Genomic DNA, 72089 nt, shown 5'->3' on the forward strand with positions numbered 1-72089 from the left:
TCTCCATTTGGCCCATATTTTGTTCCGTAGGAGCATTTTCTCTCTGGTTAGTTTTGTGAGCCAGGGGGCTATTTTAGTCCTTAAATGGGAAGAGTGGATAGGTGCGTGGCTATTTAGGATTTGAAGGAATGAAGTGTTAAAATAAGAGATGGCTTCATCCAGTTTGAGTTGCTTTAGAAGTGACCAATTAACGGCTTTTAGTTCGTTTTGAAAGTTTTCTGCTTGGAAGAATTTTTTTGAACAAAAGGTGACCATGTTGTAATTATTAGAGCTGTGTTTCTTTTGTTTTATTATGAAGGTTAGTACATGATCACTAATGTCGACTGGGAGAGTTCCAACTTTATAAGTATCTGGATGACTGTTTATAAGGATCCAATCAAGAATAGTTTCCTTTTTGCTAGGTTTATGGAGTCTTGTGGGGGAGTTTATTATTTGAATGAAGCCAAATACGTTTATGTGGGTGTTTGGATTAGGGGAGTTACATGTGGTCCAATCTATGTTAAAATCACCAAGTACTATAGTTTCATGAGGTAGGAGAGTAGATAAGCTGCTAAGAATGTTTTCGAGAGTGGTAATATTATTACCTGGAAGGATGTTCCAATTTTTTTTTGTATTGCTCCAAATCACACTGTATTTTTTTGCTTTTCCTAACAAAAATCCCCTTTGCCTTGGTTTCTGCCATTTTATATTGTTTATCATATAAATCTTGCCACTGTGGAAACAACAAATCAGTAACAATATCCTGGTTTAATTTTTTCACTTCACATACTAGTCTAGATAGTCTCTCATCGTTCTTGTTGATGAGCATATTCATATAGCTAAAACCAAAGCTGTTAAACATCGTATTGAATTCTAAAATAGTATTGTCATCCAAGTTTAACCCCATGGGTATTTTGAAAAATCTTAATCCCATTTGTACAATATGCAATGAAATACATCTTAATAAATATGCATTATCTATTTTTATGCTTTTTACTGTAAACAACCATTTCCCCAAGGTATAAATCATATCTTTTAAAGTCCCCTTGTCACCAGTATAATGTCTTTCATTCACAGTAATCTTATTACCAACTTCACTGTCTGTGAAGTGAAATTCATTAGTGAGAAATTTATCTAAATGATTAATTTCTCATACATCTTTAGTACCAGAACAAATGTCCTTACTGTTAGGACTAGAGGAAGTAGTAACAGTACCTTTTGGGAAATGCAAATTCTTCTTGGCCATGGTCGAATAAGTTTTAGTTGGTATCGGGCGCTTAGGACGAGCTCCCAAGCGTTCAACATCATCTTCCACATGAAATAAGGAAAAGTCAAACATAAATTCATTATCGGAAGCTATACTTGTGATGATTCCGCGAATGCAGAAGTTCATTAAATGTTGTTTCATCTCGAACATGATTGTCCCCTTGTCCATTCGGTATCTCCACTTGTGTAGATACATGATTTACCTCTGTAGATAATTCTCTCCCCTGCATTCCGGGTACCAGACTAGCAGAAGCTTTTTGGATCTGCCCTACAAGGTCTATCAACTGGGAAACTTCATCCCTCAAGGTGGTTATTTCGGTCTGAATTTTGTTGAGTTCCTCCCTGTTCAATGAAGCCTGGGTCACCTCACTAGTACTATCCATTACAACCAACTGTTATAATGTACAAAAAGAGCAGAAGCAATACCGTAAACACAATCCACTAGACGGAACCAACCGTCTTTGTAATGTTTTAAAGTTAAGCGAGTGAACATGACTCAAACAGGGTTGATAAGAAATTTATTATTTTAAAAACTACACTTTTTGAAAACTCATACAAATGATCTGGTTAAGCCCTTTCATCTGCCTATGCAGACTTCTTCAGAACAAGTCAATCTTGTAACATTACTTAATTTAAAAACTTTTTGGCGCCAAAGCACCCATTGATTCAACATTTAAAGTATTAGTGTATCTATTTAAAAATTCTCTCCTTAGTTAATGACATTGTTGTTTAAAAATATGTTACGATGTATTCATTAAAATTCATTACATTAAACAAAAACATTGATTTAATGTACAGTAATATATTAATGAAAAGTAAATACATAAGTAATGCAACTGATCTAAGAATGTTTAGATACCATTGCATTTATCTCATAGCTGAATAATGACAGCATAATATAGCAGCATTTTGATTTAAGATGTTTATATTTTAAAATACGGTATTTGTACTCTAAAATAAATCAGATTATATGTTATTTTAATAAATACTTATAAGATATTACATAAATAAACTTATTTAATGTACATATAAAACTAGTTAGATTAACACTTAAGTGAAAATTTAAAAATAATTTAAAAATAATTGACCTTCATGTAAAAAAACCTTTGTGTAAAGAACTGTTCCTTTACAATAATTGCAAAAAAGGTTTTATGGTGACATAATCATTGATCCCTGGCTCCCTAGTTACATCTGTCAAAATTTGCCATATGCTCTCTCTTTTCCCTAAAAGCGCTTTGTGGTTGCCCCCACGAGGTGAACATATAAGGGAAAAGGGGACAAATTTTCAAAGAGCAGACATTACCCAGCTCCAAAAAAGAATTACAGTCAGTGGAGCAGATACGAGCAATATCAGGAACAAAGGCAGAAATATCAGGGACGTTATTATTAGAAGATGGACAGTCAACATCAGTTGATGTTATAAATCATACAACAAATGTAATACCGAAAGGCGAATGTGGTGCCACAGAGAATATTATGAGTAGTTATAAAGATTTAAAAGTTTACAATTATACCAACTTTAACATTGAACAGAAACATTATACCCTTTTTTCTAAAGGAATGAAATATATTCCTACAGTAAAATTCAACCTAGTAGACACTATTACAGAGATTAAATTATATTGTCGAAGATTGAATTTGGCCTTATTTTTTAAACACAACATTGACCACACTAGGTCTAGTGATCAAAATATATTAAAAAAGAAAAGTACATTTATACCACCGGCCCATGCTAAGGTGACCAGTTTTGAAAAAAAATGGCTTGCCAAGATGTATATAAATTTAACAGACAAAGTAAAAAACAGACAACAAAGGATAATTTACAGGCTAGTGAAAGAAACTGCTTGGAAGAATTGATTACCAATAGAGATATTCGAGTCATGAAGCCGGACAAAGGGGGAGGTGTAGTTTTGTATAATACTATGGACTATGTTAATGAGATGTACAATATATTGTTTGAATCGGGAAATTATGAAAACATTTCTATTAATGAAATTAACATAGGATATAGAAAGACTGATTTAGCTTTAGAGGAATACCTACTGAGCAATAGGATTACTACAGAGATATACAATTTTTAAAGGTAGATTATCCTATTTTGGCGACAATCGTGGATATTCCCAAAGTTCACAGAAATATATTTCATTCTCCATTCTGTCCTATAGTTTCAGGCAGTAAGTCAAAAACCTACCAAATAGGGGTAGTTATAGATAGATGGGTTAAGCCTATATATGCCAACATACCACATATGGTTAAAGATTTGTGGATGTTGTTGGCTCATCTAACACCCAATATTTGGAGAAAAGACTTAATTTTTATTACAATAGATGTCATTGACTTATTTTCATGTATCCCTAAAGAGTTAGGATTAGAAGACTTCAGCAATAGTTTGAGAAAGTTTTCGGACATGAATTTGGATCGGATAAGTTTGATCACAGACATGATGAGTATGGTGTTGGACCACAACTACATTTATTTTGAAGGAGAACATTTCAGACAAACCAGTGGGTGGCAATGGGGACATCTTGTGCCCCCATTATTGCAAACCTAGTTATGCTGGAATGGGAGACAAACCATTTATTTGGCAGTGAATACAACAAATATGTCTCTTATTATTTTAGATTCTTGGACGATATTTTTTTGTTATGGATGGGCCAATGGAGACTATTACTTTGTTCTTTGAATATATTAATAACACAAGTGATTTTTTGAAATTCACTCACAAAGTAAATAGGGATGGTATAGCATATTTGGACACATTCATTAGTCATACTAAAGATGGTTTCCAATCAGAAATTTATAGGAAGTATACTTTTTGCAACGATTATCTGGAATTTACCAGTGACCACCCCAGACATGTGTTAAAAAATGTATTCAAAGGACAATGTATAAGAGCAGCGCATATGTCATCTAGCTCAGTTATAATGGAAAAAGAAATAAGTTATATTAGGTCCATGTTTACAAACAGGGGATATCCACCTTCCATATTGAATGATGCTGCAGCATATGTTATCAGAGAATGGGGTAAAAAATACCCACCCTTATTGGGTAAAGAAATGACAAATATTACAAATATTAAAAATAATATGAAATTGTCGGACAACATGATGAATAATAGAGTATGTGTTTTAATGTATTCACCCTATGTTAAATACATGAAAAACATTATTAGAAGTCATTGGAATATACTAGTAGTTGATGAAGAAGTTAGAAAAATTATAGGAGAAAGTTCAAGTTTTATTAACAAAACAGGTATGAATATAAAGAGACAGTTGGAACAGATGGCTAAGGATACAGAGGTACATAATACATATAAAACAACAAAGAAGTGTGGGTCTTGCAAACATTATGTGATATTAGAAAATGAAGGATGTAGGCTGAATGATGTGAACAGGACATATGTTAAATTTAGAGCGGGTAATTGCAATAGTAAAAATGTTATTTATATGGCCAAGTGCATGTCATGTTCCACATTTTATATAGGAAAAACTGAAAGGCATCTTAGGAAACAAATTTATGATCATTTATACAGAATTAGAGTTAAAGACATGAACAGTGCATTGTTCCGTCATATCAATAAATGTGGAAAAACACATGCATTTAAGTTTGTCACTATAGATCAAGTAAACATTTCACCTCATGGAGGCAACCACAGAGCGCTTTTAGGGAAAAGAGAGAGTATATGGCAAATTTTGACAGATGCCACTATGGAGCCAGGGATCAATTATTATGTCACCATAAAACCTTTTCTGCAATTATTGTAAAGGAACGGTTCTTTACACAAGGGTTTTTTACATAAAGGTCAATTATTTTTAAATTGTTTTTAAATTTTCACTTAAGTGTTAATCTAACTAGTTTTATATGTACATTAAGTTTATTTATGTAATATCTTATAAGTATTTATTAAAATAACATATAATCTGATTTATTTTATTTTAGAATACAAATACCGTATTTTAAAATATAAACATCTTAAATCAAAATGCTGTTATATTATGCTGTCATTATGCAGCTATGAGATAAATGCAATGGTATGTAAACATTATTAGATCAGTTGCATTTTTTATGTATTTACTTTTCATTAATATATTACTGTACATTAAATAAATGTTTTTGTTTAATGTAATGAATTTTAATGAATACATCGTAACATATTTTTAAACAGCAATGTCATTAAGTAAGGAGAGAAATTTTAAATAGATGCACTATTACTTTAAATGTGGAATCAATGGATGCTTTGGGGCCAAAAAGTTTTTAAATTAAGTAATGTTACAAGATTGACTTGTTCTGAAGAAGTCTGCATTCGAGTCGTGTTCACTCACTTAACTTTAAAACATTACATAGACGGTTTATTCCTTCTAGTGGATTGTGTTTATGGTGTTGCTTCTGCTCTTTTTGTACATGGAATAAAGAATACAAAAATTAAAACTTAGCTTATTAATTCTCATTGCCACAGAAGAACATCCTTTTACACATGGTAATTAGGGGTATACTAATATTTCTGTTTGTAAATATATTTCAGATGAATAGAGTTGCATGACCCAAGTAACACAGGTTGGGGTGTGTTACATGCATACTTCACAAGTCATGCTGTCCTAAACACACAGTTAGGATATGTGATGAATCGTGATGGTTACAATTAGCAAAAAAGACTCCAAAACACATAAAAGCCTATGCTGGACACACTGTATAACAAATAAAAACCAAAGAACAGCAAGGCTACCATGACCATATAAAAAGTAAAAAATGTATATTTAATAAATCTAGGATGAGTGCTTTCGCATTATGCAATGCTTCTTCAGATCCAAACAGAGTACATACATATAAAAACAGTTTCAAATTTAAATAAAACAAAAAACAATCATCAAAGGGCTAAAAAACCTTCCCCAGTGACATCACACAACTACTTCCTCCTTCTTCTCTTTAAAGCAGGTTTGAGATAGACAGCAGCATTTAACCCTGGGCACTTATTAGCCTGCAACTTAAGTAGATCATGCCTGCTCAACTTAGTCAACGTCTTTGAGTCAGTCACCAGAGCTGTGGATGAAGGTAAAGTGGTTCATACAGCCTACCTTGATCTGGCCAAGGCCTTTGATACCATTCCCCACTCAGGACTCATAGAAAAACTTACTAAACTAGGCATCAACCCCTATATCACTAGGTGGGTTGCAAACTGGCTCACAGATAGAACCCACAGTGTGAAAGTAGCTGACTCTAAGTCAGATTGCTGACCAGTCATGAGTGGAGTCCCACAAGGTTCAGTCCTGGGTCCTCTCCTGTTTGGCATCTACTTCTCTGAAGTCCAGGCCAACATGAAGGGACTCTGGCTGACAAAGTTTGCAGATGATTGCAAGTTGGGAGCTATTATTAACTCCCCAAGTGATGTTGACATCCTACAGAAAGGCCTCAGTTAGACCAACGACTGGTGTCAGAACCATGGCCTTAAGCTCAATGCCAAAAAAATGTGTCTTCATCCCCTTTGGGAAAAACCTGGTTCACTTGAGTTACCACATTGATGGTAGTCCACTGAACACAGAAGGCATTATAAGAGATCTGAGAACACAGGTTGACAGCAGCCTCTCTTTTGACCACCACATTGCCACTGTGGTCAGAAAGTCCTTCTATGTGGCATACCTCATTACTAAGGGATTTGCATCCAGGAAGAAAGAGGTCATTGTCTCCCTCTACTCTTCCCTCATTAGGCCAGTCATCGAGTATAATGCCACATTTGGCATGTACCTCACTAGACACCTGCAACAACTGGAGAGGTCACAAAAATACCTCACAAAGAGGATCCTAGGCCTTAAACACTTGTCCTATATGGACAGACTCAGAAAACTCCAACTATTCTCTGTCAGATATCACCTATTTAGAGGCAATCTCTGCTTGACTTACAAAGCCATGTCTGACCCAGTTCTGTTAGAAATGCTACATCTAAAGAAATCCCAATTCCTCCATACCACACGTTCCAGAGACCTCAACCTCATTACCACAATCAACAAAACATGCTGGAGGGACAGGTTCATAACCCAGAGACTGCCGATGCTATGGAATAGACTTCCCATACATGTCAAGCACAGCACCTCACTGGGCCTCTTTAAGAGAAATCTTGATGAGTGGGTGGGAAATAGAAAATTCACCCTGGGGATCACTCCAGTGGCTCTACTCAACAGAGGCACTAGGAACTAAGGTTGGGTGGCATGATGCCAGGGTAATGCTATGGGCTAGGCTTGTAAAGGCTCCAGGGACATTAGCCTAGTACATACCCATGAACCTATGACCCTACAAACTCTAAACTTTCCACATAATCATTCAAATCCCACCCCTTCCCCCCCACCCCCAAGGTTGAACTTCGCACACTGCAGGACTCTAAATGAAAAGCTATGCCCTGGATTTTCTTTAACATGTTTGGCTAAAGCATTTTGAATGTTTAAAACCTTTAGGTCATGTTGATGTCCTCGAATTCTGTCTTTTAATTTTTGCACTGTCTTACCTACATAAAAACTAGTGCAGGCTCTACAAGTAACAAGACAGACCACATTGTGGGTCTGACAGTCTGCATAACTTTTCATTTCAAATATAAATTCAAAGTTGGGATGTTCAAATCTTTGCTGTTTACTAATCACAGGGCATACCTTGCATCTATGACAAGGAAATGTACCCAACCTATGCAAAAGGGGTTTGGCCAGGCATGTCCATCTGTCACATAACAATTGTTTCAAATTCTTAGAATTCCTGAACCCAAATTTGGGTTTGGATCCAACAATACATGCAGTTTTATTATAAATAGTTAATAGACTCCAATTCTTTTGAATAATGTCACAAACCAAATATATATAATTGGTAAACTTGGTAAAAAAACTCACTTCATTGTTCACCCACTTCCTTCTCTTGTTACTGTACTGTCTCTGACCTTGCCTATTAAATAGATATGGTCTAGTGGTCATTTCCCCTATTTGACATAACCCTTTCCAGGGTTGGCTCTATGTCACTCATTACATACCCCCTAGCTCTAAACCAGGTGGATAGCAATTCCATATTAGAAACACAATCCATAGGTTCAGTACACAGTCTGGACAATCTAGTAAACTGACTTTGAGCAACACTGGGGAATATGTACCTAGGGAGCATACTGTCATGTACTAACAGATTGTTTCTCCAGCAGGCTTTCCTAAAGATAGCAGTGTGTATCTGTCCATGTATATTCTTGGTTACTTTTACATCCAAAAAATCAATACTCAAATCAGATACTGTGTGTGTAAAAATCAGTGGCATCATTAACATATTTAAAAAACTCTTGCAACTCAAATTGACTGCCATCCCACAATATAAACACATCATCCACAAAACGTCAATATAATTTGATATGACTGGAGAATGCAGGACGATGAAATACATGTTCTTCTTCCCAATAATTAATTACCAGATTTGCGCAAGAGTTAGCACAGGGGGTGCCCATGGCACCCCCCCATCTTTATGAAAATAACTCTCTGCCAAGCATAAAAACATTATGTTCCAATACTAATTATAGTAAGGTACATATAACCATGATATTGCTAACAGTGTACCTACTCTTACATTTTAAAATCTCCCTAACTGCTTGTATACCATACTCATTGGGTATGCTAGTAAAAAGATTTTTGACATCTAAAGTTAGAAACATGTGAGTGGAAACATCCCCTTGACCAATGGTCTGGTCAATATAATGTCCAAGGTCCATCAAGAAATGATTGGTATCCCTTAGTATGCTCGTGAGGGAACACAAAACCTCTTTCAATCTATCTTCTATAAAAATAGAAAGGGGTTCAGTTATTCAACCCGCCCCTGCCACTATGGGTCTCAGGGGCAGGTTCAAAGGGTCTTTATGTATCTTAGGTAACTCTTTGATGACCGGTATCATGGGATGTTCGACAACAAAAAACTGATAGAGTTCCTCATCAATGGTGCGGCACATTAACAAATTATACAAAACATCATATACATATTTCTTAAGTCTTTCCAATTTAAGTCTGTCAATTCTCCTATATGTGTTCTCCTCATTAAGTAATTTATACATGGAGTCATTATAGCCCTTAGAGTTTAATATTACCAGTACACCCCTTTATCGGCTAGTCTTAGCCAGATCTCAATTATTTATTAAAGAACGTAATGCTGCACATTCTGTTTCACTTAAATTATGGAAAACTATTTTATATGGTGCATTCAGCCCCTTTACAAGTTTACTCTCACAAATGTACAAAAAAGTACTTACATGTGGTGGCAAAGGTGGATTAAGCAAACTAGATTTTTTAAAACCATGAGCTTCCACTGATTCTTTGTTTCCAAACATCAGTTTTAAAGTAAGGTTACGAGTAAACTGGTAAGTCCAATAGTACCTCACCCAAATCTGAAGAGGCAGCAGGGATGAACGACAATCCTTTATCTAAAAGAGAACATTCTATCATAGTCAAACGATGATCAGGCAGATTTACAACCAAGGAACTCACTTCTGAGGTTTCCTGTTGTTCCATGGATGTTCCTCTGAGAATTTTCTCTTTCGTTGCCCTCTGCTGACAGAGCATGAAGGAGTCCCCCCCCCCATCTTCATGGGGAGGGGAACATCCATGGAAACCAAGGAGGTTTTTGGTCTAGCTCCAATCTTCTCATGAGCAAGTGCTTCTTGGTTCAGTGGTGGTGTACTGCTCACATGGAGTCGCTAAGGTAACAGTAGAAATGATACTTGAGGCAGCCCCTATAGAACCACTGGCAACATTACCACTATCAACCCATGATGTGTCAGTGGCAGGGGGGGGGTCAATGGGAGAATTAGATTCTACTATTTCTTTGTTAGGTTGACTGGGCCATACAAATAAATGGCCACTATTAAAGTCTCTATAATCATGCTGCAATTTTCTGATTTTGATTCTGTTGCAGTTTCCATTCATACCCAGCAATGTTACTGAATGTCAGTTCTAATATATGTTCATAGGTGTCTCCTTTGAACTGAGTAACTAATTTCTTATATAGTGACTCTACTTCCTGTTGAAGTTTATCTTCTAAAGGCTTAAAATAGTATATAATCAACTGTATGTAGCTAAAACTTAGCTCCAAATTCATCTGTTTCCATCTTTTCAGTAATAAAGGGTGTGTCTCATCAAAAGTAGGCATGCAGAGAACATGCATCCCTCTCGGCACTACTTTGAAGTGCTGACAGGCTTCCATGTGCAGTGTTTGCCACTGCAGTCTTTTTAGTTTAAAAAGTTCTTGTTCTAGTTCTCTAGATTTAATGTGAAAGCTGTTCAAACTCACTGTAGCTGCTTCAGTTTCAGTATTGTTGTCCACACCCTCAAAGATAGTTTCTAGCAGAGCATTACTCAGAGGTTTCAACATTCTTTGCCATTGTGGTTGACTTCCCAAATGGGATGGATTGTAGTCCAGTTCCACATTCAATCCTTCTGCTATGTCGTGTGAAGAGCCCAAATAGAAACAATACAAATAGCAAAAAAGGCTACAAATTTACATTTGAATTGAAAAGTTCTGCAGATTGTCAGACCTACAATGTGGTCTATCTTGCTACTTGTAGAGCCTGCACCAGTTTCTATGTAGGTAAGACGGTGCAAAAATTAAAAGACAGAATTTAAGGACATCAACATGACATAAAGGTTTTAAACATTCCAAGTGCTTTAGCCAAACATGTTAAAGAAAATCCAGGGCATGGCTTTTTATTTAGAGTCCTGCAATGTGTGAAGGTCAACCCGGGGGGGGGGGGGGTTGAATGATTATGTGGAAAGTTTAGAGTTATACTGGATACTTAAGTTGCAGGCTAATAAGTGCCCAGAGTTAAATGCTGCTGTCTGTGTCAAACCAGCTTTAAAGAGAAGAAGGAGGCAGTAGTTGTGTGATGTCATTGGGGGAGGTTTTTTAGCCCTTTGATGATTGTTTTTTGTTTTATTTAAATTTGAAACTGTTTTTATATGTTTGTACTCTGTTTGGACCTGAAGAAGCATTGCATAACATGGAAGTGCTTATCCTGGATTTATTAAATATACATTTTTTACTTTTTATATGGTCATGGTTGCCTTGCTGTTCTTTGGTTTTTATTTGAACCATGATGGTTATAACAAAACTATTGTGCCCATCACACATTTAAATTAAATATCCTCACTGTCATGTTGACATGTTTTAAACACAGTATCTTTGGGTTACATGTGAAGCATTAGTGATATATGCTCAACAGAGAATTTAGTTATGCAAGCATTACTAATACATTGCTTGTAACAAATTTATCATTCTCATTTCTATTTAGGTTTTCATTCCTAATCAAAATATTGAGAGAAATGGTATTCTGACACCCTTTGTAAAAGTATCCATTAGCTGTATTTGAACCCTTAATTACCTATGTTTTTTTATTGAAACTCGATGTACTTAGACCTTATGCCACAGAGATAAATATATAACATCTGGAATTTCTCCAGTCGGTTCAGTCCAGAGTGTTGATGAAAGTGTACTGTTGCCAGGCATTTTTCTGCTACAAAAGGCTGCCTACATTAAGTGTATTTTTTTTTAGGCAGTGAACTATGTTTGCCCACTGTAAAATAGAACACAAACACAAAAGGCATTAGAAAAAAAAAAATATGACAGAAAAATGCTGACAGTAAAATGAATTTAATCGATGGGTATACCTTGCAATGGCCAGAGCAAGAAGTGCCTTCAAGTGAAACTCTCATCCTTCTCACGTCTCCTTGCAAAATCAGAAATGTACTTTGTGGAGCACATTGTCAGACTTGTAGTAATGAAAAATAATGTAAAGGTGGACAAACAACAGCTCACATGCTGTTAGCAATACTGAGAATATTTGAGTTTTACACAACAGCACAGTAATCAAAAAAGTATGTAAATATGAATTCAGACCCTCTCTGTAAAATTAATAATTAACTATATTTGGACCATGCATAATCTGTCTTATTTCTCTCAGTTCACTTTACTTATACCTTGTGCTGCAGGATAGTTATCTGAGAGGTGTAATTTATTCACCAGCTACTATCCAATGTGCCAATTTCTGTCCATCATTACCAGGCATGTTTGCACTACAAAAGTGCTGAAATTAAATTTTTCACTTTTTCCTTCAGCAGTGAAACATATTTGTGCACCACTCTGCAGGATACAAATGCAAAAGACAACAAAGTAACAAATGATATTGAATTGTAATGAAAGTAAACATTACATATGAATAACACTTTCAACATTGGCTTGCGACATCATAACTCATGTTACATCTCATGACTGGTTCAAGTAATGACAACATTCATTCTTTTCTTAAATATCTGTTCTCACACTTTAGAAGCTATTTCTCACATCATGCATAGCAAATGTCATTAGCAAGAACTATAGATAATTTTACTAATACAACACACTGGTAACAAGTCACAAAGACTATAGGTAATATATTCAGTATTTATCATACATTTAGGATGTGTAATTCATCTTCCAAAATGTGTGTCAATCCTTGCAGCTGACACCATTATGAAAACTATCCTAGTAATTATTTGAATCCCACAACAAATCTGCTTTCTCTGAAGTCACTGTATTTACAGCCTGTGCCACAGATGCAGGTAGATAACAAGTGCATTTTATGCAGTCATTATTTGGAGTGCTGACAACCCACTAATGCCAGGCTCATTTGCGATACTGATGGCAATCTAAATTCATTTTTCATTTTTTTCTTTGGCGCACAAATGCAGATGGCAAATTAAAAAACATAAATAAGAATACATAGTGAGAATAACTGAAAGTTAAACAATGAATGGGGTATATGCAGCAAGTGCTTTACAATGACACATTCATTCTCTTCACATGACCTTCACCCACAAGTAAATGAATTTCTGTGACAGATTATTAGGACTTTAACTTTCATATTTTAACTCATGCATATCACATGTTGTTCTTACTAACTGAGAATCTTTGATTTTCCAACAGCAGCATATTCACAGAACCAAAATGAGTGTCAATAGTTATTACAACCTCCATCAATAAAATGATCTGTAAACAGTATTCAAAACATGCATCACCTGTCATCTTACTCTAAGCTCACTTCATTTACACTTTGTAACACAGAGTTGGATATCTTTCAGGTGCATTCTCTGAAGTCATTACTATCCAGGATGCTGATTGCTCTACTGAAGGCAAGCAAAATTAAAATTTTCTTTTTTTCCCTTAAGCCATGAAAATGTATTCTACACTGCCAAGCACTGCACAAATGCAGAAATCAGTAATAAAAAAAATAGAAAAAATAATATGGGTAACAATTGAAAGGAACATGAAATGAATCAAAGTGTATATGTAGTAATGAGCTAGATAGTAATGCATTGCATTGACACATTAAGCCTTCTCACATCTCCTTGCCACATCACTACTATCAATTCTGTCTCACAATATCATGACTTTAGATAATGCCATGGTAATGGCAAAGGGTACAAAGAACAGGAGAAATGCGATCACATTTCACATAGCACATGCAATTAATACTGACATAATTTCAAATAACATCGGTCTCTTACGTTTACTACCTGGAAGATGTGTTGATGTAATCCATCATATGTAAGACAGTTCTTCACATGTCATGTTACTTCTTTTGTGTTATCACAACTTACAAAGTTTCAAATTTCACCTCCTCCATATCACATGTACTTAATAATACTGAGATTACACATTCATACACCAAATGATTGTCAATATTTATTATGACCTCCCTTAGTAAAATGATCTGTAAACAGAGTTTTAACACTGCATCTCATGTAGTTTTTCTCTAAGCTCAGTGCAAGTATGCCTTATGCCACAGAGACAGGTAGCTGACAGCTTGAATTTGTTCACTCAGTACTGTCCAAACTGCTGAGGAAAATGTGCTAATGCCAGTCTCAACTGTGCCACTGCTGGCATTCCAAATTAAATTTGTCAGGTTTTACCATAGGAAGTGAATTGCCATTCACTGCTACTGACCACTACCTGTCAATGGAGTGCAATTCCAAATGGCATACAAAAGATAAAAGAAAAACAATAAAGGCACATTTTGCAATAAGTAATTTAAATATACATTGCTGACATCCCCTCAAATTTATCTTGCAACAGTAACCTGTATTGATTTGAAACATCAAACCAGGATATAAAGAAGACTCATTTGATATTATTTCCCGTGTTTGCCACCGACACAGACATATATTAGCAAGAAAAAAAAGTCTAGATGTACTCAAAATGTGACATTGTATCAGGTCACATTGAAAGTGCAACAGAAACAGGTTCTGAAAGTTGTCCTTTCTTATTTGCAGTACATGCCTGGATGAGTGGGATATTAGCAACAGTTGTGATGCCCATGTACTCACACAATATTAAACAAAGAATGCAGACATTGCAGCTTTATTCCTCTCTTTACTTAGTATGTCTCATTCCATTATCTATGCTCTTCTAAGAGTAATAGTATCACATTTTTATTGCAGATGGTATCCATATCAGTGAGTAATGTACTCCTTTGAATATCCACATTTCTTAGTAAGAAGCAATATTTGAATATTAAAAATGTTGCTATCCTAACTCAGTCAATATACTTTCAGACTTTTTTGTAAGTTTCTTCTCCATGATGCACTTTAGTGAGTGTAGATCAAGGAGGGGAGATTGTGAAACACCAATTGTTCCCGCAGTCAAACTAATCATTGACACCTGCATGCCATTATCATGTAACACTTCAGTCCTCATCCTTGAAGTGCTAGGACATATGCATGCAATCATGTAGGTCATAACACCATGTTTATCCTCCCTGCACTTAATGTAAATTGTGGTATTCATGAATGCAACTGGTTTAATATCTCATTTGCAAACTCATGGTGCTGAAATGGCTGAATATGTACTATATAATAGTAATCATGTAGCTAAGGAACTTACATCATAGTGGGGACACTGTTTGGATCCAGAGAGCTCAATACTGCTATATACACTTTGGGGAGATTTATTTACTTTCTAAACTGCTTTCTTGCCAAGGTATGTTGCTATTCTTTCCAGAATGTTTTTAGTTTAATGTTAAGGCTGAATTACAATGACAGATATAGCCATTGTTTTATCTGTCTGCATTTTCTTTATAATTTGCTGTTGGCATTGCCCATGAATATCAGTTGTCTGCATTACAAATATTTGTAAAGAATGCTACCTGACATGATTGTGTAAGTTTTATTTTCTGGGAATTTGAACAGTTGTGGCAGAAGGGTGTAGTATAACTTCTTAGCATGGTCAGGTATGTTTACATCCATAGCCCAAAGAATGTGTCAGGGTTCTGATATCTACCTGCATGCCCTCCTCACCAGTGGTAGAGATATCAGTATAAAGGTTTCCTCCATTTCTACTTGTACATTGTGAATTATTATTGTAATGCTGCAAAGTATGACAAAGTTACACAACTGTTGTCTGCATTACAGAACCGTTATAATTGTTATGTTATGAATTTTGTAGGGCATTGCTGTCTTAAGTTCTGTGTAGTCTTAGGGAGCATTACTTTTTCAATTGCATGCATGATGATGAATGCATGCATTCATACATAATTGAGTTTTCAGCCGTCTTGTCTGTGTATTATAAATTCCTTTTTGTGTCTATTTTCTGTTTCATCTCATATAGGGCTGTGATGCCAAGAAATCTGTACCCCGCAAACCACCATTCACTGATGTAGAAAATGAAGTCATTATCTAGGCCTTCCATCACTATGAAGCCTTTCTCTTAGTCAGAAGTAGAGTTGATAAATCTGCCTGAGACAAGATATGGCAGCAGGTGGTTGGACGACATCAATTATGTCAGGGCGAATGAGGAAACTAACTCCCATATACAACACTGGGCAAGTGATATGCTCACCTCTGCCTGCTGTTGAGTGGCTGCAGTTGTCCAAGAAAAGGTGGCTATGGGGGTTAACCTGCTTCTGAATCACCACTGACTTAAACAGAGGAGTTCTTATCCACTGTCAGAGGTGCAGACAGCTCAGCAGAGGGTTCAGAAAAAAATTGTTGATATTGGTGCTGATGTGTATGACAGACCCAACATGTCTCAAGCAGAACTTTCAGGTATGCAAGATAAAATTAATTTAACTATCATTCTAGATATTTTTATATGCATACATCTTATATGTCTAATATATCTAGAACCAGCAAAAGTGTGGTTAGCTGATACAGTACAAGATAGACAGAGGAGGATGTTTGGGGTGGATTCAAATTGTCAGTAGGTTTTTGTATGAGATGATCCTTAATCTGCACATACAAAGATAATTGTTCTATGTTTCTTTTGTCATTTGCACTGTGATACTTATCAACCTTCTTTGAATACTGGGATAACTGGATTGTAGTCTGCAAGACCACCCGTACATAGTAAGCACACTGTTTTATTGTTATTTGTGTATATATGGTTGATTTAGGTCTAATTGAGACTTGTATTTGTATTGCTTTAGCATCTATTACAATTTAACATACCTTTCATATAATAAAGTTTTGATCTATTTCATTCCCTATTTCTCTCTTTGTGTGTTTATTGCTTGTTATCATAGGCGATCCTGACAGTGGTAATGCAGAACTCCCACCACCTAATGTCAGAGTTTCAGTAGCCTCTGATGATGATGGTGGCAATAAAGAGGTACAATCTGGGGGTGCAGAGGGTCAGACTAACACTGAGGTTGTGGTTCCCACTTCCCCTGCCCATATTTCAGACACAGTCAATATGTCTACATATAGCCATGCCATGAACACCTCTAATATAGGATAGATTGAGGGTGAAACAGTTGATCAGAGTAGTGTGGTTACTCCAGCTGCAGAGCTGGTTGATTCTCTCCATAGCCATCATGAGGGCAAGGTGCCACACAGGAAGGTTGGGAGCAGTGCTAAAAGGAGGCCTGCTGTCTACCTTCTTCCTGATGTTGGTGTGCCTTTACATGTTGCCAGGCATATGTATAGGGCTGTAATGTAGACACAGGCACAGGCACATTCCACCAGGGCCTCAAAAGAGGCACATTCCACCAGGGCCTGAGAAGAGATACTGCAAGTACTAAATGCCATTCATTCTGACATCTATGACTCCCTGAACCATGTGAGTGACTCCTTGAACAGGATGAATGACACAGTGGATCAGGCAGTGTCTGTGATAGAGCATCTGCTGGAGCAGGTTGGGCATACATGTAGCAGGAGAGCTGCTACATCTCCTGATGCTAGCTGACATGGCTGTGCCAGATCCCACTCCTGTAACGGTTTTATTTCCACTACTCTGTCAGTGATTGCAATGTCCACACCCAGACATTGCAGACCAAGGGTTGTGTCCTGGATGTAGTTGTGATGAGAGCTCATCCAGCAGACATCACTCACATTCAGGTAGCACACAGACTTCTAGCAGGGTCATGGAAGTAGCAGTGCAAATCCTGGCAAAGGAAGTTCTCATGGTCAGGACAATGATGCTGAACTGACTAGTCTATCATGCATGGCTCACACCTGTCTGAGATTCCAGGACAGAGTTTAAGCATAGTGTTTGATTTACATTCATGCAGGCACGGAAACATTGAAAAAAAAAAACTTGCCCATATCGCCTCACACACATGCAAGCTATTTAAGCAATACTTTTGAGTGCTATACATTTTTTGTTACTGGCCCTGGCAACTGTATACTTTAACAAATACATGCGTTTCTTACTTGCACACACTTCTTTGGTGTCAGCCTTGCATTCTTGCCACCCCTCCCGCAACCACCCCATGCAAATGATGATGATAGTGCCCTACCCTTTGCACATGTCTTTGTGACTTAGGGTTGCATATATATCTGATGCACACAGTGGATAGCTACTGCTTACTTACTCACAAGCTTGCTTTCATGAATATTTATTGATTTCTTGTTCCTACTCAATTGTGAATGATTGGTTATAGAATTGCTGACCCTCATTGTATTTCAGTTAATATTGTAAGTAAAGCAGTTGGGGCAGTATGTATTTCTGTCTTGCTTATTGCTATACTTGTGTAGATGATGGTATCATTGCCCTGTTCCACAGTTTATTTTAATTGGTCAGCTGAAATGCTTGATGCGCACTATTATGTTTTTAAACAAAAAAAAATCTTTATTAAATTTTCACTTATGACATTGGCAGTCTTACATTTATTTAAATGAAAATAAACCATAATGACACAATCTCAGTTGCAAACATTATACCTTACAAACCATGCCAACACAACTGTAGTTGCAAACATCATACATCAGTTTTAATATATCCAGTTTTAATATATCCAGTCATTGTCAGTCAGCCATATCTCATTCAAATCCTGCCTTCTTTTAAACCTCATTCCTCCTCTGCATATATTGATACCACATTTCCCATTTTTCCTGTGTAATTTGTTCCTACCCTTTTCCAAGGATCCCAGTTCCAGTTGTTTTGTGTCTGTTACTACCTTTGTTACACTTGATGCAGAATATTGGGTAGAATACATAGTTGTATGTTGCAAATATCAGTCATATTAGCTATTATTGACATAAGTGTACACCTCTGACAAATGGGCAGTTTATGGGCATATACATATTTCCATATGAGAGTACTCGGTTATATAATTTTCATACTGCACTGCAACTCCTGATGTGACTAGACACTGGAACCTTGATTTAAGCAATCCAAACATACATTCTATGATATTCCTAGTTTGAGTGGGAGCCTCACTGTATCCTTGCTCAGTGGGATTGTGTGGGTTTCTCATGGGTGTCGTGAGCCAGGGCCTCAGTACATAACCTGCACCCCCCACTAGAAGCCCTTATGAAAGTCACCCCTAGCAAACCTTGTGTACAGCTCACTGTTATGCCATATGTGTGAGTCATGAAAACTGCCCAGGTTATCTGCACATACTTTGTAGATAATTCCTTGTGCGCAACAGACAACCTGATAGTTTATAGAGTGGTACCCTTTCCTCTTAATGTGCTTCCTTCCCTGTTCACTGGGGGTGTTTTTATTTTTATGCATGTGCAATCTATGGCCCCAAAACTTCAGGGAAGAGTGCTATGTCCATAAAACTCCTGCATGGTTCTTGCTGTCTTCTCTGGTGTGTGTGGGAAACAGATATGATCCCTTGCATTTTGTAGAAATGCATTTAAAATTTGATGCATAATCCTAGAGGCTGATACCTGTGACACCCCTAATATTTAACCTGTGGGTCTCTGGAAGGTACCAGTAGCTTGTATATACAATGCTACACATACCTTTGTTTTCAATGAGATGGGTTCTCCAAAATTTCCCTGGGGCCCTAGGTGACGGCAGCAGAGTTTGCATAGTTCTTCTAGTGGTTTCCTGTCCACCCTGTATTGCTCTGCAATTTCTGTGTCATGCAGTCCATGATAAGTCAGATGGGGTATAAACCCCCTTCTTCTTCTTGCTCAGGTTTGGCAGCAGCAGCACCTTGACTTTTAGCCTGTTGCACATACAGGAAAATGATAGAAAAAATGTTAGGGGCTGCTGCTGTATTCCAAAGGCTTTGGGAGTTCAGAACAAAAGGGAGCAATGGGTGTACATGATTGCTTTATAGCTTCCTGTAGCTCTGCCATGTTGGATTGGTTAATTACCATGTAAGTCTTCTCTTTATGCTTTCATTACCATATTCTGCCATTTTCTTCTGTTTATGAAAACCAAATAGTACGTTATTGTGTTTACAGCATGTTGTGCCACCTACACAATAGCAGCACTTATTGTAGCCATTAATGAATCCAGACCATAGTTTTATGGCCAGCAACTATGCAGTATTTAACTACATGCCCTTTTTCTATCACATTTATAACAAATCAATTCAGATGCTAACAAAATTATCTTCTTTACAGGAAAAGCAGCAAATTTAAAAGTGTTTTTGTCATATTATAAGTTGTGTGACTCGTTTTTCCTGTACTCCTATGTAGTCAGGGATCATTTTTATCTTAATTATCATTTTATTGTTTTTTTTTTATTAAAATTATAAATTAATTAAACTGTTTTGTCAGTGTCATAGTGGTAGTAATGCTCTGTTTTCTAATGTGGTAAACTCCCAGAGCTGATGCCATCTCAACGAAATTGCAGCACTGTGAATGTGGGAAAGTCCCTAAGTGACAGTGCTATCTTTAGATCACTGCTGCTTTTTGTACTCACAGCCACGCTAGAGCGATTTCAAATAGTATTCCCATTACTTTTTATTTCATCTATTTTAAAACATGGAAGTTGATTTTTACTTGAACAGTAATTGTTAGTAGTATTAATACAAATAAACATTTAATGAGTACTGTGAGACTATTATAGTTGTATCCCAAAATAGTAAGGGTAAACGTTTATGGTTTAGTTATGTATTATTTTTGAGACAGTTATTTTTGTGCATATGTGGAAATATAATTTTCAGTAATATATCATCAGTGGTCTGAATATATTAAATGAATGCATGTGTTATTTGTGTCAAGTGACAGATTTCCTCTTTTTTTTCTGTTGGCCAGTAATGGAGTCATACATTGCATGTGAGAATTTTGTATTTATGAGAATTTTGTATTTATTTATGTACTGATATTTGACTAATGGGAAAGTCCAACTGGGTAGTTGTCATTTTCAGTAGAGGTCAAGGGAGAAAAGTTCCAAAGTCTTACAAAAATATTTTAAGAACAATAATTGTACAATCTTCAAAAATAATACAAAACAGCCACCGTTTAAATAATTATGCCAAATTAGACATTATGTGAAAACATTGCTTAAGAATAGATACAATTAATATGACAATAATTTAATAATTACAATAATCTTAGCCAGTTTATAGAAAAATTAAAGGTAAATTAGTATAATATAAGCAAGACATGGAGAGATGTTGGAAAGCCCTGAAGGTTGAGGTTTCATCAAGAAGGAAAGAGAAAAAAGCTTGTATTTCAATTCTGCTTAATTATTAAGTTGTACTTATAGGAACCCGCGTGTTGATCTTTTCTCATTCTTTTCTGCTCTTTCTATCTTTTAGCCAAAAAACGTAATCCGTTTGCATTATTTTTCAGTTTGTTCTGGGACCTTAGTCTTGAAGTGTAATTTGCAGTTGTGGGAAGATCTACCTTCACAAGCAAACTTACTTGTAAAAGCTAGCTGTCATACCTCTCAACTTCTTAACACAAGATGCCTAAACAAAGCCTAAAATAATAGGGGGGGCAAAGCCCCCAATATATGGACAGATTTTAAATATTTCTCTTATAAACATAGAAAGTTGTTAGAATAACAAGATTTGTGTTAGCATCCATTTTCTGAAGGATATGAAGTCTGAAACTCAAATGATTGCCATTGTTTAGTTGCTTCAATCCTCAGTGATTTGCCAGAAAACCACACATTTTATGAGAACTAGACTAAAAGTATGAAGCAAAAATCTGTTCATTCTGTGAAAATTTGGACAGTTGAGAGGTATGCTAGCTGTTTGTATTTAAAAATCTGCAGGGCCTTAGTCTTGTGATTTCATTCACAATTGTGGCAGAACTGTGAACTACTCCAGATTTGAGCCATATTTAGTCATTTATTGCTATATTTTCTATAAAAAGTTTTACTAGTAAATATCTGAATACTAATACATTAAACTGTAGTAGAATTACAGTAGTGACAGTATGTTTTTTTTTTTTTTTTTGGCTCCAGATTTGTGCTTCGGTACTTCTACAGTTCTTGATATTCCAGTTTTTCTCCTACACTTTTTATATTATGCTTAACATCTACCTGGTTAAAGTTGCATTCCAGTGCCTTTCAGTTCCCCTGTTCTTTCTGTCTACCCCACCCCCAACTGAGACATTAAGGTAAGCTTCTTGAAATTCTAACCTGCCTGAGGTCATTGACCTGTAGCTCAGAGAAGTTGCATTCCAGTGCCTTTCTCTTTCCCTGTTCTTTGTGTTTGCCCCAACTCCACTGAGACATTAAGATACAGTTTCTAAAAGAGTTCCAATATTGGCTTTCTTTGATTGGATCCTTCTCTAATTAGCCTGCTTCTTCCATGATTTTTTTCACAAACCTACCACTCTTTTCATATTGTGGTATTACTGGCCTCCACCCCTTATAGTAACCTGATTTCCCAAGTCCCTCTCTCCCCTCTTTTATTGCAATTCTCTGTTGTATGGACTGTTTAAGTACTCATCCCACCTACTGTTTTCCATCAATCAATGATACTGAGTGTCCACCCAGCCATAGTTGGCTTTAGGCACAGGCCAACTAGTTGGCCGCCTAGGGCGCTGCTCTAGCAGGGGCACTTTTCCAGTAAACTGGATGGTGTAAACAGACTAGGAAGGGGACACCAGGTAGTGTGGGGGGTGCTGTGGAGCCCTTTTGCCTAGGGCACCACTTGATCTAAGGCCGACCCTGCACCCAGCAAACCAGCATTGCTCTTGAATAAACTTCATTTAGTACATATTGCCTCCTGTTCACTTCCCCAGAACTCTACAAAGCCTAGTATCCAAGTCTGTGCTTCAGAAGTGTTTTACATGTATCCAGTGCTATTCAGGCAAAGCTAAGTACTTTCTGATTGCTAAACTGCACTTACTTAAGTCATTTTGAGTGATCACTACTGTTTCCTGCTTTTATTTGTGTATTCCATTGCATTTCTGTAAAAAAAAATGTTCTACTTCTCACTGTTACAGTTGTTTGACTATCTTGCAATTGCCATCAGGAAGGGATTTACAGCAAGTTGTTTACTTGATTTGTAGTAGCATTTCACTTGTGATCTCTTCCACTGTGTTTTACGTTAGGAGGAATTGGTTTATTCATCTTGTAGCAGAAGATGTCTGCCTGGTCTATCAGAGTTGGAAAACACAAAAAAGGGTGCATAGTATATTCATTTTATTTACCAGAGAGCTCATTAGTTAGTTTTCATTTTTTTCTGTGCTTCCATAAATGTGGCATGTTTGTGTGGAGCTGCTCACAGAGCAGCAGTGGCTAGCAGTGCCCTGTACAGTAGCAAACATCTAGAAAGCAACATTTCTCTACAGAATTGCCCATAAAACTATAACCTGTAACACAGTAAATATAATACAAATACTTTGCACATTGACAAGCTCATAGCAGCTAACTGGGAGTCTAATGGCAACACCTATACATGTAGTATAATTCAGTATTGTGTAACAATTAAAGTTAGTAGAATTCAGTACTGTTTAGCATAACCTGTCCCAATAAAGCACCCTTATTAGTCTGCACCAAGAAAATACCCTTAACAGCCTTCTAGCCCCAATACACCACCCCCTTATAGATCATCAATTAAGGACTGGAGAGCATGCCTATGCAATTTCCTAATTTTTCTGTAGCCATCTTGGTGGATATGGCATCTTGAGACAATGTAACTACTTTCTCAGTTTTTACAAACAGCCACTTAATTCCTAAAGAAACAGACACAGAATGTGATAAGTGCACTTACATAATGACACTGGATGCTAAACTCTCGCATATAAGCGCACATCATTTTGTCAAAACCACAAACAACACACATTTCACATACCAGCTCAAATGGTGTAGTGGTACATTGCCCTCACTATGGTGTATGGGACCCTGGGTTCAAAACTTGGCAGGGATGATAGTTTTAAGAAGAGCACCTCACTGGCCCTCTTCAAGAGAAATGCTGATGAGTGGATGGGAAATAGAAAATTCACTCCAGGGATTGGATCACTCCAGTCGCTCTACTCGACAGAGGCACTAGGAACTAAGGTTGGGTGGCATGATGCCAGGGTAATCCTATGGGCTAGGCTTGTAAAGGCTCCAGGGCTATTAGCCTAGTACAAACCTATGAACCACACAAAGACTAACTTGTGTTGAGGCACTTAAAAGCAAACTTCCTAAACAACAAAGATCTTTTACACTACCCACTGTTAAAGCTATGCCTTAGTAAGCCCAAAGGCCCTCAGAAAAAAACAACACCTACACCACACATACAGTCACATTCAATGGAGCCCCTAAGGCAAGCAAACACATTTCCCAACACTCTCATCATAGGGGCCTCCATAGTAAGACATACTTATGCCCCTCTAATAGGTTCATAGGTACAGCCTATGCTATCAGCCCAAGGGCTTAAGTAAGCCTAGCCAAGTAGGTTCCCTGGCTTACACCACACAAGAAAGTTAATTTCCTGTGCCCTGTTGAGCAGAGCCACAGAAGTGATCCCCATCCACTCATCAAGATTTTTCTTGAAGAGTGCTAATGAGGAACTTTGCTTGACATAGATGGGTAGCTTGTCCCAGAGTATAGGAAGTCTCTGGGACAGGAATCTATCCCTCCAGCATGTCCTGTTTATTGTGGTGACAAGGCTTACGTCCCTAGAGCATGTAGCTTGGAGGAATTGGGATTTCTTTAGGTGTAGCATGTCCAACAGCTCTGGGTTTAACATAGTTTTATACGTTAGGCAGAGATGTCCTCTGAGTAGGTGATAGGCTACAAAGTAAAGCTGGAGTTTTTTGAGACGGTCAGTGTAGGGCATTTGTTTGAGGCCAGTAATCCTCTTTGTGAGGTACTTCTGTGGCCTTTCCAGCTGCTGCAGATGTCTTGTGAGGTACATTCCAAAAGGGGCATTGTACTCTATAATGGGTCTAATGAGTGCTGAGTAGAGGGGAACAATGACCTCTTTCCTGGATGAGAACCCTTTTGTGATGAGGTGTGCCACATAGAAGGATTTCCTGACTACTGTGGCGATGTGATTATCAAAGGAGAGACTGCTGTCCACCTGAGTCCCAAGGTCTCTTATCACACATTCGGCATTAAGTAGACTGACGTTTATGTGGTAGTTCATGGGTACAGAGTTTTTACCAAAGGAGATAACAATGCACTTTTTGGTATTGAGCTTGAGGCCATGCCTCTGACACCAGGCATCTGTCTCAGTGAGGCCCTTCTGTAGGATGTCCACATCATTTGGGGACTCGACTATGGCTCCTAGTTTGCAGTCATTTGTGAACTTCATTAGCCAGAGGCCTTCTGTGTTTGCCTGTACTTCAGAGATGTAGATACCAAACAGGAGAGGTCCCAGGACTGAACCCTGTGGTACTCCACTTGTCACTGGTTTGAAATCAGATTTGGAGTCTGCAACTTTTACAGTGTGGGTTCTGTCAGTGAGCCAGTTGGCAACCCATCTTGTGACATAGGGATTTATACCTAGTTTAGTGAGTTTAGCTATAATTCCAGAATGGGGGATGGTGTTGAAAGCCTTGACGAGGTCAGGATAGGCTGTGTGAACCACTTTACCCTCATCTACGGCTTCGGTGACTGCCTCAAAGAAGTCAATCAGGTTCAGAAGGCATGATCTGCCTTTCACAAACCCGAACTGGGTGGGGTCCAGAGTTTAGAGGTTACCAATGTCTTTGTTTATGAGTTCCATGATGATACATTCCATGGCCTTGCAGACCAGGCTCATCAGGCTAATAGGGCAATAGTTCCCAGGATCAGTGGTGGCTCCCCCTTTGTGGAGTGGGATAAATGTTGCTGTGCAACATTCAATGGGCACAAAGCCTGACATGAGACTATATTTGAACAAGGTGCTTAGGTGGAGAGCCAGTTTGTTTTGAAGTTCATGTAAAATGCAGCCTGGGATGTTGTCTGGTCCCATGGATGCTGTGTTTTTGGTTTTAGAGAGTGCAGTTTTACCTGCATAGATATGATTACAGGGACTCTGCATTCTTCCTGTATAGATATGGGCCCTTTAGGGGGTGAGAGGGGGGTAAAGTTAGCACTGAACCTATCTGCCAGGATGTTGGCAATATCGGTTCTGTAATTTTCGTGCCATTGTGCTGTAACTCAGAGCAGATCTGGGTGTTGCCATTGAGATTCTTGACATAGCTATAGAATGCTTTGTGGTTGCCCTTAGAATCAGTGGCAATTTTGTTTTTGTAGCTAACTTTGGAGGATTTTATAAAGGATCTCAGCTTCTTACTGAGGCTGACCAGAGAGATCCTCCACTCATGGGATTTTACTCTCTTTTGCAACAGTTTAAACAAAGAGAAGATAACAGTTAGTTGCTTATCTGGAGTAAGGATTTGTCAAATCACCCACACGCTCAAGTCATTGCACCACAGGTACCAGCATGATTCCATCATAATCCATGACGATGTAAATGACCTGAGATATACTTTCTTGGACTGTATGAAGAGAGACATTATGGTGTTCTATGACTATTTGTGTCAGACTTGTCACTAAGGATGATGCCACAATATGAGCAAAAGATGACTGATTTTAAAATTGTCTGTCTTTCTGGTGTCATTCTAAGGATGGTCTGCACCTGTCTCCTCTAGGCTTTCGAGTACTGGCTAAAACTTTATCCACCCCATAGTGCCTTTCTTTAGGTAATGCTAAATTGACAAACCTAATGACATAGCAAAATCAATTCAACTGGACTTCAAGGTGTTACTGCTCAATGCAAGGAGCCCAAATAAAAAAAAACTGCACTCCCTCCAAGCCTTCTTCACATTCAAGAATATAGATATCTGTGGAGTTACTGAAATGTGGTTTAAAGCAGCAGAGAGTACTCTGGCAGTGTAAGGTTTCACTGCCTCCCACACATTAAGACCAGTCTCTGCACAGACTAGGTTTAAAAGGTGGAGGTCTCTTGATATACCTCAATAACAAGCATATCTCTAGGTTGGTCAAACAGAATGAAGCTCTGGAGTTCCTCGAAGTACAGCTCACCATAGATAAAAATCTCATACCATACCCAAGCCAGATATAAGTCACTACCATGTTCCGAGAAGCTCACAATGAATACTTGGTCCTACTGGAAACAGTCATCATTAAATATAACACCCTACTCATGTGAGACTTAATTACCCTTCTATAGACTGGGAATCGTACACAGTCTCATATTTACAGGCAGAGAGATTCCTGGAGTTTGCAAATATAATATTATGTCTGTCATGGCTTAGTGGTAAATCACTTTGTCTATGGTGTGCAGGGTCCTGGGTTCAAGCTGTCCAGAGGCTGTTTACTTTCTGGGTGGGAGGATGGCATAATGGTTAAGGTGTTTACCTTGGAGACACAAGGTGCAGGGTTTGATTCTCACATAGAATAATTAGCTAGGCTTAAAATGGCCCACAAGGGCAGTTAGCCTAGTACTAATCTATGAACCTAATATATAAACGCCCTTGACCAGACAGCGAATATGCCCACTAGAGGCTCAAACATACTGAACCTTGTACTCACAAATATGGGAGAAGACTGCACCCCCCCCCCCCCATGTCTTATCCTCCCTGTTAAGGTCCAACCATATAGCTGTCTCCTTCAAAAGCAAAATCAGCTTTGTAATCCTAGTAAAACCAGTAACAATTAGGAAATATTCAAAAGCAAACTACCTTTTATTAAGATATGAGTTGTCAAAATTCAATGCCCCTGCAAACCCCGAGAGTACAGCAGCCTGTGCCGAATTCCTTACAGTAACTCTGTACAACCATCTCAATGGCTGTATAGAGACTGCTGTACCTACTATAAGTAAACCCAGAACTAGCCCCAGAAACAAACCACCCTGGTGGCATTCCAAATTAAATAGTATATACAATAAAAGGAAAACAAAATATGGCAAAAATCAGGAAGGGTAATTAACATAACGATAAAAACTAGCCCATCAAACTAAATAGGCAACTAACTGGACTAATTAAGTCAAACATAGCCAACTTTGAGATTAAGATAGCCTTGTAGATGAAAGATAACCATATGGCCTTCTTCAGCTATGTCAGAAATCTCAAGGGCAGCACACAGCAATGTACTGAACTGGCGGTTAATGGTGCCACATTCACAAAGCCGGGCAATACAGTGAACATGTTAGTGGACAAATTCAGTTCCAACTTTTCCACCACTTACTCCCAACCATCCCCCAAGAAATACCCTCAAGCATAACTGCTCCAACTTAACTAGGGATCAATGTACTGGCTGTGCTCACTAAAGCCAAAATCACAGCCTCAGTGGGCCCCAATAACATCCTGGGATGCCTCCAGAACAGTTTAAAATACATCTTATAAGGACCCTGGTGGCAACTATAGTCTTAAAACAGGCTTTGTGCCATGAGAATGGAGGACTGTGATGGTCATCCCCTTCATAAGGGAGGACCTTCAACAGATGCTGGAAACTACAGACCCATTAGTCTGACTAGTATTAGTTGCAAAGCCATGGAAAGACTTATCATGGAAATAATCAATAAGGACATAGCAGACCTCCAGACACTAGACCCATTCCAGTTTGGCTTTGTCAAAGGAAGGTCATGCTATCTGAACCTAGTGGACTTCTTTGAAAAGGTCATTAAGGCATTGGATGAGGGGAAGATGGTGCATACTGCCTACCTAGATCTGGCAAATACATTTGATACAATACCCCTCTTGGCCATTGTCAACAAACTTATGGAATGAGGCATAAACCCCTTTATAACACACTAGATAGCTAGCTGGCTCATGGATAGGATCCAAGAGATTAGGAGTGGTGAGGCCACCTCAAACGTCACCAGTGGAGTCCCTCGGGGCTGGGCCTACTCGTCTTTGGCATCTACTTCTCAAAGGCCAAAAACAATGTCAAAGGCCTCTGGCTGACCCAAGTTTGCAGATGACCGCAAACTGGGAGAAGTTATTAAGTCCCCTCAAGATGTGAAAACCCTTAAAGTATGTTGAATGCATACAAATGCTTAGTGCTAAAGCCATGGCTTAAAACTCAGTGCCAGGAAATGCATTGTAGTACCTTTTGGGAAGCTGGCCAGCCTGGGTAAATATGTCATCAATAAAATGCCCCTAAAAGTTGATTCGCAAGTCAGGGTTCTGGGGACTCATGTAGATAGTAACCTAGCCTTCGACCAACATGCATCCAAGATAGTAAGAAAATTGTTCAATGGTGATCAACTTATGTTGATAGTAACCTTGCCTTTGATCAACATGTGTCCAAGGTAGTAAGACAATCCTTTGATGTTGATCAACTTATAAGTAAGGGTATGGTATCTAGGTCCAGAGAAGTCATCATACCACTGAACTCAACCCTTATCAGACCCACCACACAGTATAATGCTCCCTTTGGTATGTACGTGACAAGACACATGCAGCAACGGGTATGTCCACAAACATTCCTTACAAAAAAAATACAAGGGGTAAACAGAATGTCCTATGTCGATCACCATAGAGTCCTGTCTCTTTACTCAGTATAATACAGACTTCCAAGAAGTGATCTTTGCCTGGCATACAAGGCATGCCTGGACCCTGTTTTAATGAACCTTTACATCTACAAAAAAAAACAGCATCAGAACTACTAGATTAAAAGACCTAAGTTTTGCATGTGACATAAATAGAACATGTTGGACAGACAGGTATGTTTCTCAGAGAATTCCCATTCTTTGGAAAAAGCTCCCCATCTATGTGAAGCAGAGTTCTTCCTTAACCCTATTTAAATGCAACCTGGACCAATAGATGGGTAATCAGAAATTAACCCCTGGTCTGATGTCTATGTCTTTGATGGACAGAGGCAGTCAGTAAATCCCACCCTTATAAATCAAATTTGTGGTCACATTTGGGTTGTACAGCTAGGCTTATAAGGGCCCTAATGATCATTAGCCTAATATACAAATATGGACCTATGAAGTGACAGAAATGTCAAGGTTATGGCATATTTAGAAAGAGAGTCGGGGGGGACAAATTGTTTGAAGTAAGTGAAGAAGGGAGAGTAAGGAGCTGTAAGGTATAAATAGGTACTTGTACACGGTGGTGGTGCTGCAGTAGCGCTGTCGCCTCATAGTTAGATGTTGCCCGTTCAATTCTCAGTTAGAGCGTCTTCTGTGTGTCGACATGCATGAATGGGCGTTCCTTCATTGAAGGTTGTGGGTTAGGCCCGGCAAGCCAGCATGTGAAACTCTACTGCCAATCATTAGCGGACTGGAGTTCCGCTGTGGCGACCCCTAACCGGGAAAAGCCGAAAGACACAAACAAACAAACACATTTAGGGATAAAGTTAATCCTGGGGTTGAGCAAGAAGAGAGCCAGATTTCAGCTAGGAAGTCTTTCAAAGACTGGAGATGGGGAATTTACCTGATGGATACAGGTAAGGAATTCCTGGCCTTAGCAACATAGTATGTGTACAGACCATGCCCAGCAGATTTGATAGGTGTGGACATCAAGAAGTCTTTGGCCATTGGATTATGACTGATTGAGAACATAGTTGCGTAGAATGGTATTTAATGTTGGGCAAGCAGATGGATGCTGGATAATTTTATAGGTGGAAACCAGCTGTGTATATGTAAGTTGACAATGTAGTTCTAATCAATTTATGCTTTTAGTGCTTTAGCCACATTATTATAAGATTGTTCATGTTTTGATTTTTGTGATGCCTGGAGTTTAATAGTGAGGAGAGGAAGTAAGTAGTGACAAGTGAAGTTTTTGTTGCATTGGTGAGAAAGGTTTGGCTCTGTACTGCATCCCTAGTTTTTGGTGAGTTTTTAATGCAGTTTTTTATATGCAGGTCAATTTTAAGATTATCATCCACTATCATTCCTATTACTTTGCTATGAGAAGTAACTTCAGCAGTTGTATCATTAAAATAAAGGATATTAAATTTTGTTTTTTTCATGATGGAGGATTTGGGGAAAAAAGGAGTGTTTTTTTTTGGTGGGAGGGTTAAGCATGAGTCGTGCGTTATAAAGCCATGTTTTAGATTCCGGAGTAATTTATTTTTGAAGATGTACCATGTTATCAGATGTGCATTTGAGTGTGGAGTCATTTTTGTATTGCATTTGAGAGGCCTGTTGTGTGGATGCATGGAGGGTGTTGGTAAAAATATTAAACAGGACGGGACCAGGGATAGAGCCTTGTGGTACACCAGTGGTGACTGAGAGGTATGGAGAAAGGGTGCAGTGCCATTTTACTGATTGATGCTTACTGGACAGGTAGCTTTTGAACCACAGAAGGGTGGGCTGAGATAGACATAGTGAAAACATTTGAAGTAGATGTTTGCTGTGACAAACTGTGTAGAAGGCTTTAGATAAGTCTAGAGATAAAGAGGAGACTAGTTTGCCATTAACTCTAGCTTTATTCACAACTCTGTAAAGTTTAGAAGTGCAGTGTTAATACTATGGGAGGGATGGAAGCCATGTTGCATGGGGATAGCAATCTTCCTACAGGAAATAGTTTATCAATTGTTTTTAATACATTTTTGAAGCATTTTGGAGAGGGGAGTATAAGATTGCTATAGGTCTAAAGTTAGAATTAGCTGTTGAATTTACTCCTTTGTGTAGAGGGATAATGTGTCATTTTTTTCCCTGAGACGGAATGTGAGATTCGTAGATTGACCTATTTATGAAGATTGAAACAGGATGGCAATGCTGTTGATTGCTACTTTAAGGTACTCAGTTGGAAAGTCATCTGCTGAAGTAGACCATGGTTTGAGTTTGTTTAAGAGTAGTTTTATATTGGGTGTGGGTACAGGTTGAAGGTGAAAGTGGATTTGGTTATCAGTAGTGTAGCATAGCTATGGTGGGGCAAAAGTAGCAACTGCCCTGGTTGCAAAATGTTGGGGATGTAATCAGCAGATCACAACCACTCTTTAATGCATACTGGCTTGTAAAAGTTATAGTTTAAAAGTAAAAAAAAAGTTTTTTTTAAACTAAAACCTGAGCACTGTAGTGGTCCTTGCAGGGTATAAACTGTAGCAACTGCTTGCTACATCCATATCAAGCAGCTTGCTGTTGTTTAAAAGAAGATTTTTTTTTATCTCAGATCTGAGCTCTGTAGCACTCCATGAAGGCAAAGTATAAACTGAAGTTATTATTTGCTACATTTGTAGTAAGCAGTTTGTTACAGTGTAGAAGAATAGATATTTTTTAAAGTCATACCTAAGCACCATAGCTCTCCATATAGGCAGGATATAAACTGTAGCAACTGTTTGCTACATTTGTAGCAAGCAGTTTCCTACAATTTAAAAGAGAATATTATTTTTTTTCTTTGCTCACTTAAATGTGAAGAAGGAGGGTCGGGGGCAGGCCACAGAAACAGGACCTTAATGGCTGGATCATGAGTGAGGGGGTATGTGTAGTGCATCTGGCCACCTGATTAGAGTACCAGGAAAAGGAATGGATGTTTTTGTTATTGTTCTTTACTTGAAGAGCTGGGGTGTGGATCAGGCCCAAGTTTTGCAGAAGGGGGAGCAAAGATGAGCTGAGCGTAGCAGTCTACCCATCCTCAGGTCAATTATTACTTTGAGCAATCAGTTTATAGACAGTACAAAGCAATTAACAAGAAGGCACAAAGTAGAACATGTTTTACTTCATTACTGAATGAAGAAATCAGGAAGCTAGGGAAACTGAGTAACTGACATATATAGTGCAATCTGTTGGTCAATAGAAAGGACAGTGGCCAGCATAGTAAGTGGACCTTAAAGTGCAATGACTTCGCCTTTAGGGGGAATATCACGACAACCACTTTCCAGCGCAAGGTAGGCATACGTTTGACTAGTTACATTAATATGCAAATCTCTTCAAGTTAAACCTTGCTTACATTGCATAATGACAAAAATTCTTAGTGGTCACTGAGGCAGAACTCCTGCAGTATCAAGGTCAGGATTGGATGTAGTGGTCACAGGCTATTGCACAGTGACAAGATCCTCAATGAAAATTTTCAGGATTTTGTCCTTGTGGCAGAGCTCCTTCAGTGTCAGGGTCAGGGTTTAATGTAGTGATCACAGGGTCTGTATTGTGAAGGAAGATTTTGACTGAGTGGAAGTGGAGACCAAAGTGAGTGTGTATCAGTAAATTATATAGCTTTTTGTGTGTTTGAGTTCCAATGATGCCTGATGTTGAGAAGGCAGGCATTTCAGTATGACTGTATTTATTTATGTTGTGAGTTTGTGTGTTGTTTGTGTATTTTTTTTTCATAAAGTTAATGTACTTTTTTTACTTTTTGTATTGTTTTACACTTGTATTTCTTTATAACTAGATAAATAATTCTTTGAGTATGATGTTAAGAGAATGCATTTGTTTTGTTTTTTTTTTTGATTAATGTAATCCAGAAGATATTTTAACTCATTTTGAATGTACAGTATGTCTGATAACATTCAATTGCTTTTATTTAGGAAATGGTAGTGTTTGTTTGATAATCTCGAATCACATCTGTGCAGGAACTGTTTTTTTCTGATGTAATGCTTTGGTACGAATTCACATCATGTTTCGTTTAAATAATTATTTTATATTTCTATAAATGTATGTGTAATTATAGTTACAAATGATGTGGAATCAATGTTTACTTATTTTGTCATTCATCTTTTAGTGTAAAAGTTGTGATAATGTTATAGTAATTGTTTTATAAATGTCTTTTTTCCCCTTTGAATGCTGGAAATGGTATAATGTGGCATTATGTTTTAACATACCTAATTAGCTATATTTATTTATCTTTGATTTTTACCTTCTCCATTTCAGACACTGTTCTGTTGCTGTTCCTCTATAGAAAGTGTTTGAGTATGATGACGTACAGGTCGAGGTTCTACTGCATAGTTGGTGGCTGCAAAAATATTCCATCAAAAGACATTTCTCTTTTCAGTTTCCACATCATGATTGCTCAACAGAGTTGTTTCACCACTGGGTTCAGTTTGTACAGTTAGACAGAAGTTGGAACTTCTATTCAGCTGTGTTGCCATATATTTGCTCTGCACACTTTTCAGATTAGTATTTTTCAAATCCGATACAGTACAAAATTAATATTTCCATGTGTCTGCTCTTGAAGAATACTGTAGCACCTCATATATATCCTAAAATATGTCAAAAAGCAGTAGCTGAAATTTCCAAGACATCACATCTAGTACATAACATTTCCCATCCTAACTGGAAACAGGCTAGACTAGACATTGAGGAATCAGAATGTACTGTCAGTTTACATAACTACAGTGTTCTGATTATTAGAACCTGTTTCTTTTGCTGTATTAATTTTTTGTATGTAATGATTGATGTATGCTTTTCAAGTTTTTCTCTAACGCAATGTAATATTTTGATATATCTTTCATTTTTTTTACAGGCATGCAACACAGTTAAGTATTATCATAACCGTGTTGCTGTTTTGTAGACTGGCACATACTTACATTAGGGTAATGACAATTTTTAACCCCTGTTTTGGGGGATACAGCCATTGCACTTACTGCTAAGTTCGTAAACAGGTTTCCAAAAGACAACAAGTCTAAAATTGATCCGGTGTCTGCCAATAAGCGGAACAAGCCAAAAGACGTCTCTTGGTTAAAAAAGAGTTTTAATCCACATAACGCCCCAAACTCACACTCAATATTCCCCTTAAAACAACGTACTTCACAAACAAACAAACGGACAAGAACAACACGCTAAACGCAGTTTAGCGCTTTCAACCAATGAACTGGTCTTCTTCAGAACTGCAAGTAGAAGCATTCAAGGCAACTAAATAAACTTTTTGGCGCCAAGAAATTAGATCGTATCTTAAAGCCACATACTTGAAATACGATAAAATAAAATATAATATAATATAATATATAATAAAATATAATACATATAATACAGTGAATTGGATGCTTATCTAAAATTCATTATTATTTTACATACAGACCCCTGTAAATTTCCTATATAATATGTACGTTAATTCATTATTGCACCTACTTTAACTCATAAATATCATATAAACACAGTGTAACCATAGAAAATACATAAAAATTGTATAACCATAGAAAATACATAAAAATTACTATAATCTACAAATTATTTATATAAATACACAAATTAACTAATCAACATGTGTATGCTAATTCCTAAATAGCTAATATATATATAAAATCTCATCATATATACATAAAATATGTATAAGAATGATTAAAAATGTATATAATGTTAACTCAATATGTATAAAAACCAAAGAAATCAAAAAAATCAAAAAAATCAAAAAAATTGTTATATATATATGTGAATACCAAAAAAACTATGACCGTTTTATATGATAAGTGTAATAATAAGATGTATAAAAGCTGTTGGACATGGTAAACACGTTAATCATATGTGAAGGCAGGACTTGACTACAGAGGATTCTAAAATTCCAAAATTACCATATAGATGTCTCTGTCATCCACTAATATGCTTCTAAACTGGTGTATCAAATAGATATATAACTAATAATAAATAACTTCTATGTGAGGAGGCTTTTAATTGATATAAAGTCGTTTAATCCAGGTGGTGTGGTCGCATCCAAAAATAGTTGCCACCAACTTTCTCTGTATGCGATAAGAGTTTTAATATCACCACCCCTGGGGTTACTCGGTATCACTTCCAATAATACAAATTTAAACATGTGTGTCTCTCCATACTGATGAACATGTCTATATAAGGCATTGGTAAGATCCTTAACCCTGATGCTGTACACATGATTATATATACGCTTTTTGATGCCTCACAAGAATCACATTTAGCTAGATAGATAACCTGTCTGGTGTTGCAATTTCCCTTTTTGCAATAGATCTTACTTCTATGTCCATTGTCTAACCTAAAATCACCTTTACAATACATATATTTACAAAAATTGCAACACCCACATTTGTTATTATATTTAACAGCACCAGAGTTGTTGATCTCTGTAATAGGATGTTCAAATAATTTTTTCATATTAAAACCCATCCGATATACAAAATTCGGTTTCTTACCTAAAATGTTTGCCAAATATTGGTCTGTACTTATCAAATGCCAAAATTGAACTATTATTTGTTTAATTTTGTCCGACCATATATTATATGGTATTATACATGCTCTTAAATAACTGGGTCCCACCACATTGTTATTCAAGACAGGCAGATTCTGAATGTCACCCGAACCTAATAATGCTGTATATTTAATACCCCGATTCCTCATAATATCTGAAATTATATCACCCATCATTTCCTGTGGATACCCCCTTTCACTAAAAAAACCCTGAATTTGTGTGAGTTCCGTCTGTAAATCCACTGCATCTGATACCATTCTAACAGCCCTAATGCATTGTCCCTTAAAAACATTGGCTTTCAATTTTAAAGGATGACAACTGGTGAACTCTAGGTAATTGTTAGAAAAGGTGGATTTTCTAAAAATTTTGGAACTCACTTTTCCATTCCCATGAGTTACTAATGTATCCAGATATGGTAAACCCTTAGAATCAAATACATACGTGAATTTCAAGTAGTCACTACTATTGTTGATGGTATCGATGAATGTCAACATTTCATCAAATGTTCCTTTCCATAACAGGTATATATCGTCTAAAAATCTGGAATAGTATGTTACCTTAGAGAAAAGTGGGTTTTTAAACAAAAATTCATCTTCCCAATAAAGCATGACCAGGTTAGCATAGATTGGCCCCATCGCTACTCCCCTGGTCTGCTGGAAGATCTCCCCTTCGTAGTAGATGTAATTGTTCTCCAGAACTAGTGACATCATCTCAGTTAATAAAGAGATGGTATCCCATGATAGATCTGTATGGTTCCTTAAACTATTGGAAAAGGCTTCTAATCCCTTCTCCTTGGGGATACATGTAAATAAGTCTATCACGTCAATAGTTATAACATATTTAATCTCTATATTCTCAAAACTTGAAACTGGGTAGTTAGAAAGAAAGCACCACGAATCTTTTACCATATGTGGAATCAGGGTATATATGTTTTTTAAGGTTGTATCAATAAACTTCCCCATCTTGAAAGTTTTAGATTCACTACCCGACACAATGGGTCTCAGGGGGGGGTCCTCACTATTTTTGTGGGTTTTAGGTATACCCACCATTTTGGCCAACTTAGGATGTTCTACTTTAATGAATTTATAAATTTCAGTGGTAATTCTCCCGTCTATTAAAAATTCTTCAATATAGGAATCAATCCTACGATAGGCAATATGTAATTGATTCCTTGAAATAGTAACATAGTTGGCTGTATTGTGCAATATATCATATATTTTTTGTGTATATTTCATACTATCATAAATGGCTATACCCCCCCCTTTGTCGGGTTTCATCAGTCTAATAGATTTGTTACTTCTAATAGATTTAAGTAAGTCCCTTTCCTCAATGGACAAATTACTAAATTCATCTGCCTTGCTGAAACCTTTGTATGCATTATATATTTCCCTAGTAACAACTTTATCATAGGTATCAATGGTTGAATTATTTGGAGGTGTAAATTTACTCCTAATGGTCAAATTAGACCCCTTGGTGCCTTTACTTTCCTCTTTTGTACCACAGGTAATATTTTTTTCTTTAAAATAAACTTCTAAATTAATTTTCCTGATGTATTTTTTGAAGTCTATCAATACTTCAGTTAGTGAAAACTTAGGATTAGGTATATATTTCAACCCTTTCTCCATCAATTGAAAATATACTTTATCTATAATCAAGTCCGTATAATTGAATATATGAAAATGTCGGTACGACACCATCCTTCCTGTGACTACTATTGAGTCATCTCCCTCTAAATCAACACCATCAGATGATCCATGTTCTAACAAATGACAATAGGTGTCTGCTGTATTGGATCTGCATCCACTGGGTGTAGAGGACAAGGTAGGGGGAACAATCCTACCTACCTCGTCCTGGTGTATACCCTGTGTCCCCTGTTCTGAAATGGGGGATGATTCGCCCGCCCTTTTGACCGAAAATCCTCTTGAACAACATTTCTAGAATTCGCTTCAAATTCATAATATGTATCAATACCCGGTACACCTTCACCATCTCTAGTGACAGGGTCCCTGATTGGATTTCCCTGTATATTCCTTTTTCTCGGCCATACATAAGCTATCTTTTGTTGATATTGTACACTGTCCCTCTTAATTTTGTCTGTTTTTCGCTTACATAAATTATTGGCCCATTTTTTGGCTTCAGTGTATTGTTTGTTATAAAGTTTCGCCCAATCCTTGAATACTAAATCATTCACTATTTGTGTGTTCATTAATTCTACTTCATGTATAGCCTTACTAAGTTTTTCATCATAATACCTCATAAGTAATTGAATGTAATTAAATCCACATTTGTCAAAGAAATCATTGAAATCTTTCATACATTCCTCAGTTAAATCAATACCTAAGGGTAACTTGAAAAATCTCAACCCTTTAGGAACTATCCTCTCATCAATACATTTCTGCAAATACAAAGTGTCCACTTTGAGTCCATTGATTGTCTTAAGCTTCTTTCCTAAGGAATAAATCATGGTCTTTAAATTAACAGTCTCATGGATGTTAAAACGGCCAGATGGCGATGTCATCTTGTCATCTACTGCACTGTTGTCAACAAGAAAGTCAAAGGACAAAAACTGATTGAATAAGTCAAGGTCCTGCACAACAGTACCAGACCCCATTGCTGGTAATGGAAGATGTTTACGCTTCCCAGATTCGTTTGTCTGAAAATTAACTCTGTTCGCTGTCACAGTAGAATAAGTTTTATGAGGTGGTCCCCTCTTGGGTTTAGTACCAACCCTCTTAGCCTCCAAGTCATAGTCATAAATGGAAAAATCAAAAGTACAATCAGAGATATTTATGTTACTGCTGGATAACGGTGCAATGATATCCAGGCCAGGGGTAGGACTAGTATGAGAAGATTTCTGTCCATTGGGAATATCAAAACTGTCGTTAAAATGGTCAACCAAAGGATCAGATACAAACTGATTACTAGCTTGAATGTTGCCCTTATTATCTTGTCTTGTGAGGGTGAGGTGTTTGGCAACCCCATTGTCAGTCACATAAGGAACGAAATGATTATTCAAGGGGAATATTGAGTGTGATTTTGGGGCATTATGTGGATTAAAACTCTTTTTTAACCAAGAGACGTCTTTTGGCTTGTTCCGCTTATTGGCAGACACCGGATCAATTTTAGACTTACTGCTAAGTTGTAATAAGCACAAGATAACAATATGACATTGAAATGGGATTACTCCACAGCTTTATTAGTTTATTATATGCAAGATATTTGAAAAGTGCTTTCTTGGCATAATGATGTTGCCTGTGCAAATCTTGAATGTATGTCACTTTTTTGTATATTGTGTAGACATGGTTATATTTGTATATATCCAAATATCCTTCCCCTGCACGGAAACTGTTGCACGGCTAAAACAAATGTAAAGAAAACGAAAGAAGCCAGCAACTGTGGGCTGTAAAAACTAATTTATTTAGTTAAACATATGAAAAGCTTCAATTTAAAATACCAGACCGGTTTCAGCTTGGATTTTACCTAGCCTTCATCAGTGTAAATTCACAATGAGCAATTGAAGGCATATATATATATTAGAATTTAATTAAACACAAAAAATGATTGGTGAGCTCATAAATATGTATATAGACATTCATAAATATTCATTATGTATCAGTATATGTGGAATACCAGAAAAGGAAGAAGGAGACAATGTGTTGCAGTTTTTAACTAACTGAATGCCTAAATATTACAATCTACCAGAAGCTCTTTCTTTTGGTATTGATAGAGCCCATAGATCTATTTCAATTTCTTCTTTGGAGAAAAATTCTGCAGTCCCCAAATCTATTATTGTAAAATTTCTGTCAAGCCAAGACAAAGACCTGGTACTGAAGACTGCTTGGGCTAATTCTCTGATAAAAATAAATAACAACACTATCAGTTTAACAACGACTATATTGTATCTGTTATGATGAAAAGGAAAGCATGTATTCCATTCATAAAAGACTTAAAGAAGCTAAACATTAAAGCTCAACTAATTTTTCCAGTCAGAATTAGAATCTTTTTACCAGAAGGTCAGAAAACTTTTAATTCTCTAGAAGATGCAGTAGACTTTTCTCAGAAAATAACATTTTTGATCAATCAGAAAATATGGATTGGACTCTTGTCATCTTAAAGAGACAAGCAATAAGAAATGACTGGTCTTCAAAGGACAAAAATGGTAAAAAAATTAAAGAAAAGTAATGTTGTTCTCATTTTCTATTTTGCTTAAATAGCTTTCTCACATGTATTCAATTTTGTTATCTATTATAGCCATCATCAAATACAAGTTAAATGAACAAACAAAAAAAAATTATATACTTTATCAAAATACCTTTTCTATAGTATCTGAAATGGTGTATACATGTTACTATTACTTATAAGTCCCTTTATTATTTTATTTTAATTCTAATAGCGGAATACCACTCAGAAATGGATTAAACTGCCTTTATTAAAACAATAAAATTGTATTGTTTTAATAAAGGCAGTTTATTCCAATTCTGAGTGGCATTCCACTGTTAGAATTTATTAGTGTATTGCTTGGTGCTACTTGGAGCTTTTTTATTTTAATTCTCTCAAACATTACTTTCTAACTTAGACAGTAGTGTGTATATGGGGATATATTAACATGTTTAACTAATCCACTTAATTTATATATACTTTCTATACATAATTTCAAGTAATCTGCTTTTTTTATTTATTTTTTGTTATTCTGTCTGGTGAATGTGGTTGCATGTGATAAGCATTGTCTATGTGCAGTGGGTATTGTGTTGAGCGGTTTTGGCTGCATGAAAATCATTTATATACATTACTTCACTTTCTTTTAATAGGTTTAACTTGTGTGGTGTTTGTTCTTTACTTGGGCTCTTATTCAAAGAATTAGAGATACTATTGATTGTTTTTTACAGTAACTGCTTCTATGCAGTCCCTTTTCCTGGCTAGTGTTAGTTAAATTGCATTAGAATGCTTTTTTCACATACCTTGAGCTGTTTTTCAACTTGTAACCATCTAGATTCCATATTCAGGCTGCCTGTGTTGCAGAAAATGCATTTTGAACTTTAACCCTCATTCACAGGAAGTGAACTTTTAGAATGTTAAAATGAACATCAGAAACTCAAAAATAGAACATTTAAATGTAATCTAGTTAATTTTAAAACACATCCATATAGTTTTTATGCCCATTATCTTTTAAAAAGTGAAATAATGAAAAGAAAAAAAGGAAAGAAAAATGCAGTGGGAAGAAGAAATAGAAGACATCTGCAGACTTAGAGACACCTGGCACTAATCTCTGTTTAGTGACATCTTGTGGTTATCCTAATTATAGCTCAGTGAAAGTTGGATCCTTTATATACGTACAGTGTAAATATAATATATGCATGAAACAGATCATCACAGTACAGAGGAATATGTCATTTATAGTGATAAAAATGCTTGTTTAAAACAATATTACTGGTTTTCAATGTGTCGTGAAAGGAGCTGAAAAAACTAATACAGCTTTAATAATAATGAATTAGACAGTATCTGCTATGCAAAATACGTCTGATAAACACAGTACCTATTACAGGAATGGAATTTTCTCTACAGTTTCTCTGGTTCTGTAACATACTACCTGTTATATTGTACACACAAATATTTACACACTGTCGGACTGGATTTTTAATTATTCAGTCTAAACATTTCAGGACTTGGGATTGTGAGTCATGATAATTTAAAAGGTTACTTTCCTTAAATGATCATTATTGTCACTGACTTAATATAATGTTTCATATCCATAGGATCATGGGATCATAGTAGATTACTAGGGTCTATATTACTTTATCGAAAACCCATATCATCGAACACCACAACACCGACACACATAGCCTGAACTGCAAATATGCTGAACCCTCTAAACCGCAAATTTTCAAATCTTGAACTGTCATAGTCGGCCAACACCACCACGAGTTACATACTACATACCCAAACATAATAAATAAAACACATACATACACAAACCAAACCCTACTTCTAACCCTACACTAAACCTTACATACATTATTATCTATGCACTTACCTTAACCCGTACCATATCCCTAAGGTCTGTAGCTATCGCACACTTACCCTACAGATATATACCCAAACAAAACAAATAATCCACACACAAACAGTTAACAAAACCCTACTTCTAACCCTACACTAAACCTTACATACATTACCTATATATGCACTTACCTTAACTCGCACCTTAACCCTAAGGTCCATAACTATCGCACACTTACCTTACGGAGCTATACCACAGATGGGCCAACCATGACACTTTGACATTTCACGTTATGCGGTTTTGTATGTTCGCCGTTACCGTAGTTCGTGCTATACGTGTCGGTCTTCTGGTGTTTGCTGAAATGGGATTTTGATCTCATAATATAGACCCGATTACTAGGCTATCAACCTGGAGGTCATTTTAAGCCTAGCTGTTTCATCCCAGTGTAATACCATAGAAATGTTAGTCAATACCCAAGATTGCATTAAGTGATGACTGCCCATGTCCAGGAGGGTTGTGGGCTCTATCCCTGGTAAGAATTTATGGTGCTCCATCCACTTGTCCAAGCTCCTCTTGAACAGTGTCATAGAGGTGCTCTGTTTCACATGAATTGGTAGCCTGTTCCAAAGATGTGGCAGTCACTGGGAGATAATTCTGTCCCTCCAGCATGTCCTATTTAAGTTGCAGGCCATATTTAGGTCCCTGGAATGGGTAGCCCTTGGATTTACAGATATGCAGCAAGTTTATTAGGTTTGGGTCTTTGGTTGCTCTGTAGACCAGGCATAAGTCTCCCTTAAGAAGTCTATATGATATGGAGTATAGTGACAGGGACTTTAGTCAGTCTGTGTAAGGGACATGCTGGAGCCCCTTGATCTTTGTTAGAAACCTCTGAGGTCTCTCCAATTGTTGCAGGTGCTTAGTAAGGTACATGCCAAATGGGGTGTTATACTCAAATATGGGCCAGATAAGTGCCAAGTATAGAGGACTTATAACCTCTTTTCCTCTCAAGGTAATGCCTTTACTAATGAAGTGTGCAATGTAGAAAGCTTTCCTTACTACAGTAGACACATGGTGTCCAAAGTTAAGATCCCAGTCAACTTGTGATCCCAGGTCCCTTACCACTTAGGTACATAGGGTATCATTGTTGATTGATACTGTGAAGTGACATTGTTTGTGCCAAAGGGAATGATATTGATACATTTCTTTGCATTCATTTTGAGACCGTGACTATTACACCAGTCGTTGGTCTCCCTCCTGGAGTATACTGACATCATTTGGGGATTCAGTGATTGCACCTAGTTTGCAGTTGTCTACAAACTTGGTCAGCCACAACCCCTTAGTTTTGACCTGAATTTCTGAGAAGTATATACAAAATGGTAGGGGGCCCAGCACTGACCCCTGTGGCATCCTGCTGGTAACAGGTCTGCTGATTGATGTGGCATCACCCACTTTGATAGTGTGTGTCCAGTTTGGGAGCTAGTTGGCAACCCATTTTGCAACAAAGGAGTTTACATTCAGTTTGCAAAGTTTATTGCTAATGCCTGAATGTGGGTCTGTGTCAAAAGCCTTTGCCAAGTTGAAGTATGCTGTGTGTACAGATTTGTCCTCGTCAATGGCGCTGGTCACATTTTCAAAGAAATCCATCAGATTTAACAGGCAGGATCTGCCCTTGATGAAGCCAAATTGGGTAGGATCCAAGTTTGGAGGTCAGCTATGTCTTTATTTATGATATCCATAATTATACATTCCGTGGCCTTAGAGATCATCAGGTTTATGTGTCTGTAATACCCTGGGTCTGTTGCTAGGCCACCTTTGTGGAGGGGAATAACTGTTGCTGTTCTCTGTTCCACAGGAACAAAGCCTGTGGTTAGCCTGTGATTAAAAAGGGTACTTAGTGGTGATGCTAGTTCATGTTTTAGCCTATTTAGAAAACAGCCCTGGATGTCATCTGGTCCCATAGAGGCTGTGTTTTTTTGCCTTGGACACAGCTTTGAGAGCCTGCTATTCAGATATGTAGAGAGGAGGGGAGTTTGGGGGAATGTTTGTGATAAGTTAGGAGGTAATAAGGGTGTGAAATTTTCACCAAACCTATCAGCTAGCAGGTTTGCTATCTCTGTGGGGTCAGTGTTTGTGATACCATTGGCCACTAGTTCTACACATACTTGGGTCCTACCTTTTAGGCTATGTACATAGCTGTAAAAGGCCTTATTGTTATCCTTGGCTGTACTTTCTATGTTTCTCTCAACAGATCCCTTGGAGGATTTGACAAGTTGTCTTATTTGCCTGGTGAGGCTGAGGAGGGTGCTTTTCCATTGTTGGGGCCTTGCCTTTGTTTTCTTGGACAGCAATGTTTTGTGTTTATTGTAAAGTTTTTTATGCTGGATGTCCACCATGACAGATTGTTTTTACTTGGGGTCTAGCTTTGATTCCTTCTGGTACAGCCGGATTTATACACTTATGCAAGTGATTGCACGGGGCTTTAGTGTAAGCTTTGGCATAATTACTACTTCCAGCTTGGGGTGGGGCTTAAATGCATTTATTCCTTCACCTAAGAGGGTATGGTTTTCCTTGGTGAAGTTTTTGTAGTCTAATTTCCCCCTTTGTGAGTTTTAGCATTACTGTCACCACGAAGGTGACTGATTTGTTATCAGTTTTAACTAATGAGGGTCTGACAGTTGTGGCACTGTATCTGTTTGACATGTTGGTGAGGACCAGATCTGGAATGCTTGCTTCTCTTGTCAGGGTATGGACAATTTGTTCCAGGGCATTTGAATTAACAAGGTCAAGGAACTTTTGCACTAGTGATTTAAGGCTAGCTTAGGTTCCCAGTTAATGGTGGGATAATTGAAATCCCCCATAACCAATATGTTTGGTAAAATTTGGATTGTCTTCAGTTTGGTCAAATAGGCTTCATGGGTATCATGACCCATGGAGGGGGATCTATAACTGACTATGACTTGAATGGGGGTCTTACCCACCGTAACCTGTAGTTGGAGTAACTCCATGGAGCTTTCCAGTCTAACTAGATGGGAGATGAATTTATCTCTAATATAGATTAAAGCACCACTTCCTTTGAGTTTCACACATTCATTTTTGCAGTCTAAAGGTGTGAAAGGCATTGTAGCCTTGCAAGGCCGGGGTATTGTCTGAGGCCTTGAACCAGGTTTCTGTGACTGCACAGACATCTACATCTTCTAGTGATAGAAGTGCTTCCAGAAAGTGCAGTTTTTGGTTTAAGCTCCTAGCATTTAGCAGCATGACTATTTTTTTTGTTCTGATTGGTTAATTTCACATTACTAATGTTATTTTCAAGACTTTGCCTAAAAAAGGGACAATGGGGGAGACAAGTGCCTTTGCTGGCAGCCAAAAGCCTAGAGGTGCCAGGTGCAAGCCATCTCTGACAAAGCAGTGAGGTTTGTCTACCATGGCTTCCCTGTCTGAGAGGAGCTGGCTCCACATTTCATTTATGCAAGTACAAACCATTAACATCTTTGCTAGCTATGTCTTATATTTCTGACATTTTCTATCTTTTGAATTGTTCAAGGGCTATCTGGTATTTTCTACCTGGGCTCCCTCAGACTACAGATTTTTCACAAGAATAAATAGTTTTATTAAATAAGGTCTAATAAGTAAAATACCTTATCTGCTTCTTGCAACAGACAGTGACACACCTAAAGGTTTAATCTCATATTAAAATATAACAAATACATAGACCATGGGTGATTCACAGATAATGGAAAACCTGAGATATAATGCAAAGAGGTAGTTAAGCATTAGGACTGATAGTGGAATACAAAATACTTACAAATGCATAGCATGAATGAAGCATAGTAAACAGAGAATGACGTGCCATACATAACATCTGGCAGTGCATTAAAATATTGTTATAGAGCTCTATTAATCATCTGAAAGTTGGTAAGATACAGATTAAGCATCCGTGCTTAAGTAAATGATGCAACATTGCAATTATATGTACATAAGGACATCCATATGCAAAAACATACTCAAATTGAAATACATATTTACACAGACCACACTTGTCTCCATCTCCATTACTTTTACAAACTGTCTCGCTATGTTAAATGGGTTTAACATAGCGAGACAGCTTTAAAAAAAGCAACAGAGAATCTCCGTTGATTTTTATTCTAAGCTGTCTCGCTATGTTAAACTCATTTAACATAGCGACAGTGTTGTTGTAAGAGTTATAGTAATGGAAAAGTCTGGGCGACGGATCTTTTCCATTACTATAACTTGATTTACAACGTGCACGCTGACCAATCAGCGTGCACGTTTTTGAATATTAATGGGGGGGTCATTGTATAATATAGCAATAACCCATGCTTGCGTGTGGGTAATGCTGGATTTACCCACGGTTGGTGTGGTTTGGTCACGAGGGCGTAGCCCGAGTGGCCAAACAAAGCCAACCGTGGGTAAATCCAGCATTACCTACACCCAGAAGTGGGTTATTCTATTATACAATGACATTATTTAAGAAAAAAAATAATTACTTTTCTTAAATAATGGCATTGTATAATGCCTCCTTGCTGCCCTTCTGCAGCTGTTTGGTATTCTGCGGCAGTTCTGATGTACTGCGCATGCGTATGCCTACGCAGTACATCAGAACTGTGGGCAAAAGCAACAGAGAAAGCAAGATCTCCGTTGCTTTTTACAAACTGTTTCACTATGTTAAATGGGTTTAACATAGTGAGACAGCTTTAAAAATAAGCAACGGAGAATCTCCGTTGCTTATTTTAAAACTGTCTTACTATGTTAAACCCATTTAACATAGAGAGACAGTTTTGAAAAAAAGCAACGGAGAAAGCAAGATCTCTGTTGCTTTTTACAAACTATTTTGCTATGTTAAATGGGTTTAACATAGCGAGACAGCTTTAAAAAAGCAACGGAGAATCTCCGTTGCTTTTTTTAAAGCTGTCTCGCTAAGATTAAACCCATTTAACATACCGAGACAGTTTTGAAAAAAGCAACAGAGAAAGCAAGACCTCCATTGCTTTTTACAAACTGTCTCGCTATGTTAAACTCATTTAACATAGCGAGACAGTGTTGCTGTAAGAGTTATAGTAATGGGAAAAGTCTGGGCTACCAGACCTTTTTCCATTATGATAACTCGGATTTACAATGTGCACGCTGACCAATCAGCGTGCACGTTTTTGAATATTAATGGAGGGTTGTTGTATAATAGGCTATTTATAGTATTTAGTATATAGTAGGATTAATTAGAATAAATGACTATATAAAATGTCTTGAGCAAATAGAGAAATTTAAAATGCATTATTTCTGGGATATACTTGACATATTCAGAAATGCATAACATCATTCTTTATTATTAATATTTTCAACTTTATATTTCTATGATCTTTAATATTATTTCTAAAATTAATACTTTATATTGATTTTCCTTTTAACGTGGCTTGAGTGTGCTGTAAATAGTCATAATTAATAATATTGTTTTAAATTATGAAGCAGTAGCAACTGTTTAGCTTGATGACATCAGGATGGGTTGGTTGTTGTGTAATTTGTATGATTATATAATCAAATCAGGGAATTTTCATTCCATGATGGGAGGTTTGCATGTATATAAGTTTAAAATTTTACTTCTTTTTTGTATCTGTCCATACCAATGATTATTAGTACTTGGTTATTGTATTTTAAGCTAAATCCACATGTTCTTATGAATGTCAACATATAATTGCATCTCATTAAACATCAATGGACTGAATAATCTATTGAAGAGCAGTAGCTTAAACAAATATTTAAAACTGCAAAAAGCTCACATAATTTTCTTACAAGAAATGCATTTGCTATCTGAAGATGTAGCTAGATTGATCTTAAAATATTATTCAACTCTTGTGAGCTCTCATTTTAAATATTCTTTGGAGAAATTCATTACATATACCTAAAATATTAAATACCTATTTAGATAAAAAAATGGCATGTTGGGTTTAGCAATAGTAGAAACTGACAAAAAAGTATACTTTTGTGAGTTTTTACTAGATACCTGGAATTGGAGCCAAAGTTGCTAATACTTGGATATTATAACCTTCTATATAAAATGTGATTTTTAACTGCATTCTTTATAGTAAAGACACAGCTACTGATAAGGTTCCTAAGCTATTCTCAGTAGCTAAACACTTAGATCATTTTATTTATTTTCAACATTTGAGAGATACATATGGTATTAAATCAACTAACTCTCTTAAATGTACACATTATTCTTAAAGATTTGGCACTGAGACAAACATTGATAAAGTTTTTACTTCTAGTAGTTTATTTGTTAAAATTGAAGATGTATTGTTAACTTCATGTCCTTTATCGGACCACAATGCTATTACATTTATGTTACAGTTAAAGCCAAGTAATTTGATTTGCTATAAGAGAATCCCTGCTTACATAATAAAATTAAAATACTTTATGGATTGATGTCTAAAAGAAATACATCAATGGACTGAAATTAATAATAATGGAGAAATTTCAGAAGTAATTCTCTTGGATTCTTTAAAAGTTTATCTATATGGAAGAATTAAAAATTGATACATATGTAAAAAAAAGAGTGGAACAAGGAGTTGATGTCTTTGCAGTCCAATATAGATACATTCAAATCCAATTTAAACCTTCTGACAAATCTGCTGCAAACACTGACTTGAAAATATTAAATCAGAAATATATTGATGTACTTCACCATAGAATAACAGTAAATCTAAAAAATTAAAATGACAAACTTACTCTATAAACCGAAAAAAGCTTACACTGGCTGGCTGTTAGGTCTAAGAAAAAAACAAATACCTATCATATTAAAGAAATAATTTCCAAACAAGGTGATAAAAATAAAAAAGTGACTGATTTAAAAGACATACTAGAATGCTTTAGGAAATATTATGAAAATATTAATAACAAAGAGACAGACTTGGAAATCAACAACATAACAGATGACTTTTTGAAAGACTATATAAGTTTTATACCTCGTATCATGCTTTTCGGCCCCAAAACCCGGACCGAACCACAAAAGGAGGGGGAGTTTCCATATTTATCAAGGATATCCACACCTCCAGGTTAGTGGCATTGCATGAAGTATCGGAGACCATCCATGTACAACTAACAGTGGGCAAGACTGCTTTTCAGTTTATAGCATCCTACAGACCACCCTCTCAAAGTCAGGAATCCCATTCGGCTTTCCTGAAAACATTGGAGAACATGAAGATCTCTCCAAACACCATTATATTCGGCGACTTCAACTACCCAAACATTGACTGGGAGCACTACTCAAGCACAAATGCCAAGAGGTCCAGCAAGACAAACAACGTTCTCAGTAGAAAAACCACTTTAATGTGAAGAGCAAAGCTTTCGGATAAAATCCTTTATCAATACTGAAAATACAAATGCAAATGCAGAGTATATATAGGTCTAAAAAAGTCATATGACCGGCAGCCAAGAAGTCACATGACTCAACCATTAAAGCAAAACATGTAAAAATAAATAAATATGCAAAGCTAAAAAATGCAACAGCATAATGCATATATGAAAACAGAAAACATTTAAAAAAGCAAGAGTGTATATTTTTAAAAAAAGCATACTTTTATACCTAAAAATCAAATGTACAATCATATACATAAAGAGAAAATCTCATAATCTAGATCTACTCATTCTAACCAAAATAGGTTTAAGGCTGACAGTACTATTCAAACCAGGGGGTGAGTCACCCATCAATCTAATTATCCAGTTATATTCTTTAATTTCTAATTTGTTATTAATATCATCACCTCTGGGTGAGGGTGAAACATGGTCTATAGCTTTAAATTTAAATACATGCTGTTCACCAAAACATAGCCTGTGTTTATATAAAGCATTAGTGTCAACACATCTTCGGATTTCAGACTTGTGTTCTGTGATCCTATCTTTAAGTTCTGCGTGGTTTTACCCACATAGAAAGAGTTGCATAATACACAGGTAGCGAGGTAAACCACATGGGTGGTAACACAAGTAGCAGTTACGTTGAACCTAAACAGCCTCTTACTGACTGGGTGTTCAAAGATACCTAAATGTTCATCATCAATGTCATCACAGCACGAGCAATTATAACATTTTCGTGTACCCATAGTGCTGGATGGATGTGTTGTGATATTTGTAGGAAAATCTTTGTAACAGAGGACACTCTTGAGGGTTCTCATGTTACGATATGCAAAAAATGGGACATTGCCCAGCATTGCTTTTAGCTCTTCAGATGCCATCAAGATTAGCCAATTCTTATGGATAATACGTTTAATACATGGTGTCTTTGTACTAAGCGAAGTAACGTATCTTACTTTCATCTCATTCTGGATGGACACATTGGGGCAAGCCAACAGCTTGTATTTCTATGGCGTCATTTGACATAACAGGGGCCACCCTCGACTTTCTTTCCTCTAGCACATTTAGTTTCACATTATTTAAGATGGTAGCATCATAACCACTGTTAGTGAAATCAGCTATCATCTCATTCAACTGTTCAGAGAAGCTAGGATCTTCCGTGTTAAACCTACTGGCTCTATAAAATTGAGACCTGACAGTACCTCTAAAAACATGTGGCGCATGCATACTACTTGCATGAGTGTACCTTCCTGCACAGACTTCCTTTCTATGGAGGCTTGTTCTAAGTGTACCACCGTCAAGACTCCAGTTGATATCCAGAAAATTAATAGTGATTTCAGATGAACACATTTTGAACTTCAAAAAAGATGAAATTGAATTGATGTACAGCATAAAATCATTCAAATCCTGTAACGTGCCCCAAATCAAAAAACAGTCGTCCACAAATCGTTGAAAGAACTTTACATTATCTTTATATGGATTCAAACCACTAAATAAATGTTTCCTTTCCCACTGGTATAAAACTAGGTTGGCATAAGTATTGGCTACCGAAGTGCCCATAGCCACACCTGTGAGCTGAAGATACAAGGATTCATTAAAAAGGAAAACATTATTTCTCAACACCACATCCATGAGAGTACATATTTTTTCTATTTTGTGGAAGTTGGTATCAGGACATGAGACTAAGAATTCCCCTCAACAAATCCAGGCCAATATCAGTTGGAATGACAGTAAACAAAGATACTATGTCTAGGGTTACCAAAAGGTATCTTCTTAGATGTAGAGACGCCTTCTCTATGGTATACCATTGCTTAAGCATCTGAACAAAATCAATGGTGTCACGTAAGATAGAGTCACATTGACTAAGATATGGTTGAAGTTGATCATGCAAATAAACTGAAAGCGGCTCTGTTACCCAACCAGCATCTGAAACAATTGGCCTCATTGGTGGATCAGTGAGGGATTTGTGCATCTTAGGAATACCATATAACTGTGGGGTGATTGGGCACGGTACGGTCAAATAATTGAATAGATCTAAGTCTATGTCACCTTGGATCGGTAGGTCATAAATCACCATATTCACGTATGAGATACATTTCTTAACATCCAAAGGGGTGACTTCCTTAAATGCAGTGTCATCACTAAGTAAACTAGACATAGCCAAAAAATATTTGTCTCTATTCATAAGCACAACTGCACCCCCCTTATCAGCTTGCTTAATGACAATATTTATATTTGATTGCAAGTCTCTGTATGCTTGAAACTCTTCATAGCTAAGATTAAAACATTTTCTGTCATTATATTTCTTATTATTTATATCAAACATTTGTCTCATTTCTGCTTCACATACATCATGGAACGCTTTAACAACAGGTACATTGACAGGGATTTCTTAAGTAACTCAGGGTTACAATTTGTAATTTTGGATTTTAACAAATCCTTGCAATTATTGGAGAGGAAAACAAGTTTGTTTAAGCGGCTGCAATGGCAGCGCTTTAGCTTCATTGCTTATATTAACAAAGGTATTGTTCCCAGAGGGCTGAGAATCCTGAAAATGCCCTCTTATGGGAACACTTACCCTGAGTTACTTAAGAAATGGCAACAGCTAAACATTAAACTAGGAATAGACTACATGCATTTGATGAATGATTTCTTCCAGACTATTGAAGATGATCTCAAGAAGGAGATTATGTCAATGGAGAATGACTTAGTTAATATGCCTGCATTTACAAGCCTATCTAATAATTATGAGCGCATGGTGAAAAAATGCAGTTACTTGATTCAAGGATGGAAGCTACCAAAAAGCGTAAGCTTCTCCGAGATGTAAATGATTTCACAAGAAGTAACATTTTCTCTTGGCCTAGAGACAACAGTCATAAATACAGAAAAACTGATGTAACTGTCCCTGTGCACGTTCGTGACGATGGCTTGGACTCCCTTGATGATTTTGGGTCAAGTAGTGTTCAGTTAACTCAGAATGACTCAGAATTAAAGTCAACTACCCCCTTGGTACACGGAGCTGATGTTTCTGTCCGCACTACGTCCTCAACGTCAACAGGAGGCATTGCTGGCTCTTCTGAGAGCCTCACAGACGGCAGACATGCTAGTGCTACTACTGGGAATATATATGCATACAAAAAAACGCCGCAGACGCAGCAGACTAAAATAAACTTTTCCAATAAATGCTTCAGTCTGGACCATCCAGAAGCGGTTAGAGAGCATGTAATTAACACGAGAGATTCGTCGAATACACGGAATGAAACACCAAATAGAATGAACAAAAGAAAACTGGATAGCCCTTTAGGCTCAGGCAAGATGAGCCACAAGTTTACAGAGGTACGTTAAACTTGTCAGATTTCATTTTACACGAGACACACTATTCTGTTCTCTCTAAGGGCTTGAACTTCATCCCCACATGTGCAGATGATTTAGTTTCAACACTGACAGATCTGAAAAGGTTTACGAGACTGTTAAATCTAAAACTGTTATTTGGCAATACACAGATGTTGACTCAAGGCTGCAAACGCCTTAGTACATACATCCCTGTCAATGTACCTGTTGTTAAAGCGTTCCTTGATGTATGTGAAGCAGAAATGAGACAAATGTTTGATATAAATAATAAGAAATATAATGATAGAAAATGTTTTAACCTTAGCTATGAAGAGTTTCAAGCATACAGAGACTTGCAATCAAATATAAATATTGTCATTAAGCAAGCTGATAAGGGGGGTGCAGTTGTGCTTATGAATAGAGACAAATATTTTTTGGCTATGTCTAGTTTACTTAGTGATGACACTGCATTTATGGAAATCACCCCTTCGGATGTTAAGAAATGTATCTCATACGTGAATATGGTGATTTATGACCTACAGATCCAAGGTGACATAGACTTAGATCTATTCAATTATTTGACCGCATCGCCCAATCACCCCACAGTTATATGGTATTCCTAAGATCCACAAATCCCTTACTGATCCACCAATGAGGCCAATTGTTTCAGGTGCTGGTTGGGTAACAGAGCCGCTTTCAGTTTATTTGCATGATCAACTTCAACCATATCTTAGTCAATGTGACTCTATCTTACGTGACACCATTGATTTTGTTCAGAAGCTTAAGCAATGGTATACCATAGAGAAGGCGTCTCTACATCTAAGAAGATACCTTTTGGTAACCCTAGACATAGTATCTTTGTTTACTGTCATTCCAACTGATATTGGCCTGGATTTGTTGAGGGAATTCTTAGTCTCATGTCCTGATCCCAACTTCCACAAAATAGAAAAAATATGTACTCTCATGGATGTGGTGTTGAGAAATAATGTTTTCCTTTTTAATGAATCCTTGTATCTTCAGCTCACAGGTGTGGCTATGGGCACTTCGGTAGCCAATACTTATGCCAACCTAGTTTTATACCAGTGGGAAAGGAAACATTTATTTCGTGGTTTGAATCCGTATAAAGATAATGTAAAGTTCTTTCAACGATTTGTGGATGACTGTTTTTTGATTTGGGGGGGCACGTTACAGGATTTGAATGATTTTATGCTGTACATCAATTCAATTTCATCTTTTTTGAAGTTCAAAATGTGTTCATCTGAAATCACTATTAATTTTCTGGATATCAACTGGAGTCTTGACGGTGGTACACTTAGAACAAGCCTCCATAGAAAGGAAGTCTGTGCAGGAAGGTACACTCATGCAAGTAGTATACATGCGCCACATGTTTTTAGAGGTACTGTCAGGTCTCAATTTTATAGAGCCAGTAGGTTTAACACGGAAGATCCTAGCTTCTCTGAACAGTTGAATGAGATGATAGCTGATTTCACTAACAGTGGTTATGATGCTACCATCTTAAATAATGAGAAACTAAATGTGCTAGAGGAAAGAAAGTCAAGGGTGGCCCCTGTTATGTCAAATGACGCCATAGAAATACAAGCTGTTGGCTTGCCCCAATGTGTCCATCCAGAATGAGATGAAAGTAAGATACGTTACTTCGTTTAGTACAAAGACACCATGTATTAAATGTATTATCCATAAAAATTGGCTAATCTTGATGGCATCTGAAGAGCTAAAAGCAATGCTGGGCAATGTCCCATTTTTTGCATATCGTAACATGAGAACCCTCAAGAGTGTCCTCTGTTACAAAGATTTTCCTACAAATATTACAACACATCCACCCAGCACTATGGGTACACGAAAATGTTATAATTGCTCGTGCTGTGATGACATTGATGATGAACATTTAGGTATCTTTGAACACCCAGTCAGTAAGAGGCTGTTTAGGTTCAACGTAACTGCTACTTGTGTTACCACCCATGTGGTTTACCTCGCTACCTGTGTATTATGCAACTCTTTCTATGTGGGTAAAACCACGCGTAAACTTAAAGATAGGATCACAGAACACAAGTCTGAAATCCGAAGATGTGTTGACACTAATGCTTTATATAAACACAGGCTATGTTTTGGTGAACAGCATGTATTTAAATTTAAAGCTATAGACCATGTTTCACCCTCACCCAGAGGTGGTGATATCAATAACAAATTAGAAATTAAAGAATATAACTGGATAATTAGATTGATGGGTGACTCACCCCCTGGTTTGAATAGTACTGTCAGCCTTAAACCTATTTTGGTTAGAATGAGTAGATCTAGATTATGAGATTTTCTCTTTATGTATATGGTTGTACATTTGATTTTTAGGTATAAAAGTATGCTTTTTTTTAAAATATACACTCTTGCTTTTTTTAAATGTTTTCTGTCTTCATATATGCATTATGCTGTTGCATTTTTTAGCTTTGCATATTTATTTATTTTTACATGTTTTGCTTTAATGGTTGAGTCATATGACTTCTTGGCTGCCGGTCATATGACTTTTATAGACCTATATATACTCTGCATTTGCATTTGTATTTTCAGTATTGATAAAGGATTTTATCCGAAAGCTTTGCTCTTCACATTAAAGTGGTTTTTCTACTGAGAACGTTGTTTGTCTAGCACTACTCAAGCCCCAGCACCCTAGCCCAAAGATTCCTGGAAATTATAAACTCAAATGCTATGGAACAACTAGTCACCACTCCCACAAGAGGGGACAACATACTAGACCTGATCATTACCAACATGGGGACTCTATGCTCCACACCAGAAGTATATCCCTCATTGGTAAGATCAGACCATAAATTAATTTCACTGGATGTTCACATCCCGACCCCACCCCCAGCCCAGAAAACCACAGTGAAAAACTTCTCAAAAGCGAACTTCTCACTTCTCAAAACCGAAGTGGAATCCTTCAAGGCCCCAGGGCCAGTGGAAACTACAGCCCAAACTGCAGAATCCTATATAAATGCATTCTACGGACATCAACAGGAATGCATGGATCATGCTATCCCAAACAAAACCAAGACCCAATCATCCAAAGGCAGGCGTCCAGTCTGGTGGACCCCTGCCATAATTAAACTGTACAACAGAAGGAGGAAGCTACTACATGATAGAGCAAAATCCCTAATAGGGAAGGCATCTCTGATCAGTACTAGCAAAAAATTACGATCCCTCATAAAATCCTCCAAGACCAGCTTCGAGAGAAATTGCACAGGACACCAAAAACAATCATAAGGCTTTTTTCAGTTATGTTAGAAACCTGGGATGCAACTTCCAGACTTGTTCTGAGTTGATTCTAAATGACAAAGAATACACTGAACCCACAGACATTGCCAATATCCTGGCAGACAGGTTCAGTGCAAACTTCTCCACCCTCTCCCCTCCAAAAGAGCAAGTATCTATCCCGGCAGAGGGCTGCCTCCCAAACATCTCAGATGCTCAGGTGAAGGCTGCCCTCTCCAAAGCAAAAAACACTGCTTCCATGGGACCAGATGGCATCCCAGGTTGCGTCCTACATGAACTACAAGAGGAACTAATCCCTCAAATAAAACAGCTATACAATCTCAGCCTCACTACAGGATATGTGCCCACAGAATGGCGACAGCAACAGTGGTCCCACTCCACAAAGGTGGAGCCTCTACAGACCCTGGAAACTATCGCCCCATAAGCCTGACTAGCTTAGTCTGCAAGGCTATGGAGAGGATCATCATGGAGCTCATAAACAAAGACATTGGGGACCTACAGACACTAGATCCTACCCAGTTCGGCTTTGTCAAGGGCAGATCCTGCCTTTTGAACCTGGTTGACTTCTTTGAAACAGTCACCAAAGCCATAGATGAAGGGAAGGTAGTCCACACAGCCTATCTGGACCTTGCAAAGGCATTTGACACAATACCCCACTGGCATCATAGATAAGCTATCCAGCTTAAATATAAACCCCTATGTCACAAGATGGGTCGCAAACTGGCTCAAAGACAGAACCCACAGAGTGAGAGTTGCTGGAGCCATGTCAGACTCGAAACCGGTCACAAGTGGCGTCCCACAGGGTTCTGTCCTGGGACCACTCTTGTTCGGTATATACTTTTCCGAGGTACAGGCAAACGTGGGAGGACTATGGCTCACCAAGTTCACAGACGACTGCAAACTGGGCGCCATAATCAACTCTCCAGCTGACACAAACATCCTTCAAAAAGGTCTCACAGAGACAGATAACTGGTGCCAGAGCCATGGTTTAAAGCTAAATGCCAAAAAATGTATAGTCATACCTTTTGGCAAAAACATTGTGCCCACAAATTACCACATAGGCGTCAACCCATTAAGTACAGCCAAAGTTATTAGGGACCTGGGGACCCAAGTTGATAGCAATCTCTCCTTTGAAAACCACATTGCCAAAGTGGTTAGAAAGACCTTCTACATAGCCCACCTCATCACGAAGGGTTTCACATCTAGATCAAGAGAGGTAATCGTGCCCCTTTATTCATCCCTCATCAGGCCCATCATAGAATACAATGCCCCTTTTGTGATGTACCTTACCCGACACCTGCAGCAATTAGAAAGGCCCCAAAAGTCTCTCACCAAGAGGATCAAGGGTCTCAAACAGATGCCATATGCTGCTCAGTTAAAAAAAATCTAGCTTTACTCAGTTGCATACCGCCTACTTCGAGGCGATCTATGCCTGACATACAAAGCTATATTAAATCCAGAATTAATGGACATGCTCCACCTCAGTAAATCTAAATCCCTTAGAGCCACACGCTCAAGGGACTTGAACCTCAGCACAGAAATAAATAGAACTTGCTGGAGGGACAGGTTCATAACCCAGAGGCTCCCTTCGCTCTGGAATAGAATTCCAGTTCATGTGAGGCAGAGCACCTCACTGAATCTCTTCAAGAAGAATCTCGATAAGTGGATGGGGGATCGTAGGTTTGTCCCAGGGATTACTCCCGTGTCACTATTAGACAGAGGCACAGTAAACTAAACCTTAAAAAGGGCACAGTATACTCAAATCAAGGGTGGCGTAAGCCATACAGAATCGGGCTAGGCTTATAATTGCCCCAGGGCAGATAGCCTAGTATGAACCTATGAACCTATGAACCTATGAACCAAAGAACAACAATCCAAAACTTGATAAGTCATTTTCTTTTAAGAAGTTAAAAGATCAAATTAATAATCTTAAAACAAAGCCCCAGTTCTTCATAGTATAATCCCAGAATTATATAAATTATTCCCACAGAATATTTAAACATTCTATTAAAAGTTTTTGAACAACTTAAAAATGTGTCAACCACCTCCTCCTGGAAATATTCCCTATCTCATATCTTTAAACCAAATAAAGATTCTAGCTCATGTTTTTCTTGCCATCATATTTCATTATTAAATGTTGATTATAAAATGTTTATGTCTATTCTTGCAAAAATACTTAGCCTTATTATACCAGGATTAATAAATGATTAAACTGGTGTTATGCTATGTAGAAAAGTTCAGGATAACATAATTAGGTTTAATACTTTAATAGATCTGACTAATAAAAACAAAAATGAACTAACTATAATAAGTCTAGATATAAGTAAGGCTTCTGATTCTGTTAGTTGGAATTATTTGTTCAAAGCACTTAATTTGAATTTTCCCTAGATTTTATAAATCTTATAACTGGTCTATATAGTAACGCATTCTCTTTTATTAAAATTGGCTCTTTTCTTTCCAGTTCTTTCAAAATATTAAAAGGTACAAAACAAGGTTGACCCTTGTCACCTCTATTATTTGCTCTAGCAATTGAACTTTTCACAAACTTTGTTAGCTCTAATAGCACACTTCAGGGATTTTTGATAGATGAAAGTTATTTCTTAAAATTCAGTATTTACAGTTGATATTTTAATAACAAGTGGTGATGAAGTATCAATAGAAAATTTAACTAAGTCTATTAATTACTTTGAAAAAGTGTCAGGTTAAATGTTTAACCCTGATAAAACAGAAACTTTATTTATTAATAAAAAATTAGTTATTTAAGAAACTATAAGAATTTTATTTGGGACAATTCACAAATTAATTATCTTGAAGTTATAATTAAATCTACTGTAAAAGACTCAATAGCCATAAATTATAGTAATTTAATAGACACTATTACTAAAATAATTATTAATTGGGACTTTTTTTATAATGGAAGATAGACTTACTTTAATAAAAATGAAAATCCTACCAAAATACTTTTCTATCTACAATCACTAATTGGCAATGCAAAACTGCTCTTTCTTTCACTGACTTCATTAATTTAGCAAAAAATGTCTCTAAAAAAGAACTATCAAATAAGAACTTTGAATATTACTCACCATTTTAGATTTTGGTCAAAATTAAGTGATTTACTTGAAAATTTTTAATGATTTAGTTTCCTGTGTTTGATTTTGTTAAGGACATTTGTAAATAGTTATGATTTTGTTATATTTATCTTTAAATAATTTTGTACAATCTTTGTTTTAAAATTAATAAAAAGTTGTTTTAAAAAAAAACAAATATCCTGTATGTTTAGTGATTCTGGCTACTATGAGCTCAGGATGAGATTCAAAAGAAAATTTTGAAGTGATCAGCAGTCTTAAGTCTTTATGTTCCTTGATGTCCTCCAATTGAGAAACCATCAAGTAAACCAGCTGTTTAATAAGTTTATTTAAAATACACCACCTTGCACTTGTGTATACTAAATGATAATCCTATGTCCTTTGCCCCATCACTAACTAAGGTTAGATATTCATTTAGCTCATCTATACCAGAAGTTTTTATAGTGTAAATCCAATTTTGCAATCATCAGCATACTTTGATATGCAGTATTTTTTGTTCTTAGGAAATGTTGATAATACCAGACTGAACAAGGCAGGGCCTAACATAGATCCCTGAGGAATGACAGCCTTTATATCTAAATAATTAGAGTGAAAACTCTGAATTGTAACACTCTGTTTTCTATCCAGCAACCGATTTTCAACCTACCTTGCAATACAACTGTCTATTTTGTAATCTCTTGAACACTTCATAATAACCACATGTGGTAGGCTATCAAAAGCCTTGGATAAGTCCAAAAGAATTGCACCAAGAAACAAACCCAGATCAAGACTTTCTGTTATATAGTTATTAGCTAAGTTGCTCGGTGTTGATTTTCCTTTGGTGAAACCATGTTGGACGGTACAGTAGTGTAGCAGTTGTATTGTTGCCTCACAGCAAGAGGTTCAACAGTCTGATTCTCAGCTGGGGTACCTTCTGTGTGGAGTCTGCATGCTCTCCCTGTGCTCATGTGGGTTTCCTCTGGGTAGTCTGGTTTCTTCCCAGGTTACAAAGACATGTGTCTGCAGTGTTTCTCCCCAGGCCTCATCTGAAAGTTGGCTTTGTTCCAAGTCAGACTTTCCTGGTAAACAAATATTAAATAAATATATAGTTTATCTATACTATTCTCAGAATTAGTCATAAGATCCAATAAGCATCTCTCAAAACACTTTTTAATTTGTGAAGTTAAACTAATTGGCCTGTAGTTTTGCAACTGGTCTCTCTTTCCTTTCTTATAAATAAGAGATACACATGGTAGTTGCCATGATTCAGGGACCTTACCCTTTTCCAATAGTTTATTGAATATTAAAGTTAATCTTGGTGTAAATATAGTCTTCAAAGTAAGTAACAGATTGGCTAGAATCAGGTCCAGGTCCATGGATGTCATATCTTTTAACTTTGAAAAGGCAGCTAGTATGACTGATTCAGATATATTTGGACAAGAACCTGTCACTAAATTGCATTGCCAGTCAACCATGGTAGTCAAGCCAATGTTGGTCTAAAAAAGATTAAGTTCATAACTATCCTACAAACATCTCTAGTGGCTTCATTATCAATTAATAGTGCAAATATTGAACTGTCTCTCTTGCCTGAGTTATTTATATATTTATAAAATTATTGCTTGTTCTTATGATTACAGATCAACTTACTTTCACAACAAGCCTTGAGATCCTTAATTTTATTTTTTTTTAAATCCTACAAATCTTAAGTATCTTCCTACTGATGTAAGTTGGAAATTTCCTAAATGTTTCATAAAATTTCTTTTTTTCTTAAGTTGTTTTATTAAGGACTTATTCCATCAATGAAGAAATGATGATTTGTTATTCTCTCTTGTCACTGAGGAATAAACACAAGCCTGCTGATATTCTTCAATAATTTGATATCTGTAGCAACTATCTACATGCTGTACCTGGGCTGACCAGTTAATCTTTGTTAATGGCAAAGGTCAATTTTGTAAGGCACCTTTATCACAGTCATATTTTAGTGATTGTAATGTGGAAAGGGTTGCTGTGTCTAATACAAAAGGCAAAGAATAGTGGTCAGATGTACTCAGCAAAGAAAGTAACTTTAAAGAAGATACCATTTTAGGTACATTAGTAATAATAAGATTCACTGGGCAGCCGTGGTTAGCATTGCCCCCTCACAGCAAGAGGTTCTCTGGTTTGATCTTTGGCTGGGGTGCCTTCTGTGTGGAGTCTGCATGTCCACCCTGTGGTTGCATTTCCTCTGGGAGCTCCGGTTTCCTCCCACATCCCAAAGTCATGCTATAAGTGGATTGGACACTCTGAATTGGCCCTAGGTGTGAGTGCATGCATGTGTGTGCCTTCTGTGGAAGGTTGGGTGCTGGGCTGGTAACTTAACACCATAAAACTCCACTGCCGATCATGAGCGACAGGTGATCCACTGCAGCAACCCCTAACCGGGAAAAGCCAGAATAAGAAGTGATAATAAGATCCTCTATGCTATTTCCTCTAGTATTAAACTTAACTCATTGAGTCATCCCATGAAAATGCCAAATATTAATAAATTCCTTGTTAAGATATGAGATGCCAGTTAGTAAATTCCAATCAATTCTTGGTTAGTTAAAATCCCTAACAAGTAAAATGTCACTCTTTTTATCCAGACTCTTTAGATATTGCCAATGGGAACACTGTCTGTACTTCGGGAACAGTATATAAGAACTATATAAAAGTTTGTAAAAGTGCCATTAAGAATATGAACAATTAAAGTTTCATATGCCTGCTCAGACTTGTTGAGAAGAGCGTTATAGATTTATGTATACAAAGTACAATACCATCTCTCCTAAAATTTTCAAATATGCATTCAGCAAAGTCCCTTGACAAGTAACATGAAGAATTCCAGGACTCAGTAACAGCAATAATTTTGTACTGATACATAGCAATTAATACTGCCAGTTCTTCAAATTTATTTACCAGGCTTCTAGCATTACTGAGAAAACAGTTAACAGGTTCCCTAGATTTTTCACAAATTGCCTTGTACTTCACACTTTGTTTTGTTTTTTTTCCAGAAAATTTTTCAGCTGTTGATCCATACTCATTCAGGTGAGTTTTATCCCATGAAAACAGCTCTGATCACAACAACTTTATTCTCGGTATTTAATTAAGTGAATATTGTATACCACAGACAATTCCCTTAGCAAGTTATTAAACATGGGAACTTTTGTACATATGTAGTCATTCAAAGAGGGTGAAGGAATGATCTTACTCAACATAAACTGTACTCCCTTTGTTTCTAAAGAATCTGTTATATCCAACAAGTATTCTTTTATACATTTTAGTGAAGTAAGTCTTAAATCATTAAATGCAACATATAGTAAATACAAGTCATACTTTCACTTGATTAAGCTTAATTTTGCTATCATGTAGATTGTATCAAGTAGTCTTAACCCAGGTAAAACAGAAATAGTATAAGAAGCCTTATGCAATTTGGAAAGCTCCTTTACTACAGGCCTTAAAAAAGAACCACCCAAGAATATAACTTCAGTGTTACCTTCGTTTACATTTCTTGTCCTAATATCCCCTTGCCATTAACTCATTATATCCAAGTGACACCTCCAGGTCCATCTGCAGTTAACTCCTACTGACGTCTCTAGACGTCAAATATTGCTTGTTCATATTTCCATCAATAATTCCAAAAACATGTTTTGTAGAAGGTTTTAAAAAGCTTACACAACAGCAAACTCGACTGCATTAATATTGGACCTCTGTCTAGTACAGGTAAATAGATATTAAATGTTGTTTTTATTATATTAATTTATATAGATATAATTTTCACATTTTTCTAAATAGCTCAACAACCAAGTAACACAGACAGAACTCCTTAGACTCATATCAAAAGCTCTCAGCTGAATGAATAAAATGATGCTGAAAGTATGTGTGTAACTTGAGTGGTTGCTGAGATATTGTAAGTTGTTTACAAAATATTACAGATGTAATAATTATTGTGTTTACCGTGACTTATAAAATTCATTTTTAAGACCTAGAATCTAAAGAATACTGCCACTATAAAAATAGTTTGTGCTGAAGAGTTTGCCATTTATACTCCTTTAATAATCCTTAAGGTTCCAGAGATATGAACATTTGTTTGAAATGTGAGGGCATAATTTGATTCTGTGAAAAGGCTTAGGATCCGCCCATTGGAAGTTACAATGCAAACTTCCTGAGCTCCATTGGAATGAATGAGTTAATAACTAAAGGAGGTTTACCTACATTGTCTGTTTTAGTATGTTTTTTATTTGAAATAATTTTAGTTACACTCTTGTCACATAAAAGAGGGTTTTCTGTAGTCCAATGTGTCCGTAAGACAGGGTCCATACAGTCCTGATTCTGGTCTACTACCCCTAGACTTTTAATAACTGAGTGAGTCTCATTTATTTTAATGACTTTGGATACAAGCAAGTGCATGATTATTTAGATATTAATGAGTCTCCTCTATCCAGATTGCTACCTATTTTATTATTATAATTGTCAGTCTCATTATCTGATGTTAAAGAGATACTACTCCCACTTTTGTTGTGGTTAGCCCCAAAGAGCCCATCCACAGTATCATTCCTTATTATTATATCATGGCCAATGATATTTTGTGACTTACACTTTTTGAGGTACTTAACTTACAATCTTTTTCCTTTTCTTCTCTTTAGTATCTTCCATGGGGAGTTCTGATTCCAGTTCTTCTCCTAGTTCTTTTCTTTCTTTCTGTACAATCCTTAGATGTTTTATAGATAGCTCCTTCTATGGAACTCACTCTTCCTTTCAGGAAACATATAGGGTCTATATTATATAGACGAAACTTCAAAATCTCGAACGCTCATATGAGCGAAAATGCATGAAATCGCTATCAGAAAAATTGCCCTTTCCTCACTGTAGTGCGATCTCGGAGTTGGAATATATATTTAGTGAGGGTGGGGGTGCAGTGAGGAAAGGGCAATTTTTCTGATATTCACTGTACCTCAATCTCACAATAGCGATTACGAAGAACGATATTTTCAACTTCTCAGCCATTCGAGATTTTGATTTTTTGTCGATCTAATAGGGAACCAACATATATACTGAGTGACACAAGCACATAAAACAGGAACATATACTGTCATCAGCATACACTCCTGTTAACACACAGCAGGAGACAAATTAACAACTTTGCTTCCTGAAGTCTTCTAAGCTATGAAATCACTTGAATCCTGTGAGTTTTTCTCCAAAATACTGCAATGTTAATACACTTCATTAGATATATATATAATGCCTGATAAATGAAATGTGGCAAATGAAATGTAAAGAATGATTTTTATTTTTTTTTTTGGGTAGACAGAGGGCTATACTTAATTTTTATTAACAAAGTTTTGTATTTAGATGATGACTTTATATTGCATATTTATTAATAAAAATTAAATTTGTTTGATGAAAAGTGTTATAGACAAACAATGGATTACATCTACCTAAGTGTTCATGATAGATGTTACACTCAAAACATTTTTTACAAGGTAATTGTCAGTGCCAAAACAGGCTAAAAACTGGGTTAATAATCATTGACGGTGTAGATCCATGTCATGTGATGATGTCTAATGCATCAGTGCATTCATAAATAAAGACGATGGCAGTAGCATTTCATGCCAAAGTTTATGCAAAAACATCCACACAGACAACACAGCTATACAGTAGGGGTCATTATACTCAAGTTCATCATGGCTTTTTCCAGGGTAGGAAAAGTAAGTATTCTTTTACTATTTTAATTTGTTGCCTAGGAGCTGTAATCATCTGTGTTTAAGTGATTTATGAAAATCACGACATTGTGTAAGCAACTGTATGTGTTCTAATAACTAACATTTTTTGAATAATTTAATACTAAAAGTCTACTTTGAACAAGTTTTGACTAAGTCAGCTGTTGTTTGGTAGTTATGGTGATAGTTAAATTCCCATATCTGGCCAGTTTGCATATGATATAAGCCAGCATCTGTAAAAAGGCACATTAAAATGCCAGAAAGAAATGCATGACCACGTCATGATCTCATTTTTTTTTTTTGGGGGGGGGGGTTATGCAATGCCTTTCTTATTAAAGCTGAGCAGATAGTCTCATGTAAGCTAAATATATGCCCATGCTTATTATTGCACAGGGGGAAAAAATCACTATTATGTATTACACACAGGTAGTCAGACAAAGGCATGCACAAGTGATGTAAAAATGCAGTATGACTTTATTACTCCACAGTCATTCAGCAGCTGCCCTGCATCTCCGGTTATGGTTTCTCCATCTGTGAAGTCACTGAATAGTTGTCTTTGTCAGCAGATAGTAATATAGTAGAGTCCTCTGTGTCAGAATCCATTCCCTGCCAGGATTCATTCATAGAGCCACAAGAAGAATCAGAAGACTATATACAACATGAATATATACTTTATGTTTACCGTTGTGATGGCATGGATGCATTTTTAATAGCCTGTTTTTTTAACTAATCAATTCGGCAACTGTAACTGCATAAATGACCTTAATAAATTGGAGTTCCATATTAGGAAATACAGTATGTATGTTCTGATGTTAATATGAGAATTCATTGGAGGAAAAATAATGATTATAAGAATTAATCATGCAGTTGCTCTTTTAATATTAAATTATTACATCTCTGTTTTTACATGAATATATCATATATTTTTTTACTTGTTGTATAGGACCAAGGAAAGACATACTGCATACTCTGAGAGAGGCAACATATATTTTATATTGGTCAGGCTTTCACAGAAATTGTTTTCAGTCTGCAGCTCTTATGGATCTGAGGTAGCTCAATTTTTTTCAAGTGATTATCCAACACGTCAGTGGAACTTTATTAAAAGTGTCTTATAAGTACAAATCATGTAATTTTTGCAGAATGTGGACTAACAAACCAGTCATTTACAAACATATGATTGTAAATGTGTCTATGGCTGCTACCATACTCATATAAGCATGTTCAGTGTCCAAGGCATTGCAAATATTTGATTCCATGAATATGTTGCATATTTCTTAACATATGGTAAACAAAAAAGGCACATTTTATTCCTCTGCATTGACACAGTCTGGAAAGAGCAACATCAGGTACTGACTGAATGTCTTAGAGTACTACCTAGTAGTTTATAGCTTGCATGAGATGGGTGTTGTGATGCTGTGATGTCAAACAATGACCTCAGTCCATAAGTAATTGGGAAGTAATGTTCAAATAATCTTGTTAGAGTAATAAAGTTAAAAATTACACTGCTATGAAACTTTAAGCCTTAAAGAGATCTTTGAATGTGGTAGTGGATGAGAACAAACTGAAGGTATATGCATTAGTAATGGACAGACACCGTCAAATAAATGCTTGTTGAAATAAGTTAATGAAATTAGAAAACATTATTGTGATATATGGCATGTAGAAAAAGTTGGTGTTTTTTATTGTGGTTATGCTTTTTAAAATATGAAGCTATAATCATTTCAATTTGCGCATGTCACATAAAATATTTCATCAGTACTACTTCCATGCATAGATGAAATGGTAAACAAATGAATGATTTCTATGTCAGTTTTGATGATGAGTTGATCAAAGTTGATTCACTTGCAAATTGCTCAACAAGACAAAATTTTCAAAGCCCGTTTCTGTCTGAAATGAAATGTTGCTTATGCGACATGTATTCATCGTGAAATAGATATTACTATTTAAAGTTGTACTTTAATTTCACTTCAAATGTGTTGACTTTAAGGTCTACAAAAGAAAATTGATTCAGAATGCCAGCATAAAGGAATGGAAATGATATCACCATGGACAAGAGTATTAATCATGTGTACTGGGTTGCTGCATCTAGTCAGTCATACAGATGAGAAGTCTTGATTGCAAATTGACAGGGAAAGATAGACACATTCAAGATATCCATGTACATAACAACCCACTCTTTCCAAAATGCATTCATGGACCACTGGAGAGACACGACAATAAGAGGAAATGGCTGAAACCTGGTGATTTTCTTGACTTGATTATTTATATATTTTAAATAAAATAAATGTAATTATGAAGATAGCATACCATTTTGGTATATCTTTGTATAGGTAATCAAGGGATAGAAAAACTTTTCAGTTCTGGAAAGCAACAGTATATTCAAAGATATAGGTTTTCTAGCCCAGCTGCACATTACAAGCAGTGTAGAATCATTTCATAATGCAATAATACATTTCACACCAAAGCATACAGCTTACTCTTAGTATGGTATGAGCTGCAGGTAATAGCACATACATGGAATTCATAGCACTGCATGCATAACATTCTTACTGACTGCATGAGTTGATGACATGTTTGTCATATACCTCTCAAAGTGTAATTACGCCATGTTGTCTCTTTGCTAATGCAATCTGTTTTGCCTATGACTTTCCATATTCTGAAAAAGTTATTAACATATGGTAAAAGTATCCCTTTGTATTAATTCTCATGTCCTAATGATGTAGTGATTTTGTATTTATAAGTGATTAAAAGCAAATAAAGAAACGGTCATAATGTGTGCACTGACTTCTACTTAAGAATATGTGATATCAATATTATTGTATGTATGCCACCATAACAGGTAATAACTGAACATTAGGTGATCTTCTGGACTGATTTCATGTTAAAATTATGTTTATGTAAAAAAAAGTGGAAATGTAAGAATATGTAATAAAAAGATTAGATATACATTCAATGACAAGATACAGTATGTTTAAGGGCTAGTAGGCCCAAAGAAAAAAATAAAATAAAAAAAATTTAATTTGCAAAAAATTTTAAAAAAGGGTTTATACTAAGTGTCATCAACATATAATCAGTTTATTTCATTTACCTTTCTGTCACTCAGAATGTATCTTCAACCATGCACTAAAATGAGAATAATGGTGAAAAGTCTTCCACAAAGGAGGAAGGGGAACAATGGCTAGTTGTTTATTTTCCAAACATTTAGAAAGGCCAACCTTCCATCAGAAATCTGAAGGACTCATCAGCCTATGGTAAGTCTTATAGTACCATGCAATTATCTGCATGACAGTAGTATAATATTATTTATGCATATTCAGGCATAACATGTCATAGTGATTGCAAGATTAGTTGAATATAACTTTTGTAATTCAGTCCATAAATTTAATGCAGTGTATTATAGTAAATTCACACATCTGTAAATTTAAACAAATATTATTTATTATGGCAATGTGTAACATTATATGCTACATTTACAGAGTATGTCATGGAACGTGATAATGGCAGCATTGGATGACGTAATTTGTGACCTCAAGTAGATGACTACACAGTGGTTTCAACCACCACCTCTAACAACACATAATATAATGTCAGTCAGAAACTATTCACTGCTTTAAAGGTCACTTCAGTAATATATAATAATAGTCAATGTAACACATGCAAAAAAAAAAAATCACAATATGTATTGTAATGGAGCAAAAAAGAAAAATTTCACTCCTACTATGAGAGCATCTATAATAATTTTATGTCACTAATGCACTAAAGGATATAGTGATATATGTGTCAGGATACCCAACCAGCAATGTAATTTCAAACAATGGAATAATAACTACCATTTATACCACATTACAACAAATAAGTCAAGAAGTATAACTGTCTATGTTTAATATAAATTATGGATATTAAATGCAATATTATTACAATAATAAGTTTTAATGTGTTATGGGTACTGTGCATTGCTGATTGCAACTTTAAAAAACAAAAGGACAACTATTTAACATATGTATGTCATTAACACAGACATATTGTTGAAATAAATGCACAGTGTTTTTAACATAATATAATTTACATTAAAGGAGGTTTTATCCATTAAATTTTAAAGTGCTGATATTCAGCATCAGCACTTCAGTATGTTTCTCTAATTTTCTGCAGACAACATGATGGCAAGGGGATACAATCATGCTTTCCTAGGAATCCCCAGAACCACCTAATCAATTGATGATATTCAGTGTAACAACCTCACCTGAAATTAAAATTAAATATTCAGTTATGAATATGCACATAACCTTTACATAATTTCTTTTTCGGTTTCAGAATTCATGAATGTACAAATAAAGTTAAAAATGACTATGAAATTCATTGCTCATTTCTTGTATGCATTGATCTAGTTTAATACCTGAATGCTGTAATTGAAGGTTTTAAGAATATGGGAAAAGCAGAACTTATTCATAATTAGCAGTCAATACTATAACCAAAAGCTTATCTAAACAATCCTTATTGGTTTGTGATTGACTGTGCAGTAGCCTGGTCACAGAAACTTTTATTTGCATTTATATTGTATTTTTTACTACTGTTTTAAACTGTAAAAAAGAAGGGATAGCTTGTAGACAAGAATATTTACTTTGATTTATATTTTGTTGTTTTACCTTTAATTTTCACTGTTTGTTGTTAGAAAACGGATAGGTTTTAGGCAGACAAACTCTAGCCATCCCAAGGGGCCTAGTCAACTACAAATTCACACAGACTACAGAAAGGACAATCCAGAGCTTATCTAAACAATCCTCTCTTATAATTTATTGATCTTTACTGTTAAAAAGAGGCGAGACTGAGAGTGATAGTGAACAGAAGCTACTGTGCAAATTTACACATGATGTAAAGGAATTCCAGCTTTTGTGTAACTTTCAGAACTTGTACAGTCAGAGCAACAAATTTACTGCACTTAATTTAATATTTAGTTCTATATTGATTGTGTGATTTTTCTGACAGAACTTGATTTAAATTTTCTTTGAATTCCATGGTAACTGATTTTGATTATTTTCTTTTAGAACTTTTTACTCATTTGCAGCTAAATATGAATTCCTTAAATGAGTATGTGTAAAAGGAAAAACTTCAAAGATCAATACACGTTAGGTTCAAGCAAGGCACCCTTTATTACATGCAGCAAGGAGACAAAGCATGTAGGTACAAGATTTGTCTAACTTTCTGGTGGTCAGTATATTATTCTTATACAGTTCTCTTCATGTCACATAGAAAATGTTACTAATTTACTGCTGACGTAGTTGGACACAGCTTTCTCTATATTACACAGAAAATGTTACCAGGCTTATTGCTAACATGGTCAGATTATTGCTGTCTTGCAAAAACATTTGAGAAAAACAACCTGGCCTTGGGCTTATTTTAGCCCACCTTCTCTCTTCAATTCTTCCATTGTACAATTCTAATACATGCAATACATTTTGTCTAGATTCAAGGTACATTTCTAGCTTTGGTACAAGTAGTGCTGACTATAGTTTAAGCTTTCAAACATCTATTGTTTTCTTTATCAAGACTTCTAACAGCTGCACATTTTCTCATGGCATAAGCAGAAATAGAATGTCTCTTATTAGGTTTCCGGTAGCTGCACATATTTTCATTGCATAAGCAGAATAAAGTATCTTTTATTAAGTTTCTAATAGCTGTGCAGATTCATGTAGTATGAACAGAATAAATGTATTAACCCTTTTAAGCCTTTAATGTACTAAGCATGCACATTGCTATTATGCATTTTCCTGACATTTCCTCCCTTTTAATACTTTTATTCTACTTTCAAATCAAGCATAAACAGTTTTTTCTTCCCCTAACCTCTTCCTACTCAGGATTTGCAGTTAAGAGAGTCATTTAGTTTAAACTCATGAAAGCATTTTCAATTTTTCAGTAACTCTTAGAGTTCGGCATCTTGGTATAAGGTTTCCGAAACTGAAATATCTACAAAATGTTTGATTAGTCCTTTTATGCAGGAATGCAGCAGCACCCACACACTATCAGTAGAGCTATCCCTACACAGATGGCAATCAGAATGTTCATCAGGATACTGCCCCACCCCCAAACAATTTCTGGAAAAAGTCCGTCAATGGATTTGGTCCTGGTTTGGTCATGGCTGACACCTGCTGGATTACCTCAAGATGGTTGTCTATCACTTGTTTGTGGTCAGGAATATACGAACAGCACTCCTCCTGGATTAAAGCACATGTACCTCCTCTCGCCGCTAGGGTGAAGTCAAGAGCCATGCGATTTTGAAGTACCACTGTTCTCATGGCAGTCACTTCATCGGTTAACAATTCTAGGGCAGAAAAGGTTGCATTACTCATTATTTCGAGAAGCTTAGACAATTTTCTCAGTTCCCAGATTGATTTCATTGCTCCAGCTCCATATGCTGGTAATACGCCTGCCCATGATATGACAGTATCACTCATATCTATGTGTGATAGTCCTTTGTTATTTCCAGGGCCTAAGTCATGATGGTATTTCCAGGGTGCATTGATTTGTCCCACTGGATTGACAGGCTTCTTGATTTCTCGGGCATTCCGAATCTTCCCTTGAGGTAAAACTGTCGTGTGTCATATGGCCGGAACCAGGTATCCCAAAAAACAACTGCTGGACCAATTCTCGGGTAGCCATTTATATGCTTTTCTTCCACATATAAAGTAACAATCTTCCACTTTAGTAGTAACTTTACTATACCCTTGCTTTGCATGAAACATTTTCCTGTCGATTATAGACAGTTGTTTGTAGAGATCAGCATTAAGTTTTACTTCTTTAATTGTCAAATGCATCAGTTCAACAAATGAATCATAGCTTGTGTTGCAATAGAATTTGATGTTATTAGATTTAGTGTAGCATCTATAGGGAACAGTTACATTGCAATAGCTCCAACCCACCTTGACTGTATCATTCTTATAAAAAACACACAGTTCCTTTCTGTCGAATAGACAAGTGCAATGCTACCTAATCTTTTGATGTGACATCTGATGTATCATGAATTAAGTTTTCCCTGGTCTTGTTAGCCCCTAGGGGAACTGCAGTTAACAGTAGCCCCCATATGCTGTTGGTAAAGCCATGCAAATCCAGCAATTCGAAACACTGAAGGTTTCAGCATACACATATTTAATTGCCTGGTCAGTATTAAAGTTCGGGTGCCACTCTGCATGCTTATTTAGTTCTACTTGTGTGGCTGAGAAAAGAAATGACCACAATAAAAAGATTATTGTCACCAGTACAGTCAACAGGATGGTCATGTAATATTTTTGTGGAAACGGTTGTTCTGCATTTTCGTTTTCTCTGGTTCTTCCAAGTAGGTGTATTTGGATCTTACTGGATTCCATCATCTTATTTTGGACACGTGATCTTACTCTCTGCCCTAATAGGACCTTCAGCACCGATGGTTTCT

This window comes from Protopterus annectens, chromosome 7.part1, assembly GCF_019279795.1.
Source record: "Protopterus annectens isolate FY-2018-M chromosome 7.part1, PAN1.0, whole genome shotgun sequence".
NCBI classification, from domain to species: Eukaryota; Metazoa; Chordata; order Ceratodontiformes; family Protopteridae; genus Protopterus; species Protopterus annectens.